At 44.7% G+C, this 71,811-nt stretch overlaps 1 protein-coding gene, 1 non-coding gene and 2 pseudogenes across 27 annotated transcripts; 2 read left to right on the plus strand and 2 right to left on the minus strand.

The window, feature by feature from the left end:
• Window positions 1-17,752: 17,752 nt before the first annotated feature.
• On the minus strand, window positions 17,753-17,859 carry LOC129530170 (U6 spliceosomal RNA). The gene has a single exon (XR_008675751.1). It is a non-coding gene; the product is annotated as a U6 spliceosomal RNA (small nuclear RNA).
• A 16,721-nt stretch (window positions 17,860-34,580) lies between these two features.
• LOC101142457 (rab-like protein 2B) lies at window positions 34,581-50,425 on the minus strand. Of its 26 annotated transcripts, none has more exons than XM_031005398.2 (10): window positions 50,242-50,425; window positions 49,632-49,786; window positions 48,929-49,092; window positions 44,721-44,750; window positions 43,440-43,519; window positions 42,533-42,612; window positions 36,975-37,086; window positions 36,530-36,624; window positions 36,116-36,199; window positions 34,581-35,949 (listed from the first exon to the last, which is right to left on the minus strand). In XM_031005398.2, exons 3-10 carry the CDS (start codon window positions 49,033-49,035, stop codon window positions 35,851-35,853), a joined length of 687 nt encoding a protein of 228 aa, XP_030861258.1. In that variant the 5' UTR covers window positions 49,036-49,092; window positions 49,632-49,786; window positions 50,242-50,425; the 3' UTR covers window positions 34,581-35,850. The 26 variants fall into 26 exon arrangements, with proteins under 26 accessions (XP_030861258.1, XP_030861251.1, XP_030861248.1 ...); XM_031005391.3 differs by having other exon boundaries at window positions 36,530-36,627; XM_031005388.3 differs by having other exon boundaries at window positions 36,530-36,627; window positions 49,786-50,027; window positions 50,242-50,402.
• Window positions 50,426-50,558: 133 nt separating this feature from the next.
• Window positions 50,559-59,492, plus strand: LOC129530137 (forkhead box protein D4-like 1; annotated as a pseudogene).
• Window positions 59,493-66,367: 6,875 nt separating this feature from the next.
• Window positions 66,368-71,811, plus strand: part of LOC115934650 (putative uncharacterized protein FLJ45355) — a 13,187-nt pseudogene continuing 7,743 nt past the window's right edge.

The following is a 71,811-nucleotide window of genomic DNA, read 5'->3' on the forward strand; positions in this document are numbered from 1 at the left end:
CCGAGGGCCTGAATAAAACAAGAAGGCAGAGGAAGGTTGAATTAACTCTACTTGACTACTGAGGTGGGACATCAATCTTCTCCAGCCCTCACCACTCCTGGTTCTCAGGCCTTAAGACCTGGACTAGAATCTACACTATTGATTCTCCACCTCTTGGACTTTGGGACACCACAGGCTTTCCTGGGGGTCCAGTTCACAGGTGGTTCGCAGCGGGACTTAGCCTCCAGAATGATGTGATGCAATCAATATCTCTTTAATTTAATTTAATTTAATTTTACTTAAATTCTGGGATATATGCATAGAACATGCAGGTTTGCTATGTAGGTATACATGTGCCACGGTGGTTTGCTGCACCTATCAACCTGTCATCTAGGTTTTAAGCCCCACATGCATTAGGTATTTCTCCTAATGCTCTCCCTCCCCTTTCCCCCCACCCCCAATAGGCCCTGGTGTGTAATGTTCCCCTCCCTGTGTCCATGTGTTCTTATTGTTCAACTCCCACTCATGAGTGAGACATGTGGTGTTTAGTTTTTTGTTCCTATGTTAGTTTGCTGAGAATGATGGTTTCCAGCTTTATCCATGACCCTCCAAAGACATGAACTCATTCTTTTTCATGGCTGCATAGTATTCCATGATATATATGTCTCACATTTTCTTTATCCAGTCTGTCATTGATGGGCATTTGGGTTGGTTCCGAGTCTTTACTATTGTAAATAGGGCTGCAGTAAACACACGTGTGCATGTGTCTTTATAGTAAAATGATTTATAATATACCCAGTAATGGGATTGCTGGGTCAAATGGTATTTCTGGTTCTAGATGAGCCAATCAATAGCTTATAAACAAGCAAACAAATTCTACTGATTCTATTTCTCTGGAGAACCCTGACCAACACAATGCTTTAATTATTTTTTTCTTACTGTGGTAAAATGTGCAGCACATAAAAGTTATAATTTTAGCCTGTTGTTGTTGTTGTTGTGAGACAAAGTCTCACTCTTGCCCAGGCTGGAGTGCAGTGGTGCAGTCACAGCTCACTGCAGCCTCAACCTCCCAGGCTCAAGTGATCCTCCCACCTCAGCCTTCTGAATAGCTGGGACTACTGGCATGTACCACTACACCCAGCTAATTTTTTATTTTTTGTAGAGCTGGGTTCTCCCCATGTTGCCCAGGCTGGTCTTGAACTCCTGGGCTCAAGGAATCCTTTCACTTTGGCCTCCAAAAGAGTGGGGATTACAGGTGTGAACCACTGCACCTGGCCTATTTGAGGCATTTTTAATTGTACAGCTCAGCGGCCTTCATGACATTCATATTGTTCGCTTCATGGTGGTTTTGGTTTGCATTTCCCTGATGATTAATGATGTTGGGCATCTTTTTCCTGGGCTTGCTGGCCATTTGTATATCCTCCTTGGAGAACTGTCTGTTCAAGATCTTTGCTCATGTTTGATTTGGGTTGTGTTTTTATTGTTGAGTTGTGACTATTCTTTATATATTATGGATACTTGTCTCAATTGTAATGGCAGGATTTTAGTTTATGGAGGTGACTGAATGATGATGTGGAGAGGCCAATGTTACTGAAAGAAGAGTTTTCTTACAGTTCCTGAGAGGAGGGGACATGCCACAACACGCAGGGCCACAGCGAAAGCGTTAGGATGGTCAAGAGGCAAAAGATGAGTGAGAAGGCATGGGCCATAGCCCTTACTGGAGTTTCTGCAGGAAAGGCAAGGCAGGGCCGGGCCATCAGTTTAGGACTGGCTACTTTGAATAACATGGGTGAGCCTGGGCTATAGGGGGTGGTCTCTAGTTGCCTGGAACCTGGCCTTGGGATGATTTAGGATAAGGGAAGTATTGGTTTGGTGCGTGAGAGTTATATAGAAGGTAGGTGGAGGCACAGACTTGGATCAGCCTGTCTGCACACGAAAGGAGAATTCCAGGCGACTTGACGTATATTTGTACAATTGTTTGATAATGCATTTCCATGTTTTTGGAAACAGTGAATCAAACGTGGACGGGAACAAGTCTCCCTCACTTGCCTCCTGCACCCAGCCTTGCCTCCGTGTGGGAATGCCCCATCCTTGGAGGGGAATGCCCCTTCTTGAAGGAGAGAGGTAAACGCTTGTCTGCTGGCCTTGCAGTTACTAGATGCCAAATAGACATAAAGAATTTAAGGCCAGGCGCAGTGGCTCACGCCTGTAATCCCAGCACTTTGGGAGGCCAAGGCGGGCAGATCACTTGAGATCAAATCACTTGAGGTCAGGAGTTTGAGACCAGCCTGGTCAAAATGGTGAAACCCCATCTCTACTAAACATACAGAAATTAGCCAGGTGTGGTGGCGTGTGCCTGTAATCCCAGCTAATTGGGGGGCTGAGGTGGGAGAATGGCTTGAACATGGGAGGCAGAGGTTTCAGTGAGCTGAGATCGTGCCACTGCACTCCCACCTGGGCAACAGAGCGAGACTCCATCTCAAAAAAAAAAAAAATCTGGGAAATCACAGGACAATATTAGACAGACCCTGAACAGATATATACAGTTGGCAAACATATTCTCTCATTCTGTGGGTTGTCATTTCACTTTTTTGATAGAGTTCTTCAATGCACAAAAGTTTAAAATTTTGTTGAAATTCATTTCATCTATGTTTTTCTCTTGTTGCTTGAGCTTCTGACACACACTATGAGGGAGTCAGGATTCTCAGAACAAAGAACCCATTGCCAAATCTGAGATCATCAGGATTTATCCCTGTGTATTCTCTTACATGTAGGCTTTTGTTTCATTTTGAGTTAATTTTTTATACGGTATGAGGTAAGGATATATCTTATAAAAATTTTTATGTTATAAAGTGATAAGCCAAAGCCTACAAAGGACAGTCTGGTGATATTTATTGCAAATGTATATCTCTCCCAATTCTATTTCTAGGAATTTATTCCATAGATACAACGCAAAAGATATATGTGTAAGGCAATTCACTGCAGCATTCTTTTTTTTTTAAATAATAGTAAAGCATTGTAAACAGTCCACGTGTCCCTCAATAGAGGCTTTGAAATAAATTGTGCAAAGATAAAATACTATAGGGCTACAAAAAATGAATTTCTGTATGCGCTGCTTTGGAAAGCTCTCCAAAAATTATTGTTCAATGAAAAGAAAAACAAGGTTTAGAACAGAATGGTTTTTTGGTGTGTGAAACATTTGGGACAATAAGATACACATTTATTTTTGAAGTTTTTAGGTGTTTTTTTTTTTTTTTTTTTGAGACAGAGCCTGCGCTCTGTCGCTCAAGCTGGAGTACAGTGGTGTGATCTCAGCTCACTGAAACCTCTGCCTCCTGGGTTCAAGTGATTCTCCTGCCTCAGCCTCCTGAGTAGCTAGGATTACAGGCACATGCCACCACACCTGGCTGATTTTTGTGTTTTTAGTACAGAGGGGGTTTCCCTGTGTTGGTCAGGCTGGTTTCAAACTCCTGACCACAAATGATCCCCCCTCCTCAGCCTCCCAAAGTGCTGGGATTACAGGCATGAGCCACCAAGCCTGGCCTAAGTTTTAAAAAAAATTAATTAAAAAATAATTGCATGTATTTATGGGATACAATGTGATGCTTTGATACACATATACACTGGGGAATGATACAACCAGGCTAGTTAGCGTATCCATCACCTCCGATAGTTACCATTTCTTTGTGGTGAGAACATTGAAAATCCTCTCCTTCAGGTCTTTTCAAATACACAATACATTAGTATTAACTATAGTCATCACGCGGTGCAATAGAGCACCAGAACTTAATTCTTCTAACTGATGATAACTTTGTACCCATTGACCAACCTCTCCCCTTTCCCTGCCCGCCCCTTCCTCCAGCCTCTGGTAACCATCATTCTACTCTCCACTTCTGTGAGTGTGACATTTTTAGAGTCCACACGTAAGTGAGGTCATGTAGAATTTTTGCTCTGTATATGCACATGTCTCATGTACAAGTAAAGACGCTCTGCAAATTTTAAGACACCAAGGATGGGGCATTCCCACAGCGAGGCAGGCGCTGGGTGCAGTAGGTAAGTGAGGGAGTGTTGTTCCAGTCCAGATTTGATTCACTATTTCTGAAAACATGGAAATGCATTACCAAACAATTGGACAAATATATGTCAAAATTTAAAAAGAACCTTCTGCAGAAAAGAAAGGAGCAATGGGGATAAAACAGCCACACGGTCATGGGTGTTGCACGTATAACATTTTGTTCCAGTTGAAGCTCCGTGTTTTCTTAGCCAGTTTTCTCGTGACTACTGATGTACTAAGTACAATCGCACCGGAGCTGGCCGACTCCGGGCTGTGGCCACGGATGTCAAATGACAGCCCTGGCCTCGTCCACACGGTAAAGAGCAGACCTCACACGGGATGGTTTACCATCGAGGGGTCCAGACAGAAAGGCTGTTCTAGAACCCCTCTCACTTAAAGAGCACAAATCCGAATGAATACGTTGTTTTATTGTTTTACCAGTAAGGTTCTTGACACTGATGACTTACCTTCCTATCCCCAGGAAACAGACGGTAAGTGTCCTTGAGAAGAATATCCCTTCACAGCAAATTCACATCTGTCCTTCAGCCTAGAGAGATCAGACAGAGATGAAGACCTCACCACTAAAGACCCACTCTCCTAGCTGTTTTGGAGAGGTCGCTCTTGTCTTTATAAACTTCTGAAGTTGTCTCTTGGCATATTTCCTTCCCCTCAAATCCTTATAAAAACAGGTGTGGCTAAAGCCTGTCTTTGCTGAAAGAACACTCTCTTCCTTAATAGAAAATTCTCTATTGAAAACTTATTTTCCCTGGCTGGGTGCAGTGGCTCACGCCTGTAATCTCATCACTTTGACAGGCCAAGGCGGGTGGATCACACAGTCAGGAGATCAAGACCAGCCTGGCCAACATGGTGAAATCCTGTCTACTAAAAATACACAAATTAGCTGGGTGTGGTGGTGCATGCCTATAATCCCAGCTACTTGGGAGGCTGAGGCAGGAGAATAGCTTGAACCAGGGAGTTGGAGGTTGTGGTGAGCCGAGATCGTGCCACTGCACTCCAGCCTGGCGACAAAGTGAGACTCCATCTCAAAAAAAAAAAAAGAAGAAAAAAAAGAAAGAAAGTAGTTTCCCTTTCTGGCTTCTGTGGTTAGCGGTGCAACAGTAGCAAAACTGGTCTCAGACATGTGAGTGGGAGGCAGGAAATCTGCAAAGTGACAATGGTCACCATGTGTACTTTTCACCCTTTCTGTGTGCTAGACCAGAGGCCCATGCTGGCGTGCCATTCTGACATGCACTGTGAGGGAGGTGACATTCTCAGAACAAATGCCGCATGTGTGGAAGATGGAGGAGCCCCGTGCCAAATTCCTTCTGTTTTTATCCTCCTTCCAGTAGGAGCCCCAGATATCAACTCCACAAATTTGAAACTGTGCCAGACCAGAGTGTGTAGAGAAGTGATTGGGGAACTGTGGGAGGGGGAGAAGATAATATTGGTATAATAAAATCAAATTCGGGGCTGGGCATAGTAGCTCACGCCTGTAATCCCAGCATTTTGGAAGGCCAAGGTGGGTGGATCACTTGAGGTCAGGGGTTCGAGACCAGCCTGACCAACATGGTGAAACCCTGTCTCTACAAAAAAATACAAAAATTAGCCAGGCGTAGTGGTGCCTACCTTTAGTCCCAGCTACTCTGGAGGCTAAGGTAGGAGAATGGCTTGAACCCAGGAGGTGGAGGTTGCAGTGAGCTGAGGTCGTGCCACTGCACTCCAGCCTAGGTGACAGAGTGAAACCCTGTCTCAACAAACAAACAAACACACACAAAAAAAAAAAAAGAAAAGAAAAAAGAAAAAATCAAACTTGAAAAAGAACTCCATTAAAAAGAAAAAAACTGATTTTATAACTATAATAAAACTATGCTATAAATATAATAAAATGCCATGGAGTCTTTGTCTAACTCTGAAGAAAAAAAATTGTCATCTAAAAGACAGATTCTGGAACCAAACACCAGAAAAGTTCTCAAGAAATGAATGGCTTCTTTAGAAGACAAAGAATGAGTAAGTTCAGTTGTAACCGGAAGTGAAAGCAAAGTCGTCTACAGCTATGCTTGGAGACGTTGGTCTTTCCATAGCATGGTCTTTTTGTGGCATGCAGCAGTGAGGGCAAAGAAACCACTAGGGAACTTTGAAGCCTTGGTTCCTGCTGCTAGGGATTCCATTGTACAGATCTACTATGCACCAGTTAATGGATAGTTTACTTTATCTATGCACCAGTTAATGGATATTTGAATTATTTTCAGTTTTTACTTATTATGAATAATGTGGCTTCAAACACCCCCATGTACGTTTTTAGGTAGACATAAACCTTCAATTCTCTTCATAGATACTTAGGAGTGAAATTGATGGATCGTTTGTTAAGTACAGGTTTAACTTTTTAACACACTTCCAAACTATTTTCCAAATGACTATGTCATTTTAAAATCTTACCAACACATACTTGTCAATACTTGGTATTGTCAATCTCTTAATTGTAGGCATTTTAGTGGGTATGAACTGAATGTATGTTATTCTGGTTTTAGTTGCATTTCCCTAATGATTAACTATTTGGAACATTTTTCATGTGTTTATTAGCCATTTATATATCTTCTTAGGTGATATGTCTACTAAAATCCTTTACCCATTTTTAATTAGCTTCTAACTATTGAGCTGTTCAAATTCTTTGCATTATCTGTATATAAATCCTTGATCAAATAAATCATTTGCAAATATTTTCTCCAAGTGTATAGTTTATCTGTTTACTTTCTTAATGCTGTCTTTTGAAGAAGAAAAGTTTTAAATTTTGTTGAAGTATAATTTATCAATATTTTCTTTTATGAATCATATTTTTGATGTCAAATCTAAAAATCTTTTTTTTACCTAATTCAAGGCCACAAAGATTTTTCTTCTATCTTTTAAAGAAGTTTTATAGTTTTAGTTCTTACATTGAAGCTTATGGTCCATTTAAATTAATTTTTGTGTATATCTGCTGGTGGGAATGTAAATTAGTACAACCTCTATAGAAAACAGTATGGAGATTTCTTTAAAAATTAAAAGTAGAGCTACCATTCGATCCAACAATCCCATTTCTGAGTATCTACCCAAAGGAAAAAAAATCATTATAAAAAAGACACCTGCATGCATATATTCACTGCAGCACAATTCACAACTGCAAAGATAAGGAACTAACCTAAGTGCTCATCAACCAATAAGTGGATAAGGAAAATAAGGTATATATATACCATGAATACGACTCAGCCATAAGCAAGAATAAAATAATGTTTTCTGCAGCAACTTTGATGGAGCCGGCGGCCATAATTCTAAGTGAAATAACTCAGGAATAGAAAGCCAAATATTGCATGTTCTCACCAGTGGGAGCTAAGCTATGGGTATGCAAAGGCATACAGAGTGATATAATGGACTATGGAGACTCAGAAGGGGGAGGGTAGGAGGGAGGGCAAGTGACAAAAAGCTACATATTTGGTACAACGTATATTACTCAGGTGACGCTTGCATTAAAATCTCAGACTTCATCACTATACAATTCATCCATGCAACCAAAAACCACTTGTACCCCAAAAGCTATTGAAATAAAAAATATTAAATAAAAATACAAATTAAAAAGGCAAAAAATAATAATTTTGTGTATGATGTGAGATAAAGGTCTAAAGTCATTTATTGTATATCAATTCAATTCTATATTAGTCCATTCTTACGCTGCTAATAAAGACATACCAAAGATTAGGTAATTTATAATGGAAAGAGGTTTAATTGACTCAGTTCAGCATGGCTGGGGAGGCCTCAGGAAACTTGCAATCTGGTAGAAAGGGAAGCAAACACATCCTTCTTCACGTGGTGGCAGCAAGGAGAAGTGTCAAGCAAAAAGGGGAAAGGCCCTTATAAAACCACCAGATCTCATGAGAACTCACTATCATGAGAACAGCATGAGGGTAACTGCCCCCATGATTCAGTTACCTCCCACCGGGTCCCGCCCATGACACATGGGGATTATGAAAACTATAATTCAAGATGAAATCTATGTGGGGACACAGCCAAACCATATCAATAAACATCATCTGTTGAAAAAAAGCTGTCTTTTCTACAGGGATTGCCTTTGCACCATTGTCAAAAATCAATTGTCCATAAATGTAAAGGTTTATTTTTGTACTCTCTATTCTGTTCCATTGACCAACATGTCTGTCTATATGCCAATACCGCCCTGAGTTGATTACTCTAGTTTTACAGTGAATTTTGAAATGAAGTAATATGAATTGTGGGTTTTTTTTCAAACTTACATTGGCTAGTCTACATCCTTTGCATCTTAATATATATTTTGGAATCAACTTGCTAATTTCTACAAAATCCTAACTGGAGTTTTGGTAGGGATTGCATTTGAATTTGTAGGTAAATTTGGGTAGAATTGCCATCTGAACAATACTGAGTTTTCTGACCCAGGAACATAACATATTTCTCCATTTATTTAGATCTTCACAAAACATTGTTTCGAAATTCTCAGTGTATGAGTCTTACACTTCTTTTGTTGATATTTTCCCAAGTGTTTTATTATTTTTTATTGTATTGTGAGTGCAATTTTTTTCCTTAATATCATTTTAGATTGTTCATTGCTAGCATATAAAATACAATTGATTTTTTATATTGGTTTTATATCCTGCAACCTTCCTAAACTTACTCATTAGTTCTAGCAGGTTTTTAAAAATAGATTCCATCAGATTTTCTACACACATCTTCTGTGATTAAGGACAGTTTTATTTCTTTTTTCCCAGTCTGGATGCCTTTTATTATTTTTTTACAGTCTATCCCTGGCTATAACTTTCAGTAAAATTTTCAATAGAAGTGTTAAGAATGGACATGCTTGTCTTGTTTCTGATCTCAGTCTTTCACCATCAAATATCACATAGATACAGGTTTCTTGAGAAAAGCTCTTTATAAGGTTGAAGAAGTTCTGCTTTTTTCTACTTTGTGGAAAGTTCTTTTTATTTTATCATGGATTTTGTCAAATGATTTTCCTATATCTATTGAGATAATCATGCGATTTTTCTTTATTCTATTAATATGGTATGTAATATTAATATATTTTAAGATGTTAATCTAACCTTACTTTCCTGGGGTAATTCCCACTTTGTCATGGTGGGTACTTAAAAATATATGTTTATGTATTCAGTTTGCTAGTATTATTTTTAAAGAGTTTTTGCATCTATTTTTATGAGAGATTTTAGTTGATAGTTTTTCCTACTTCTGATATCTTTGTATTGTGTTGGTATCTGGGTAATGATACTGGCCTCATCGAATGAGTTAGGAAATATTTCCTCCTCACCTATTGGTATCGGTTGAACTGTGCCCTCCTTCCCAAATGTATACGTTAAAATGCTAAGTGCCAGTGCCTCAGAATGTGCTCTTATTTGGAGATGAGGTTTCTATAGAGGTAATCAAGTTAAAATGAGGTCTTTAGGGTGGGTCCCAATCCAATACGACTGGTGTCCTTGTAAGAAGCGGAAATTTGGACACAGACACAGACAGAGGGGAGAGAATGTGAAGACAGGCGGAAGATGACTCTGCAAGCCAGTGAAAGAGGCCTGGAACAGACCCTTCCCTCACAGTCCTTGGAAGGAACCAACCTACCAACACCTTGGTCTTGGACTTGTAGCCTCTAGAACTGTGAGACAGTAAATTTCCGTAGTTTAAGCCACATAGTGCAGTACTTTGTGATGGCAGCCCTCATAAACAAATACACAGATTTTCTGAAGAGTTTGTATAGGATTGGCAAGATTGCTTCCTTAAATATTGGATACAATTGACCAGTAAAGTCATCTGGGCCTAGAGGTTTTTTTTGTGGGAAGATTTTAAGTTACTAATTCAATTTCTTATTTGTTATCAGTCTCCTCAGATTTTAAATTTCTGATTGAGTCAGTTTTGGTAATTTTTGTCTTTCTAGGAATTTATACATTTCATCTATGTTGTGTAATTTGCTGGCATAAAGCTGTTCATAGTATTCTCTTAAAATCCTTTCTGTAGGGTCAGTAGCTACATTCCCTTTTCATTCCTGATTTTCATAATTTATGTCTTATTTCTTTTTTTCTTTGTCAGTCTAGAGAAAATTTTATCAACTGTATTTCTCTTTTCAAATAATCAGCTTTTGACTTTCTTCCTTACTGTTTTTAATTTTATTGATTTGTATTTTGATCGCTATTGTTTCCTTCAATTTACTTTGGGTTTAATTTGCCCTTCTTTTTCTATCTGTTGAAGTGAAAGATTAGATTATGGATTATAGATCTTTCTTCCTTCTAATTTAAGCATTTAAAGCTATAAACTTTCTTTTAGGCCTTGCATTAGCTACCCTCAGAGATTTCAGTGGTTTTGTTTTCATTCAGTTTGAAATGTTTTCTAATTAACCTTATGATTTTTTTTCTTTGACCCATGGTTATTAAATTATTTATTTATTTATTATTTTATTTGGGGGGGGGGTGTTTTGCTCTTATTGGCCAGACAGGAGTGCAATGGCACGACCTCGGCTCACTGCAGCATCCACTTCCCAGGTTCAAGTGATTCTCCTGCCTCAGCCTCCTGAGTAGCTGTGACTACAGGCGTGTGCCACCATGCCAGATAATTTTTGTATTTTTAGTAGATACGGGGTTTCACAGACGGAGTCTCATGCTGTCTTCCAGACTGGAGTGCAGTGGCTCAGTCTCAGCTCACTGCAACCTCTGCCTTCCAGTTCAAGTAATTCTCCTGCCTCAGGTTCCTGAGTAGCTGCGACTACAGGTGCGTGCCACCATGCTGGCTAATTTTTGTATTTTTAGTAGATATGGGGTTTCGCCATGTTGGCCAGGCTGGTCTCGAACTCCTCACCTCAGGTAATCTACCCTCCTCAGCCTCCCAAATTGTTGGAATTACAGGCATGAGCCACCGCTCCTGGCCTCCATGGTTATTTAGAAGTATGTTTTTCAAATGTTTGAGGGTTTACCAAATTTCTTTCTGTCGTTAATTTTCAATTTAGTTCCATCAGGGTTGGAGGACATACTTCAGATGACTTCAATCCTTTTAAGTTTATTGAGACTAGTTTCGTGATCCAGCAAAGGCTCTATCCTGGAAAATGTTCCATGTGGATGTGAAAGGACTGTATACCTTGCTGTTGGGTGGGAGCATTCTATATGTTAGCTGGGTAAAGTTGGTTGACAGTTGTGCAAGATTTATATATCCTTATTCATTTTATGCCTAGCCATTCTATCAGTTACTTAGAGAAGGGACTTAAAATTTCTAATTACAATTACTAAATTGTCCATTTCTCCTTTCCATTCTGTCAGTGTTTGCTGCATGTATGTGTTATTCAATGCCTATGTCTTTATAATTGTTTTATGTTTCTGATGTTTTGATACTTTTATCATTATGAAATATTGTTGCTATTTATCCCTACCAATATTTCTTGATTTAAATTGTATTTTTTTTCTGATATTAACATAAGTACTTCAACTCCCTTATGGTAACATTTTGTATGATTTACATATATTTTTTCCATTTTTTTTTTTTTTTTTTTTTTTGAGACAGAGTCTCTCTCTGTCACCCAGGCTGGAGTGCACTGGTGCAATCTCAGCTCACTGCAACCTCCGCCTCCCACGTTCAAGCGATTCTCTTGCCTCAGCCTCCTGCCTCTTGAGTAGCTGAGATTACAAGTGTGCACCACCAGGCCCAGCTAATTTTTGTATTTTTAGTAGAGATGGGGTTTCACCATGTTGGCCAGGCTGGTCTCGAACTCCTGACTTCAAGCGATTCGCCCACCTGGTCCTCCCAAAGTGCTGGGATTACAGGCATGAGCCAGCTATATTTTCCCCATTCTTTTACTTTGTAACTACTTTTGTCTGAATTAAAAGTGCTTTTCTTGATGACAGCTTATGTAGTCATGTGTCAATTAACGACAGGGAAGTTTTGAGAAATGTACCTTTCCAGAAACCTAGATGGTATAGCCTGCTACACACCTAGACTATAGGGTATAACCTAGTGATCCTAGGCTACAAACCTGTACGGCATGTTACTGTACTCAACACTGCAGGAAATTGTAACATAATCATGACTATTTGTGTATATAAACATTTCTAAAGATAGAAGAGATAGAGTAAAAATATGATATAAAAGATAAAAAATGTAACACCTGTATAGAGCACTTCCCATGAATGGAGCTTGTAGGACTAAAGTTGCTTTGGGTGAGTCAGTGAGTGAATGGTAATTGAATGTGAATGTCTAGGACATTACTGTACCCTACTGCAGACTTTATACACACTGTACACTTAGGCTACACTTAATTTATTAAAAATGGTTTTCTTTCTTCGATAATAAAATAACATTACATACTACAACTTTTTAAATTTATACCCTTTTATTTTTTTGAGGCAGAGACTAGCTCTGTTGCCAAGCTGGAGTGCAGTGGTGTGATCTTGGCTCACTGCAGCCACTGCCTCCTGGGTTCAAGCGATTCTCCTGCCTCAGCCTCCTGAGTAGCTGGAATTACAGGCACGTGGCGCCACTCCCAGCTAATTTTTGTATTTTTAGTAGAGATGGGGTTTCACCATATTGGCCAGGATAATCTCAATCTCCTGACCTTGTCATCTGCCCACCTCGGCCTCCCAAAGTGCAGGGATTACAGGCATGAGCCACCAAGCTTGGCTTTTATCCTTTTTAATATTTTAACTTTTTGACTTTTTTGCAATAACACTTAGCTTAAAGCATATATTGTACAGCTGTACAAAAGTATTTTCTTTCTTTATAGCCTTATTCAATATTTATTTTTAAAATTTGTAATTTTTTTTCCTACTTTTCAAACTTCTTTGTTAAAAACGAAGAGACAAACACACACATTAGTCTAGGGCTCTACCGGGAGGGTCAGGATCATCAATATCACTGTTTCCCACCTCCACATCTTGTCCCACTGGAAGGTCTTCAGGGTCAGTAACATGGACGGAGCTGTCACTTCCTATGACAGCAATAATTTCTTTGGGAATATCTCCTGAAGGACCTGCCTGAGGCTGCTCTACAGTTAAAAAAAAATAAGTAGGTGTACACTCTAAAATAGCAACAAAAAAAGGTATAGTACGGTGTATACATAAACCAGTAGTGTAGTCATTTATTATCTTTATCAAGCATTAGAGACTGCAACTATAATTATGTGGGCTATACTTTTATATGACTGGTAGTAGATTTGTTTACACCAGCTTCACTAGACACTCATGAGTAATGCTTTGTGCTGCAGCGTTACCACAGATATGACATCACGAGGCAACAGAAATTTTTCAGCTTCTTTATAATCCTATGGGACCACCGTCCTATATGCGGCCTGTCATTGACTGAAATGTCATGGTGTAGCACACGACTGTATTGGACCGTGCTTTTTCGTACATGTTGATAATGACTGCCTTTTGATTGGAGTGTTTAATCCATTACATTTAATTTAATTGTTGATATCTTTGGATTTACATCTGCCATTTTACTATTTGTTTTTGTATGTCCCATGTCTTTTTTCCCCCCATCCTATTTTGCTGCCTTCTTTTGTGTTAAACACATCCTTTTTTTTTTTTTAAGTGTGAGACATTTTAAGTCCTAGGTTATTTTATTAACTATTTTGAAATTTAATTTTCTTTGTGGTTACTCTAGGGATTATAATACATATCTTATCACAATCTACTATAACTTAATGCTGGGAATTTTGAAAAATATAATAACTTTGTTCTAATATAGCTCCATTTCCCCATTCTTTGAGCCATTAATGCTATATTTATTATACTTATATATGCCATAAATCCGACAGAACAGTGATAGAGTGATTGCCTTATGCAGTCATATAATATTTAAACAAACATTTTAAACTATTTTATATTAACAAATGTATATATATATATCATAAGAACTTACATAATCTATAAATATATATTTAAACAGAACATTTAAAACAACCTCATATAAAAAAAGAGAAAAAAACCTGTTCATACAGCCCTTTATGCTAACCCACATATTTATCATTTCCATTGCTCTTCATTTCTTTCTGCGGATTCATTTTCTGGTACCATTTTCTTTCAACCTGAAAGTCTTCCTTTAATATTTCTCATGGGACAGTTCTGCTGGCTACAGATTCTGTTTTTGTTCATCTTTCTTTTGAGCAGAATCTCGCTCTGTCACCCAGGCTGGAGTGCAGTGGCACGATCTTGGCTCACTGCAACCTCCACCTCCGGAGTTGAAGTGATTCTTGTGCCTCAGTCTGCAGAGTAGCTGGGACTATAGGTGACTGCCACCACGCCCAGCTAATTTTTGTATTTTTTGTAGAGATGGGGTTTCACCATGTTGGCCAGGCTGATCTCAAACTCCTGAGCTGAAGTGACCCATCCGCCTCGGCCTCCCAAAATGCTGGGATAACAGGCATGAGCTGCTGTGCCCGGCCTGTTTTTGTATATCTTTGAATGAATTTATTTTAGCTTCTTTATATATATATTTTTTTTATTATACTTTAAGTTATAGGGTACATGTGCACAACATGCAGGTTTGTTACATATGTATACATGTGCCATGTTAGTGTGCTGCACCCATTAACTCGTCATTTAACATTAGGTATATCTCCCAATGCTATCCCTCCCCCCTCCCCCCACCCCACAACCGGCCCCAGTGTGTGATGTTCCCCTTCCTGTGTCCATGTGTTCTCATTGTTCAATTCCCACCTATGAGTGAGAACATGCGGTGTTTGGTTTTTTGTCCTTGCGATCGTTTGCTGAGAATGATGGTTTCCAGCTTCATCCATATCCCTACAAAGGACATGAACTCATCATTTTTTATGGCTGCATAGTATTCCATGGTGTACATGTGCCACATTTTCTTCATCCAGTCTATCATTGTTGGACATTTGGGTTGGTTCTAAGTCTTTGCTATTATGAATAGTGCCACAATAAACATACGTGTGCATGTGTCTTTATAGCAGCATGATTTATAATCCTTTGGGTATATACCCAGTAATGGGATGGCTGGGTCAAATAGTTTTTCTAGTTCTAGATCCCTGAGGAATCGCCACACCGACTTCCACAATGGTTGAACTAGTTTACATTCCCACCAACAGTGTAGAAGTGTTCCTATTTCTCCACATCCTCTCCAGCACCTGTTGTTTCCTGACTTTTTAATGATTGCCATTCTAACTGGTGTGAGATGGTATCTCATTGTGGTTTTGATTTGCATTTCTCTGATGGCCAGTGATGATGAGCATTTTTTCATGTGTCTGTTGGCTGCATAAATGTCTTCTTTTCAGAAGTGTCTGTTCATATCCTTTGCTGACTTGTTGATGGGGGTTTTTTTTCTTGTAAATTTGTTTGAGTTCTTTGTAGATTCTGGATATTAGCACTTTGTCACATGGGTAGATTGTAAAAATTTTCTCCCATTCTGTAGGTTGCCTGTTCGCTCTGATGGTAGTTTCTTTTGCTGTGCAGAAGCTCTTTAGTTTAATTAGATCCTATTTGTCAATTGTGGCTTTTGTTGCCATTGCTTTTGGTGTTTTAGGCATGTAGTCCTTGCCTATGCCTATGTCCTGAATGGTACTGCCTAGGTTTTCTACTAGGGTTTTTATGGTTTTAGGTCTAACATTTAAGTCTTTAATCCATCTTGAATTAATTTTTGTATAAGGTGTAAGGAAGGGATCCAGTTTCAGCTTTCTCCATATGGCTAGCCAGTTTTCCCAGCACTATTTGTTGAATAGGGAATCCTTTTCCCATTTCTTGTTTTTGTCAGGTTTGTCAAAGATCAGATAGTTGTAGATGTGTGGTATTATTTCTGAGGGCTCTGTTCTGTTCCATTGGTTTATATCTCTGTTTTGGTACCGGTACCATGCTGTTTTGGTTACTGTAGCCTTGTAGTGTAGTTTGAAGTCAGGTAGTGGGATGCATCCAGCTTTGTTCTTCTGGCTTAGGATTGACTTGGCAATGCAGGCTCTTTTTTGGTTCCATATAAAATTTAAAGTAGTTTTTTCCAAGTCTGTGAAGAAAATCATTGGTAGCTTGATGGGGATGGCATTGAATCTATAAATTACTTTGGGCAGTATGGCCATTTTCATAATGTTGATTCTTCCTATCCATGAGCATGGAATGCTCTTCCATTTGTTTGTATCCTCTTTTATTTCATTGAGCAGTGGTTTGTAGTTCTTCTTGAAGAGGTCCTTCACATCCCTTGTAAGTTGGATTCCTAGGTATTTTATTTTCTTTGAAGCAATTGTGAATGGGAGTTCCCTCATGATTTGGCTCTCTGTTTGTCTGTTATTGGTGTATAAGAATGCTTGTGATTTTTGCACATTGATTTTGTATCCTGAGACTTTGCTGAAGTTGCTTATCAGCTTAAGGAGATTTTGGGTTGAGACGATGGGGTTTTCTAGATATACAATCATGTCATCTGCAAACAGGGACAATTGGACTTCCTCTTTTCCTAATTGAATACCTTTTATTTCTTTCTCCTGCCTGATTGCCCTGGCCAGAACTATGTTGACTAGGAGTGGTGAGAGAGGGCATCCCTGTCTTGTGCCAGTTTTCAAAGGGAATGCTTCCAGTTTTTACCCATTCAGTATGATATTGGCTGTGGGTTTGTCATAGATAGCTCTTATTATTTTGAGATACGTCCCATCAATACCTAATTTATTGAGCGTTTTTAGCATGAAGTGCTGTTGAATTTTGTCAAAGGCCTTTTCTGCATTTATTGAGATAATCATGTGGTTTTTGTCTTTGGTTCTGTTTATATGCTGGATTTTGCTGGACATATTGGTTGACACTGTTTTCTTTGAGTCTTTTGAATATGTTGTTCTACTGCCTTTTGGCCTCTATTGATTCTGATGGAAACTCAGCTGTTAAATATGTTGTTGTTCTTCTGTACATGGGAGTTATTTTTCTCTTACTGCATTCAAGATTTTTAAATTGTCTTTGGCTTTTAGCAATTTAACTATGATGTGCAAATCTCTTTGTGTTTTTCTTACCTAGGATTGTGGGGCTTCTTGAACCTGCTGATTAATGTTTTTCAGCATAGTTGGGAGGTTTTCAGGGCATTATTTCTTCAAAAAAATTTTTTTTAACCTTTTTTCTGCTCTCCTCCCCTTCAGGACTCTTATTATATGTATGTTTGTGTGCTTGATGTTGTCCCAGAGGTCTCTGAGGCTCTGATCATTTTTCTCCAGCCTTTTTTTTCTGTGTTCTTCAGAAAGGATAATTTTTCTTTCTTTCTTTCTTTCTTTTTTTTGAGGTAGAGTTTTGCTCTTGTCGCCCACAATGCAGTGGCACTATCTTGGCTCACTGCAACCTCTGCCTCTTGTGTTCAAGTGATTCTCCTGCCTCAGCCTCCCAAGTAGCTGGGATTACAGGCACCCGCCATCATGCCCGACTAATTTTTGTATTTTTAGTAGAGGTGGGGTTTCATCATTGTTGGCCAGGCTGGTCTCGAACTCCTGACCTCAGGTGATCCACCTGCCTCGGCCTCCCAAAGTGCAGGGATTACAGGTGTGAACCACCTCGCCTGGCTGCAGAAAGGATAATTTCTACTCATCTATCTATGTCTATAGATGTGAGATGATAGAAGGAAATAATCAGTAAGTTCAGACTCTTGCTGTTCTTATATGACATTTGGGTAGATTTCATGAATAGACCCTTTTTAGTTTATTATTTGCTTTTGGTTGATTTCCAGTCCTAAAACGCTTGTTTAAACAATTTTATACTTTTTTTTAAAATGAAATGCTTCATGAATTTGCGTGTCATCCTTGTGCAGGGGCCATGCTAATCTTCTCTGTATCATTCCAATTTTAGTTCACGTGCTGCTGAAGTGAGCAAAACAACTTTGTACTTTTATATTTGTTTTGGCGGGGAGAGGATTTGTCCACCTTTTTAGGCTGCTCTAACTTGAAGTATCATCTCTGGTATGTTTATAGTTTTTTTTAATGTTTACATTTTGGAGTTTTAATTTTGTTCATTCAGTAGCTTGAGATAGGGATCTAACTTTGTTTTTCTTCCAAATGAATAGATGATTTACCAAACAACTTCTGGCTGACTGACTGCATCCCCAGCTTCAGTCTGTTTGTGTATATAATTTTTGGTTGAGACTAATGTTTGAGCATGTGTGTGTATGTTGGTGCAGCTGTGGAAGAAAATGAATGGCAGGTAGGTCCTCAAAATAAAATGAATCACCTCGAAATGTTAAGATAAAATGGAAGCATCTGTATGCAATGGGTGAGATTAATCTGTGGAAGACATCTCAGAGATGACCAGTGTTTAGACTGTTATTTGTGATGCTGTTGTGTCTGACTTTGAGCCATTCATGACTCTACATACTTGTTTTTTTTACATCCTGTCTACATCTTTTCCTGCATCTAATCTTAGTCCAACATTTTGATTTTAGCTTTTCTGCTATTTTTGTACACTTGGCAACAACGTGGGACCCTTATTTAAAAGAGCAAGTGGCCTTATAAAAGAGACCCCAGAAAGATTCCTCACCCCTTTTACCATGTGAAAACACAGAAAAAGACAGCCATCTATGATCCAGGAAGCAGACCCTCACCAGACTCCAAATCTGCCAGTGTCTTGACTTTGCACTTCCAGCCTCTAGGACCATGAGTAATTAATTTCTCCCTATGGCATTTTGTTATAGCAGCTTGAACAGACTAAAACAACGACTTATGCATAAGGAAAATTAACTTTTGGCAAGTTATTTTTATGGCAATGACCTCTCACTCAAGGATATTCAGCAGGTAATTGCAGAAGGAGATAGGAACTCACCTCTGTCTGCAACAGTTCTGAAAAAAAAATCTCTTAAACACCACAATTCAACAGGGGGATGTGTCCTGAAAGAGAAATGGGCTTCATTTTAGGTGGGTAAGTCAATCTCCATAGTAATTAGAGACAAAGTACATAAAGCACGTCATGTGACATAGGACTCAATAAATGGTGGTTATCAGCATCATCATCGTCATAATCATTATATGATAGTTGTTTTGTGATACAGCTAAAATTAAACAAAATTTAAGGATACCGGCCACCCCTAAATGAAATGTTAGGGCGAAATTCCAGGCTCTGACAAGCCAAGGCCCAGATAGAACCATAATGCAAGGTCCCCTTACATGGCACTACTATGCTGAGAGCTCGGCCGTGCCTGGAAGTGTCACCTACCTTATCAGTTGCACCATCACTCTAGTTAGCTACCTCATGCTGGGGAGTGTTTCTGTGGTGTACAATAGGCCCGCTGAGAGAAAGAGTCTTTGATGCTATTTATTTGGGCTGAGATAGGTCTATGGCTGCCTACATGGGCAGCATTTCAGGGGTAGCACACAGGCTTTGAGATCTGGATGCAGCCCTACTCATGTCCTAGCTGCGTGAGCTTCGCAAGTTGCTTTATCCCTCCGAGACCCAGGTCTTGTATCTATAAAACAAGGTTGATGATACTTTGCAGGGTTTTTGTGAAAATTGGAGATAATATGTAGGAAGTATTCAGTACACCCTAAGTGCTATATAATGGTATTATTTAAACACTTCAACAGCATCCATTAGTGACCCCTATCTTGGAGGTTTTACTTGAGGCTTAAAAGAAAAAAATATGTAAAGTACCTAGTACGTAATAGACCCTTAATAATTGGTAGACTATTATGTAAATTTCAAGGAATACAGTTATCGAATGGACTTCTTTAAGTGTAATTCTCAATTTGTAGTTAAGAGGCTTGGGTCTTGGATCTAGAGCTACTTAGCTGTGTACTCTGGGTCTCAGTTTCCTCACTCGAAAATGACATATTTGCACAAATGAGAAGCCAAGATGTCTCTTTTTATAAATTGAAAAGGAAACTTTTTTACAATTAGCAAGGAAGGAGCTTTGGAATACTAGGGAACATTCTAGAAGCCTGGCTTAACACTACTAAGTTAGGGTCATTAAATTTTCAAAATGAATGAATTCTTTAGGAATAAGAGAGGAAGAATAATATGCATAGCCGAGTTAATTCATTCAGATGTATTAGCTGTGCACCTGAGTCTTGGAGAAATGTCTTGCTCCTCTGAGCTCCTCCAAACGGGATTTTTGATGGAGTCTTACATGTTTTGCTTTCTTCTCACATCAAAACATTCCACGTACTTTGAGTTTAGATTCAGCCCTTCCTCCTGGTATTAAGGAAGCAGTGAATACATCACCATCAACCTTCTTTCTATCAATATGAGAGACCTACCTGCTGTTTTTTTATTTTTATAAGAAGAACACCTTTTTGCAGCCAAAAGATTCAGCTTACCTTGAAAGAAACTTTCCTCTTAATTGAAAAGCTATTAACGACATGCTCTTTGAGTTAAATATTGGTGTTTGTGGGGGGAGGGGTGCGGGGAGAGGTTGGTGAATGAGAAAGTTCTGCTTTGGGGATTCTGATACAAAAACTATTAAGGGATTACATAGTTGCCTTAGCCCTGCATACATTCTTCATGATTCATTTATTTGTTCTCGTACGCTCAGTGCCTGGCACATAGTACAGGTATCTGCTAAAATGTTTGTCGAATTAGTAAATGAATAAGAGAAATGTCTTTTCATAGTCTCCAGTAAGGAAAATAGCATAAATAATCTTGAATGTGTTTCTGGTGGATTCTGTTTGAATAGAATTTAACTGGGCAGGGTACGTGGATTTTGGGAAACTGGGTTTAGGAGCAGTCAGGGAAGGGGAGATGCTAGCTTAGTACCTGCTGGGACCTCTTCCTTCAGACAGAGAAAGGGATGGCATAGTGTGAGGAGGTTAACAACCCACTGCTGTGGGCTTAGCATTCAGTCTCCAGCCCGAATAAGGCCTGTTGGCCTCCTCCAACCATAGTTGGGAATTGGGTATGCATGTGTGGGGAGGATGGGTAGGAATGGCTGAGCCTTGCCTGAGTTATTGGAAAGAAGCAAAGGTTGCAAAAACAAAAATAAAAACAAAAATGTTGAAACTAAAAATGTGTTTATATGTGATATGAAGCAAGTGAATGACCCTTACACTTGCATTTGGTACTTGATGCCACTCTTTAAGGATGATGACTTTTCATACTGAAGATGCCCCTTCCTTTCTAGAGGATCAAGAACTTCGCTTTATTCCTGGCAGTGTGCATTGCTCATGGCAGCATGAAAAAAACAGAGTCCTGAGTATGAAGTAGAAAAAAGAATAGACTAGAAGTCATGGATCACTCGGTAAGCTGTGGGGCTTCTGGCAAATTAACCTCTCTGGGGCTCTATTAAAACATCTGCAAAGTGAGGCGTTTGGACTAGCTGATCTTTTTTATTCAGCAACATAAACTGGGCTGGGTGCTAGGCAGTAGGAGCTTGAGTTGAGTCACACAGAGTCCTGGTTCACATTCTGGCTGATAAGAGCTGGAAGAGGAGTTAATTAAAAATACCAGCAGACACAGAGGAGGGGATAATTCATTCTGTTTGCTAGGGCTTGGGAGCTGATATTTGAAAAGTAGGAATTCTCCAGAAATGTATTAATTTTGTCATCATTCATTCATTTATTCAACAAATGTTGACACTATGGCAACTGTATACAAGGATGCCTACTTTCTATAAAGAATAGGGAAATAGTTATGAAGAAAGCAGACAAAATCTACTTTCAGTTTAATCTAAGCTGAAGCTGCTAGGGGAGGTTGGGAAAAGGTACTATTAGTTTTAGCTTTGAATGAATATTTAATATTGTTTCATTTCACTCTCCCAGTATACCCACAAAGAAGGCAGTATTCTCACTTTACAGTGAGAAACCTGAGGCCTAGAGGAGTGAAATCATTCACTGAGCTCATACTAATAAGTCATAAGGACTCAAGCCCACCCCTGCCTGTGTTCAGAGCGCCAGCATTTACCCGTATTGCAATTTTATGGCAGAAGTGGCTTCCTAGGCCACTGGGTGAGTGAACACTTGTTTCACCTTCCCAACACTCCTTCTTTGAGGAACAGTGCACCTGTTTTCTTCTGGAGAGCTAAGCCCTCCCACTCTCAATTCAGTCCTATAAAGAGGAGCTCTCATCCCTCCTACAGGTGTCAGAGGCAAGGTCATGATGTGAGCTTAATGTATCAGACCACATGTCCTTCTAGGCACACTAGTTGGCCCAACCAGTGATGGGCACAGGACCAAGCTGTACCAATTGGTATCAATGCCTGGACTTTTGCTGGAAATATTGAAAAAGGGTCTTGTTTTTTTCCCTGGATTGTTAAACTGTAGACTGTAAGCCTAGAGTAGCTGATGTTCTCCAGAAGGGGTGATGGAGCCTGCCTGAAAATGAAGCTTAATAGAGAAGTCTATTAGTTCATTCTCACATTGCTATAAATAAATACCTAAGACTGGATAATTTATAAGAAAAGAGGTTTAATTGGCTCATGGTTCTTCAGGCTGCACAATCATGGGGGAAGGTGAAAGGAGAGCAGGCTTCTCTCATAGTTGGAGCAGGAGGAGGAGAGATAGAGAGTGGGGAGGGAGGTTTTGTTGTAGGACTTTTCCCTTAGTTCAGCTAAGAGCTGGGTTCTTGTCACATGGCCATGGGAGATCAGGCTTGCAGACACTTTGAAGGGTGAGAATAAATGGAAATTATTGGGCAAAAGGGAAAAAAACCCCAACAGGGACCTTCTACAAAGCCAGAACCCTGCTAGTGTGCTTCCCGCCTCGCAGACTGAATCCCACGTTCCGCCCAGGAAGAGGAGGGGCCAGGCTCCTTCCGGCTGCAAACAGCACCAACTTCCCGAGGCTCCACCCCAGTGTGCACCCCTCCCAGTGCGCAGGCCATTTGGAGTTTCTCTGGGGACCCCTTTACACTTGGCTGTCTCGGTTTCATACACTTTTAAATGGCCAGATCTCTCGAGAACTTGCTCACTATTTTGAGGACAGCACCAAGGGGACTGTGCCGAACAATTCATGAGAAATTTGCCCACATGATTTAAATCACTTCCCACCAGGCCCTACTGCTAACATTGGAGATTATAATTCAAAATGAGATTTGGGCAGTGACACACATCCAAATCACATCAAGAGGAAAGCAGAATCAGAGCAACAACTTCCAGAAAACATTGTTGGAGGCCTTGGATCTAATTTTGCCTGAAACAGGCACTTATTCCTGTGCTTTCAGTTCTATGAGCTAATACATTATTCTTTTTCCTGTTAATGTAGTCTGGGTTATTATTACTTGCAATCTAAGCATCTGGAAGAATAAAGCCTCCAAGAGAGTGCAGAGAATGTTTATTTCTCTTTCTCCCTAGTGTGTTCTTCACAGTACCTGCAAAAGTCTCTTCCAACTTCACTTAAACTTTTCTTCTTGGAGGTAAAGACGACGTGGTTTTTTGCTCTGCTGTGTCTCAGAACTCTGTCCCCAGGGTCATATTTCTATATATGAGGTGATGCCAGGCTTCGCATGCTCAAGTATGGATTGGGCAGCCCTCCTTACTGAGTGTTAACCAACATCTCTCCCTCTGTCCTCTCCAGCGCCTCTCTATGCAGTTCTGGCTCCTTTTCTCACCATGCTGTGACCCCAGACAAGCTCTGTCTAACACTGAGGATGTCATGCTCAGAGTCTATATGACTGCTCTACAGTGGCAGCATGAATGAAGGCTGAGGATGACGAGAGCGGACAGCTTCTTCCCTGATCCTAGTTTCCAGTAATGTTTTTTCCAGACTCAGAGTCCCAGAATCTCACCTCTGGAGAGCCTGCCAGATGTAGGCTAATCTTTATAAGCTGAGAGTCAAAGGAGCCCTTACTATCTTTTTATTAGGAATGAGAGAGGTTGTTGGGTGCTGCATGTGACTTTACCTGGCCTCACCTTCTGTCTCACTGCTGACCTCTGGCACCCAGTCTGATTGTTCCATTTTTTTCATTTAGAGCTCCATCCTCCAGGGTCATCAGAGCTCATTTATTCAAGGGAATGGGGTGACTCTTCTGCTTCCTGTTCGTGTTTCCTGACTGCTCCCAGACAAACTAGTATCTGAATTGCTAGGTATACCATTGCCGGACGCTAACAGGAGATATCCTCTTTCCCATCACCAGAGCAAAATGATAGGTGTTTTCACTTCATTGGGTCTTTAAATTTTGCCCAAGAAATGATCCACTTGGGTTTGAGCAGTACCTTCTTTAAACTTATGGCCTATGGAGTCCCAATCAGATAATTATCTGAGGTGCAAGGAGTCCTGCCTGTATTGACTAGCACAGCTTATGCAGGGTCTCCACCTTGACCTTGGATGGTTCGGCATCCTCCTCCTCACCATCAGAAGGGATCTTCCTCTTCAAGCCAAGTCTGGGGTTGAATATTGCAGCAAGTGTTTTATTGTGGGACACCCACAAGCATGTGTTGGAGGCTCTTAAGTGTACAGCTCTCAGTAACAGAACCACCAGCCTCAATATTTAAGCAGAGACTGTTAATCTACCTTCTGGAAAGTGTTGGGCATCTGAACTGCACATCCTGGAGACCTGAGGCATTCGGCCCCCAACAACAAAGCACTGTTCAACTTGAGGACATGAATGAGTTAAACATGGGTCTCTATGACATTCTCTCCAACAACCATCTCTTTCCACCTTGATCCCTGCCTGTGTGGTCCTTGAACCAGGGATGAATTTTTCTCTTCTTGCTGTTGCATTCTCTGAGACCAGTCTCAGCTTTTATTAAGAAAGAGCTTTGTGGGCCAGGCGCGGTGGCTCACACCTGTAATCCCAGCACTTTGGGAGGCCAAGCCGGGTGGATCACGAGGTCAGGAGATAGAGACCATCCTTGCTAACACGGTAAAACCCCGTCTCTACTAAAAATACAAAAAATTAGCCAGGCATGGTGGCGTGTGCTGTAGTCCCAGCTGAGGCAGGAAAATCGCTTGAACCCAGGAGTTGGAGGTTACAGTGAGCCGAGATCGCACCACTGCACTCCAGTCTGGGCGACAGAGCAAGACTCTGTCTCAAAAAAACAAAAACAAAAACAAAAAAAAATTAGAGTTTTGTAAAACGCCATTGACAACAAATCCAATTCCAATGCCTGCGTGAGCACATGAGTCTGAGCTCTAGGGGGGCTCCCTGGCAGCATTTAGTCTTGATGAACACCTCCAAAATAAATTCACTCTAGAAGTCTGACATCACTTTGTAAGAATGAAGCCATCCTTTTCAGAAATACTGTGTAGAGAGTAGCTTGCAGATGAAACTCCGCAATGCCTGGGAGGGAAGTCTGAATGGAAGATGAGATTAAAAGAGAGTCAGTGGGTCCTAGAAAGAAGGAATCCTGCATGGTAGGCCATATTCTTTAGTAGGGCTTGATAATAGTGAGGGAGGACACAACTTTTTCTCTGCCCTCTTAATGTTGTGACTGAGACCTATGAATTAAGCTGACAAAAGACAGATTAATAATGGAAAATCATTTACATTTTATTTGACATTTATATTTGTATGTGGCACAGGAAGGGGGCCTTCATAGAAAAAAAAAGTGAAAACCTCAAGGAAGTGGCGAGATTTGGGGGCTTACGGTACCATCATAACAAAGGGCAATAAATTGTGGGGAAGTGACTAGACAAAGAAAAGGCATTTGGGCTTCTAGGGGTGGCAAATTGAGGGGGAAAAACCTAGGAAATATATGGGAGAAATGAATGGACAATAAGGGTTATTTCCATAAGGTTTATTTGTGCAGACTCATGTCAGAGTTGACTTCTTATCTCCAGTGATAAGAATGTTTTCTTCTTCCTAGTATTGGAAAGACAAATTTCTCACAGAAAATTTATACACTGCTTTTAGGCAGAAAGGAGGAGGGCAGAGAGCCCTTCCTGCACTGGCTGTTTCTTAATTGTCTTCACCTGAAAATGGCATATTTTGGGATGGCATGTTCTAATCTTCAGTTCCAAGAGTAGCATCCTGATACCTACCATGAAACAAACTATGGGAAAAACCTTTGTGTGGCCTGAAAGTTCTGTTATACTGGATCCCAAAACCCCATAATATTTAAGATGTTGTGCATCCTTCCTAAGTGAGTTAGGAAGGATACAATAAATAGGTGGGTTTTCCTTTCCAACAGGCATTGTTGAAACTCTGAGACTAGTGTCATAGCTCTGCCCCCTTGACTGGGGCAGAGGTCCAAGCCAGTGTGGGTAGCAGCCTGCTTGCAGAGAGGAACAAGGCTGCAGAGTGGTGCCTCCACAGCAACACAGACTCAGGGTGAGAGGCAGCCCAGGCTCACTGTTGGCACATGTAAGACACATCCTGGTGATTCCCAGGAAAATGTGGAGCAGAGGAGAAAAACTGTGAGAACTGAAATTCTTGACTGGGCAAATGGATGCTTAGGCCTAGGGAGTTTCGGATATCAATATTCATGCGATCGCATTCGACTCACCCTGGGGAGGCTAAGGAGCATCTGGTCTCACGGTGGCTGGGGAGGGTGTCTTGTGAGGAACCTGTTAATTTTCCACAAAGTGTGAATTTGCACCAGTCTAAGATGCAAATCATTTCTCTCCTTGCCTTTCTCCTTTGCATCAGTCTCAGCGCCCCGTCACTGGAGGGATGGTGGAACGAGGGGAAAAGAACTGTGCTGAGCTCAGTTGCTCTTGGGAGGGGCCTGCCACAGTCAAAATAGGGAACCTGTACCAGGACTGTCAAGCCACAGGCGACAATAGACTTCTGGAAGTGTTTGGTAGCATAGCTTTAAGGAACCAGCAAGGAAAAGGACCCTGCGGTAAATGTCAGGGGTGCCCTAATTTATTTCTCTAAAAGCCCCAAATCCCCCATTACTAACTTCTCTACCGAGGCCTAAAAGACCTCTATTAAAATGCAAATGGATTTGCTAAAGACTTTCCATTAAGCCATTACTAACAATTAATGCCTTAGCTGCCCCTCCTTTTTTTAGGTAGGAATACCGTAGGGAGTTGGGACATAAGGCAGCTAAATTTTGATGGGAGAGAGTGAGAACCTGATCTACCCTCTCCATCCGAGTTACTTGACATTTGCTCTGTAGACTGGGAAGGGGACAGGTGGTTGGTGTGGCTTTCTGTGGGTCATAGGCATCCCTGTATTTCAGGCTTCCTGGAGTGTCCGGCAGGTACCTCTCTATTCAAGACGGGTGTAGCTGTCGCTCTAGAGCTCTGTCCATAACCAAGCTGTCTCTCTCTCCCCTGGCTCCCAGAAGATCTCTTGCCCATCCTACACTACCTGACACACTTGACACCAGATGAGTTCCAGAACAGTAGGGGGAATTTCTTCCGTACCAGACCAGGCTCACGGAGGGCCCCACGTGTGACCTAGAACAAATTGTCCTTACTGACTCCATGGTCAGAGAGGCCCAGACAACTCTCCCTACATACTTAGGCACACTAGAGATACCATTTATCCCAGAAGCAACAGGTAGACCCCATTAAATGGCAGCAGTGAGCAGCAAGGTTTTGCCAGCAGGACAAGACCCAGTAGGACTTGATCTCTGCATGTGACCTATACTTCCAGCTTTCCAAAAGTGGTGCATCTCAATCTCTTTTTTTCTTGATAATGGATAATGAGGCTTCTTAATTCAAGGCAATTCAGTCATATGAGTCTAAAACGCAGCCTTTTTTGGGTAACAACAACAAAAAGTCAATAATTTGAGGATTCTTCCTTTAACTCTTATTTCCTTCTCTGAGGGCGTGCTGTAAGTTTCTGACAGGTTTGTCACTTCTCCTGTCCCTCAGGGAAGAGAGTCTCATCCCAGCTGTCCTTGTTCTCACTGGCCTCACTTGACACGTGGCCATCCCCTTCTGGCCTGGAGTGACAGCCTCTATTCCAGCTGCCGATACCCATGGCTCTGCCCTGGCCTCTGTCCAGCCCCCTAGCCTGCCATGCTCTGTCCCCTGTCTGATGATGTCCACAGCTCTTGGGGGTCCCTATGTTCCTGGGAGGCTGATCTTAGGGTCCCCTCTGCCAACCGTTGCTGTCCTATTCTATTACTCAGACGGATTGTAGTCTCCTAGCTACATCTTGGATGCCATGCAAAACCTTTTTTGTTCTGGAATTCCCATAAACCTAATAGGATCACTCTGTTTCTGTTTGGGGTTTTTTTTTTCATTTTTGCAAACACATCCTGTACCCATAAGTCCAAGTCTTAAAGAAACCCCCAGGCTCCAACTCCTGTGATCCCTTCAAACCTTCCATGTCTTACCACCTCCTTCAACTCATCTGCTTTGGGGCTGGAAGGGTATTGCTTGGGTATTGCTTCTTTCCCATTGGGTTTTGAGTCCCTGCAGACTTTTAAGCATTTGTTATTTAAAGCCCAGGTGTCGGCTGGGTGCAGTTGCTCATTCCTGTAATTTACCCAGCACTTTGGGAGGCCGAGGCAGGTGGATCACCTGAGGTCAGGAGTTTGAGACCAGCCTGGCCAACATGGTGAAACCCAAACTCTACTAAAAATATAAAACATTAGCAGGGTATGGTGGTGGATGCCTGTCGTCCCAGCTACTCGGGAGGCTGAGGCAGGAGAATCACTTGAACCCGGGAGGTGAAGGTTGCAGTGAGCCAAGATCGCGCCACTGCATTCCAGCCGGGGTAACAAGAGCGAAACTTCATCTCAAAAAAAACCCGCCAAGGTGTTGGGATTTAGAAAACCCTTTTCTGTTTCAGACACCTGGCTCTTCACAATAAAAACCATGGCTTTCAAGACTATGGGCTCTGCCATAGACTTAAAAAGTCATCTTGGCCAGGCGCGGTGGCTCACACCTGTAATCCCAGCACTTTGGGAGGCCAAGGAGGGTGGATCACAAGGTCGTGAGATCGAGACCATCCTGGCTAACACGGTGAAACCTCATTTCTACTAAAAATACAGAAAATTAGCTGGGCATGGTGGCGGGCGCCTGTAGTCTCAGCTACTCGGGAGGCTGAGGCAGGAGAATGGCGTGAACCCGGGAGGCGGAGCTTGCAGTGAGCCAAGATGGCGCCACTGCACTCCAGCCTGGGCGACAGAGCAAGACTCTGTCTCAAAAAAAAAAAAAAATCGTCTTAATGGCTAATAAGCCAGGATTGTTTTCATTGTTGTTTCAATGTCACCCCTACCCCAAGGGCTGTGCATGTACAAAACTCTCACTGCTGCTTGGATGGTAAGAAAAGGTAGGGGCTAAGCAGATTAAAAATTCATTCCCGGCTTCATTTCATTTGTTGAGCACATCCTTACTTTCTGATATAATAAGATGCTACAGGCTCATTTTGCATTTCCCCTGCTTCAACCCTGGAATCCACCATTTCTCTAAAGTAATCTGGTTTTTTCACTGGAAAGTGTTTTTTTAGAAACTAAGATCTGGACACTGGGTGTGCTTGTCAATACTGAGATGTATTACTTCTAAGCCCTCAAAGCTGGATGAGACAGTTAGGTAATATATGTTGTATACTAACCCATGTACACACATGTATCTATTATTGTTTTTGTATCTATCCATTTTATATATATATAAAGCTAAATGAGATTTCACAATAATACTTTCACCTCTTATCCAGTACCGCGAGATTTAGTTTATCCTTTTCTTGCTTCCAATACTTTTTTTTTTTTGAGACAGAATCTTGCACTGTGGCTCAGGCTAGAGTGCAGTGGCGTGTGATCTCAGCTCACTGCAACCTCCTCCTCGTGGGTTCAAGCGATTCTCCTGCTTCAGCCTCCCGAGTAGCTGGGACTACAGGCGCCCTCCACCACGCCTGGCTAATTTTTTGTATTTTTAGTAGAGACGGGGTTTCACCATGTTGGCCAGGCTGGTCTCGAGTTCTTGATCTCAGGTGATCCACCCGCTTCAGCCTCCCAAAGTGCTGGGATTGCAGGCATGAGCCACCGTGCCCAGGCCCATTAAATTTTTTTTTTTTTTTCGAGACAGATTCTCACTCTGTCGCCCGGGCTGGAGTGCAGTGGTGCGATCTCAGCTCACTGCAAGCTCCACCTCCCGGGTTCACGCCATTCTCCTGCCTCAGCCTCCCGAGTAGCTGGGACTACAGGTGGCCGCCACCACGCCTGGCTAATTTTTTTTTGTATTTTTTAGTAGAGACAGGGTTTCACTGTGTTAGCCAGGATGGTCTCGATCTCCTGACCTCGTTATCCGCCCGCCTCGGCCTCCCAAAGTGCTGGGATTACAGGCGTGAGCCACCGCGCCCGGCCCCATTAAATAATTTTTAAATGTTTAACTGACACTGCACTCCTGGGATAAACTCCACTTTAGTCATGTGTGTTATCCTTTTAATATGCTGCTGGACTTCTCTTATTTATTTATGTATTTATTTTATTTAGAGGCAGGGTCTCATTCTGTCATCCCAGCTGGAGTGTAGTGGTGCAATCATAGCTCACTGCAGCCTTGAACTCTTGGGCTTAAGCGATCCTTTCATCTCAGCCTCCCTAGTAACTGGGACTACAGTCATGTGCCGCCACACCCAGCTAATTTTAGTGTTTTTAGTAAAGACGGGGTTTTGCCATGTCGGCCATGCTGGTCTTGAATTTCTGGCCTCAAGTGATCTGCCCGTCTTGGCCTCCCAAAGTGCTGAGATTACAGGCGTGAGCCACTGCACCCACCCACAATTAATTTTAAAGTATTCTCGTTACTTGAAAAAGAAAATATGTACCCTTAGCTTCCTGGCCCCCACCAAATTCCTTCCCAACTTCACCGGCAACCCCCCACCCTAAGCAACCACTAATCTGTTATTTTTGTCTGTAATCTTTCTGTTCAGTAATCTTTCTGTCTCTGTAGATTTGCCTATTCTGGACATTTCATATTAATGAAATCGCACAACCTGTGGTGCTTTATACGTGGCGTCTTTCATTCAACATACTTTTTTTTCAGTTTCATCCACGTTGTAGCACGTATTAGCACTTCATTTGTTTGTATTTTTGAGTAATATTTCATCATGTGGATATACCACATTTGATGGATATTTGGATTATTTCCAGCTTTTTGGTTATTATGGATAGTGCTGCTATGCCCACTCATATACAAGCTTTTCTGTGAGCGCATGTTCTCATTTCTCTTGAGTGTACACCTAGGAGTAGATCTGCAGGATCATAGGGTTAACTCGATGTTTCACCATTCCAGGACTGCCAAACTGTTTTCCAAAGTGCCTGCACTATTTTACTTCCTCCTCAGCAGTGTATAAGGGTTCCGATTTCTCCACAGCCTCATTAACACTTGCTATTATCTTTTTCATTATCAGTAAGTGGCATCTCATTCTGGGTTTGATTTGCATTTCTCTCATGACTAATGATGTTGAGCATCTTTTCATGTACTTATCGGCCATTTGTATATTTTCTTTGGAGAAATGTGCATTTGCTTCATGTATTTTTAAAAACCATTTTATCGATATACATATTTAAGGTATACAACTTGATGAGTTTGAAATAAGTATATACCAATAAAAACGTCACCACAATGAATGCCATAAACATATTCATCACTTCAAAAAGTTTGCTCCCTCTCTCTTCATTTCTAATTCTTATGTTTTGTGATAAGGACACTTAACATAAGATCTATTTCCAGTAAATCTTTAAGTATGTAATACAATGTTGTTAACTATAGTCACTATGCTGTACGGGAGGTCTCTAGGACTTATCCCTCTGGCATAGCTGAAGCTTTGCACCCAATGAGCAATGCCTGCTTATTTCCTCCTCCCCCTAGCCCTTGGCAACCACCATTCTACTCTCTGCTTCTCAGTTTGAATATTTTAGATTCCTTATGTAAGTGAGATCATGTAGTATTTGTCCTACTGTGTCCGGCTTCTTTAACTTAGTATATTTGCTGCAAATGGAAGGATTTCCTTTTTATTTTATTTTATTTTAATTTTTTTTGAGACCGAGTCTCACTCTGTTGCCCAGGCTGGAGTGCAGTGGCGTGATCTAGGCTCACTGCAAGCTCTGCCTTCTGGGTTCACGCCATTCTCCTGCCTCAGCCTCCCAAGTAGCTGGGACTACAGGTGCCCGCCACCACGCCTGGCTATTTTTTTTTTTTTTGTATTTTTAGTAGAGATGGGGTTTCACCATAGCCAGGATGGTCTCGATCTCCTGACCTTGTGATCCGCCGGCCTCAGCCTGCCAAGGTGCTGGGATTACAGGCGTGAGCCACTGCGCCAGGCCAGGATTTCCTTTTTTAAAAAGGCTGAATGATGTTCCATTGTATGTATATGCCACATTTTCTTTATGTATTCACCCGTGGTTGAAAAAAAATTTTTTTAAGCATCTCTTTCAGTCTTTGCAGATTGGCTTTGTGCTGGGGTATTCCTTCAACACCTAACCAGGATATTAACAACTCTGTCTTAGCCTTCACTTCTTGATAACCCTGGACCTAGAGATCTTCCAAAAGAAAAAGCTTAGAGTCTTCTCAGATCTTTCCTGAATGCGTGACCTGCCCTGGGTATGTGCATGACATTTGAAATCCCCAATAAACACAAGTATTTTTTGAATGTCCTGATTTTCCAAAGAAAATCTCCCAGATTTTCCTCCCAGGCTTTATGTAATGTATTGTATGTCTGAACCACAACTTTTTGTCCCAGGGAGCTGTGGGTTTTTTGGTCATCTCAGAATGTTTTCAAGCAATGCCTGCCCCTTTTCTACCTCGAGTGGATTCAGACTTGGGCAAAACAGACAAATGCCTCATTTTAGTCTTTCAGATCGTTTCTGACCGGTTAGAATAGACAAACAAAGTCATTTGTGAATAAGGTCTGCCTTGCTCCCCCTGGAACCTGGGACCTGGGTCCTAAATTGGGAAAGTGGACTACTATCTTCAAGATCACCATCAAGCTGATGAAGGGGTGGGGCAAGGGCAAGTGAAAATGCCACACCACTTTTCTGTCACTTCGAAGTTGCCCTTTCCTCATTTCAGTGCTTTCCTGATTGATATAAGTCTTTTACTTTTTCCAGAGTTCTGGCAAAGTTTCTGCTGCTTTTTCTCCATGTTTCTGTAGAGGGACAGGAGTTTGGAGCTGTCTACTCTGCCATTTTCCTGATGTCACTCCACTTCTGAGTCTTTCCTATCTTTGTGGATAGCAGAGATGTCAATCTTGGATATGATACCCTGTAAGGATGGGGTCTTTCATGATGTGATATACAACTTAATATTCATTATATGGTTTTATGTCCCCAACATGTCTAGTAACCAAGGAGTGGACATAGGAGCGCCCCGCTCGCTAGCACTCTCAGTGACACACTTGGGGAATCTGTGTTTGTGTCTACAGCTTTAGGCTCTGTGAGCTGAAGTCTTGGACTCTGTGAGTGGCAGTGTGGGGAGTGGGGAAGGCATTTCCACCAAGTGATACAGTAAGAGTTTCACTAAACACAAAGCTATGGCTGCTTCCTAGACAGTCCATGCGCTTGTAACTGGCAAGCAGAGTTAGCATTCTGGAAAGAGGTGATTGCCTGTAATCGTCATTAGGAAGAAAGGATGTTGCCAGATAATAATAGGAAGGAGCAATCTATTTGGTACTCAGATGATTCATGCTGTCTCTTGGTACTTGCATGTTTAGATATAACTATGTAAGTGTTAACAACCACTGCCTCATAAAGGCATAGTAAGCAGGGGCTCAGACCCCATTAGGCAAGAAGAGCAGGATCAACCCACCAGGCAAACAACCTAGACCAGCGAAAGTGCTAGCCAGAGGATGAGACAAGTATCCGTCTCTGCATGGGGTCCAACTACAATAGCAGGGGCTATGGTTTGTCCTTTCCCATTGACCCTTCTCTTGTACATTCCCCCAGGACTGGTGACCAGTTAGAAACATGGAGCAGCTCTACCTGGATGGAATGAACTTTAAGAAGCAGGTGGATCTGAGCATTGTACACATGGGTGGCTTGTGGATGTTGCTGGCACCCTGCCTAAACATTCATCCTCCAATTGCTTTGAGTTGGAAGTGCACAGTTGCCCTTTTCCCCAGAGAACTGACCTTACTGAAACAGAAGGCCCCCTTCCACCTCACACCCTTGGCTTAAGGGCACAAAAGGCCCCTGGTCTTGAGGTAGGACTAACTCTGGAGGGCAATTTGCCCTCCAGAGCTTCCCTGGGACGGGGTGGGGTGGTGAAGCCGGCCTCCAGCTGAGACCACAACCTTGCTGAGCTTCTTGTCTCCTGCCCCCCTCACTCTTCTGAGAATGACCCTAATTAAATCATTTGAACCACGGCCTTCTCAGGGTCAGCTTCTAAGGAACCGGATACAGAATAGGCCCATAAAACCAACACGATGGTGAACTTTATAGTCTGCAAATTCTATCTCAGTAAGGCTGTTGTATTTTTTTTAAATACTTAGTAGTTATTTACAGTAACTACATTTTTTTAAGTTCTACCTCATCAGGGTATACGTTCCTGGGAACCCCTGGTCAGGTCAAACATCTTACGTTGAACATCTAAATATTGCTGATTTAAAGGGGAAATGTGCTTGTTCTTGAGCTCCCAAATTAATAGGTAATTGATTTCTTTTGAAAACACTAAAATCCACTGAAATGGCCTCCAATATAGTGAATTGAGAGTAAACATGGGCTACCCTGCAACAGGTCAAGGCAGCTACCCCTCATTCATAAGGGTGATGATTTGCAGATTCTTTTGTCTTTTTGCTCCGAACACACTTCAGAGCCACAAAGCACATACATTTACTCAATGTTTATGTAATTCAGCCTTTACTGTAAAAAAGGAAACAATAAAAACAAAACCCTATTAATAAACACAATGCAAACAATGCCCGAGATTATCATAAAAACATACTAGCAAGCCACAAGTACCAGAGAGGGGTGAACAGGCATATCTGCTAGCTCTCCTCTTGCAGTCCTCAGCCTCCCACAGGAGGCACAAGGTCCAAACTATTCCTCAAAAAAAAGGACAGCCTCCTTATGCTGAAATAGGAACTTTAAAGGAAGCTCTTCTTGTAGTCCAAATGGATGTACCTTGTGGTATGGCTGTAAGGACTCGATTTTACCGCTTGTGTATTCCTAACTATAGCTAGGCCTGTCACCTGCTGTTCCTGTGATCTCAGCTTTACCTAGAAGAGCTCCTGAAACAGAGTCGGTACACAGAAATCTGGAAGGAATAGCTATCTGCTCAAAAACGTTTGCTTAAAAACAGATGATTGGGGCCGGGCGCGGTGGCTCATACCTGTAAATCCCAGCACTTTGGGAGGCCGAGGCGGGCGGATCACGAGGTGAGGAGATCGAGACCATCCTGGGCAACATGGTGAAACCCCGTCTCTACTAAAAATACAAAAATTAGCTGAGCGTGGTGATGCCAGCCACTCGGGAGGCTGAGGCAGGAGAATCGTTTAAACCAGGGAGTCAGAGGTTGCAGCGAGCCGAGACTGCGCCACTGCACTCCAGCCTGGCGACAGAGCGAGACTCCGTCTCAGAACGAACAAAGAAACAAACAAACCAGATGATTGGGAGACTGAAGAGGAAAAAAGATGGGAGAAAACGTAGGGAAAGGATGGGGCCTCACAGACTCAGCTGTGGGTGGGGGGGTAATCATTACCTCAGCAGAAGCACAGGGAATTGTCCCCGAGGTGAGCTTTGGAAAGAAAACAAAAACAAAAACAAAAACACCAAAAAACACCTAAATTTCCTGTATTAAAGTGACACATAATCATGTTTTCTGATTCTCTTCACTGTCTGCCTGGGGGGAGGGGGTGGGGAAGGTGTTAATGATGCTGATCCCTAATTCTGCTTCAAGGAGATCTGGTGGGGAATTCTTCCACCAGTCCAGAGTTTGCTGGTACTGACCTCATCCCTGTATCACGGGCCTTGAATGTGGGAGGCTAATAGGATGGGTGGGTTGCAGGAGGTAGAAGAGGGGATGGCCTAGAGAGTTTCTCCGTTCAGAGCTGGAGAGCTGTTGAAGGGAAGGGTATTTTAAAAGGGCTCCACCCACCCCTAGCCCCAGCCCCTCAGCTGTGGGGAGAGGCCGCCTCCTCTGATGGGGTCTCGATGCTGCTGCTCTGTTCCTGGTCTGGCACGTCCTCCTCTTCCTGCTCCAAGTTGAAGTTCTGTGAACAAGGTCGCAGGTGAGGCCTGGCCCTGCATTTGCTCAACCGCAGCTCTGATACATTTAGTGGGGCAAACTTAGGCAAGAGCCACTCTACTGGGTTGTAGTCCCTCTCCCTGAAGAGGAGCCGTTTCTTCCATCCCACCCGAAATGTGGACCTGACCTACCTCGAGCTCCTGAAAAATCTCATCCATGAAGTCCTGGGAGTTCTGTTTGTAAGACACAGCTAATCGAATTGCATCATTGAAGAGCTGGGGGTGAGGTAGAGATGGTGGATGAGAGTGCCTTGGACTCTGCCCAGTCCACCCCACTGGCCCCACTGTGAGACTACACAATACTCCATTCCTAAAATCAGCAACCTTACCCCTCCATTTGCCTCTCCCCGTCACCCTGACCTATGTATGGTCAATGGACTTCTGCCTCATCAAGTCCAGGCCCATCAGCTCCTCCCCTCCCTGTCACCCATGCCCATGCACTGTCCTGGTTCTCTCCATCACACCTGCAGTAAGCCCTTCTCTTCACAGCTTCCCTTTACCACCTAGCGCCCTGACCTTGCTAGCTACCTCTGCAGTCAACCATACCTTCACAACATTGGTACCATCAGCAGCCGAGACGAAATACAGGGGCAGGGAGAACTTCTTGGCAAAACTGAAGCTTTTTTGGGTCACGTTTATGTCTGCTGTAGAGAGAAGGTAGGACATTGGTCTGTCTGTCAAGGGAGGGGAAGAAGGTTTGGAGCGGGGGCCACTGGAGGCCTCCATTCCAGAAAGTGGGATAGGCAGGGATGATTGGGAAACATGTCCTAGAAAGAGCTCAGTTAATAGGGATCTGTGCCTTGGAAAGAGGGCAGGTTGGCTTAGCTGGCTTCTTTATAAGGTGGGAAGAATGCAAGCAACCAAGGGTTGTATCTTATCGTGGGAGGGAGAACCAATCACTGAAGGCTGCCTGCCCGGGGAATGGAGGAGGAAATGTATGAGGGCAGGTCCCCAGTGAATTGCTAACACCCAGGTGCAGGGATGGCCCCACCATCAATTTTATTGGCCACCACGATGCATGGGATCTCTGGCCTGAACTCCCGAAGCTCTGTATACCAGGTGCTCAGGTTCCTATAGGTGACTTTCCTCTGTACATCAAACACCTGCAAAGGGCAGAGGAAGAAAGATAGCTCAGGTATGTCAATGTTTCTGCACCCCATCTCCAGGTGATTCACACACCCAAGCAGGTAAGCATGAGCACATGGTGCTGTTTGTGTGAACGCTCTGAATTGCAGCCTCTCTGACCACAGAGGCTGCCATTTCTCAGGGAAGCCCCCTGGAGCCTCCAGATGCGAACATGTTTTTAAAAATCTTATTCTTGGCCCAGTGCAGTGGCTCACACCTGTAAGCCCAGCACTTTGGGAGGTTGAGGCGGGTCAATCACCTGAGGTCAGGAGTTTGAGACCAGCCTGGCCAACATGGTGAAATTCCGTCTCTACTAAAAATGCAAAAAATTAGCTGGGCGTGGTGGCGCATGCCTGTAATCTCAGCTACTTGGGAGGCTGAGGCAGGAGAATTGCTTGAACTAGGGAGACGGAGGTTGCAGCGAGCCCAGATCATGCCATTGCACTCCAGCCTGGGCAACAAGAAACTCTGTCTGAAATAAACAAATAAATAACGTATTCCTTTTTTGTTATCTTGTCATCTAATCTTATTCACCTATTTTAACAATCATAAATGGAATCAATTTGCCAATTGATACCGTCTGTTAGAAGTTGTAAAAACTTTTGTGTTTTTTAGTCTACTCTTGTATTTATTGCTTAAACTGTTTTAAAGTTCCTCTGTAGTAACCGTAAATGTTTCTAGAGTTTTACTTCAGTTACTATTTACTTTTATTTATTTATTTACTTTTTAGAGACAGGGTTTCACTGTCACCCAGGCTAGAATGCAGTGGCTCAATCACAGCTCACTGTAACCTCAAAACTCCTGGGCTCAAGGAATCCTCCTACCTCAGCCTCCCAAGTAGCATGTATGCATTAATTTTTATTTTTTTATTATTTTTTTTGTAGAGGCAGGCTCTCCCTATGTTACCCAGGCTCATCTCAAACTCTTGGCCTCAAGGGATCCTCCCACCTGGGCCTCTAAAGGTGCTGGGGTTACAGGTGTTAGCCACCACAACTGCCCTTGATTTTTTTTTTTTTTTTTAGACGGAGTCTCACTCTGTTACCCAGGCTGGAGTGTGGTGGCATAATCTCAGCTCACTGCAACCTTTGCCTTCTGTGTTCAAGTGATTCTCTTGTCTCGGCCTCCTCAGTAACTGGGACTACAGGTGTGCGCCACCATGCCTGGCTAATTTTTATATTTTTAGTAGAGACAGGGTTTCGCCATGTTGGCCAGGCTGGTCTCGAACTTTTGATCTCAAGGGATCTCCATATATGGAGTCTTGCTCTGTTGCCCAGGCTGGAGTGCAGTGGCGCTATCTTGGCTCACTGCCACTGCAACCTCCACTTCCTAGGTTCAAGCGATTCTCGTCTCAGCCTCTGGAGTAGCTGGGATTACAGGTGCGCACCACCACGCCTGGCTAATTTTTGTCGTTTTAGTAGAGACGGGGTTTCATCATGTTGGCCAGGCTGCTCTCAAACTCTTGACCTGCAGTGATCTGCCTGCCTAGGCCTCCCAAAGTACTGGGATTACAGGCATGAGCTACTGCACCTGGCTGATTTACTTTTAAGCTTTTGTTTACTTCTTTGTTCTTTCTGCTTTTTGTTTTTTGAGATAGGGTCTTACTCTGTCAGCCAGGCTGGAGTGCAGTGGCACAATCTTGGCTTACTGCTCCTCGACCCCCTGGGGTCCGGTGATCCTCCTACCTCAGCCTCCTGAGTAGCTGGAACTACAGGCACATGCCACCATGCCTGGCTAATTTTGTTTATTTTTTGTAGAGATAAGCTCTCATTATATTAACCAGGCTGGTCTTGAACTCCCGGGCTCAAGTGATCCTCCTGCCTCGGCCTCCCAAATTTCTGGGATTACAGGCATAAGCCACTGTGCCCGGCCTCTTTAAATTTTTTTAAAGTAATTTTTATGTTTTATTATTTGCAGTTCATAATTGTATTATTTTATAATTTGTTTTTACCTATTTTATTTTTATTTATTTATTTATTTTGAGATGGAGTCTTGCTCTGTTGCCCAGGCTAGAGTGCAGTGGCAGTATCTTGGCTCACTGCCACTGCAACCTCCACCTCCTGGGTTCAAACGATTCTCCTGTCTTCAAACGATTCTCCTGTCTCAGCCTCCCGAGTAGCTGGATTACAGGTGTGCACCACCACGCCTGGCTAATTTTTGTATTTCTAGTAGAGAGACGGGGTTTCAACATGTTGGTCAGGCTGGTCTCGAACTCCTGACCTCAGGTGATCTGCCCGCCTAGGCCTCCCAAAGTACTGGGATTAAAGGCATGAGTCACCACGCCCAGCCTGTTTCTACCTATTTTAAAATATCAGCAAGAAGGATGAGCACTGCAAACCAGCTCTAAGGGCAGAACTCTGAAAGACAACTGAGCTGCTGCTACAGTGAGCCTTCATGCCCTTCACAGGAGCTCCTCCAAAGTGTCTAGCCCAAACTGCCCTAGTACAACAGTCAGTGGATTAAAGTTACAGACAACCACCACCCTGTAACTGCTGGCACAGCTCACCTCACTTCTAAATCACCCAGCTATTTGTGCAAGCAACATGGTTCAAGCTCAGGGCTAGGGGCTCGCCCTGTGTGGTGGCGGGAGGGTCAGCAACTGTCACATCTCAAGAGGTGGCAGGAAGTCTATGTGGATTCTCTTTCACAGGCCAATTTCAATGAATCACCAGGTTGTCTTGAATTCCCGATGAAGACTCCTTATAAAGGATGTCTGTAACTAAACTTCTGGAATCTGCCTCACACCAGGCTCAGATGCCTTTTGTCCAGGTCTGGTTTCCTGAGCATCCGTTCCTTGTTTTGAGAGCTGAGGAGGAGCTGGCTAGAATGAGGAGCATCCCCATCTCAAGGTTTCAAGGTGGAGGGTCGAGCCCTGGTTCCGTCTCTGACCCTCAGCTCCCCGTGTGGTCAGAAGGCAAGTGCTTTCTACTCGCCAGGGCCCGTGCAGCAGACTGGGGCTGGTGGCAGGCACCTGCAGACACAGGCATGGTGGCAGGAGAGACACCCCAGGCCTTCAGAAGAGGGTCTGCGGGGAGCCCACGGAGATGCATCAGATGCAGGAAGCAGTCACTCCAAGAGAAAAAGAGAGGTGAGCTCAAAATACCAAATGCCACTGTAGGCCTGAAACCAAACTGGCTAGGAGCAAGCTCTTCTGCTCTTGAGGGTCAGACTTCTGCACTACACTGCCCCCATTTGCCTTGCCCCATCATCCTCTTGCTTAGTACCTTAACAGTTATCAGAGTTAAAGCTTTTGGAATTTTTCAAGGGATTTTGTTCTCAAGGGGCAGTCAGGGGAATTAGGTGATGAGTTCCTTCCTTTACCATCTGCAAAGGGTCAGAAGGGAAGAATCCTCACTGTCCTCACCACTGGTATCTGTACTGTGCCTACCAGTCAGTCAGTTCCTGGGGGCAGCACGTGTGTCTTTCCACCCGGGCACTCCCAGCATCCTGCACACGTGCATCACAGACAGTCCATGTTGTGGAAGGGATCAGTGGTGCAGGAGCACACACGAAAGAGCTATGCTAATGACAAACATCAGAGGAGGCTGCATGGAGGTGGTGGCATTGAAGCAGGGCCTGAAAAATGAGCAGAGTTTCAAATAAAGGGGTGTGAGCTGGGGAGAGGCCGAGGGAAGAGCATGAAGGAAGGTGTGCAGAGGAGCAGGTGACAATGAGCAGAACAGAGCAGCTCCTTCTGCATCCCCTCTGCTATTGCTTCTTACAGATGAGATGACACCTACTCAGCCATGCATCTCTCTCAGTGCCAAGGTAAGGCCGTGCATATTTACAGACAATCACTAAGTGGGAGGTAGGGCTAGAAAGGTGGGTGTCTAAATGCTATGGGGTGCCATGGCAGACTTTATTAATATATGCCAACAATGGTGGCAACCTGTCCATCCCATGTGTTCTTTTAACCATGTGACTCTGGTTCCCCACTGAGAGATGCCATCTGTTTCTTCCCTCTGTGACTATGGACAGAGAGATGCCACATATTCCAGGGCTAGGCCATAAAAGGAAATATAAGTCCCACCGGGTTCTCTCTGGATACTTGATCTCGGGATCTTGGCTGATACTCTGTGAGCAAACCCAAATCAGCCCAACTGACAAACTGCGAAGAAACACGGGGAGTAGAACCTGCTGGTGGTCCAGCCAAGTACCAGTGTGTGTGTGGGGAGATGCCCCAGGCAGTTCCAGCCTGAAACCCAGCCTTGGAGTCTTCTTAGCTGAGACTTCAGACATGGATTCGCAATCCATCAGAAAATGGTTGTTTTGTACCGCCAAGTTTTGGGGTTTTGTGTTAAAGCAAGACCTTGAATGCTATTCCAAGAAGTTTTAGTGACCGAGGTTTTCACTTGGTGACAATTGCTAGGGTTAATAATTCAGAAGACTAGTCTATTACTTTCTGCATTGTTGATGGCCGATATTCATGAAAATGTCGGTTTTTTTTAGATGGAGTTTTGCTCTTGTTGCCCAGGCTGGAGTGCAGTGGTGTGATCTCGGCTCACTGCAACCTCTGCCTCCCGGGTTCAAGTGATTCTCCTGCCTCAGCCTCCCAAGTAGCTGGGATTACAGGCACCCGCCACCACGCCCAGCTAATTTTTTGTATTTTTAGTAGAGACGGGATTTCACCATGTTGGCCAGGCTGGTCTCAAACTGCTGACCTCAGGTGATCCACCCATCTTGGCCTCCCATAGTGCTGGGATTACAGGCATGAGCCACCGTGCCCAGCCATGAAAATGTTTTTTAAGTGACCCAAAAGAAAAACATGCTCCTTTTCAGCATTTAAAAGTGGTGGCCTGAGAACCAAGCCAGGGAATTCACGGGTAGGAACTTCTATAGGACACAGGTTTACAGAGCTCCTTTTTCTTTTCTTAGCCCTTTCCTCGGCTGCATTTTTCTCTTGGAGTGACTGCTTCACCACACCCCGGTCACCAGGGTGGAACCGTGAGGATTGCGTCCTAGGCAACAAAATGGGAGGCTCGGGGGGAGGCAAGGGGCTGGCCTGAGAGAGAAGGTTCTCTGGGACCCGCAGCGTCTACTCAGTCCCAGCACGTACCCCCTGGGGAAAAGCAGCAGGCAACAGTGGAGGGAGGCCTTGGGAGCTTGTCTGACAGGTTAGGTCCATCAGACGGACTGTGGCCCTGTTTCAGGCATATGTTTGCCTCTTGGATGCTACACCTGATGTTGAAGCCCTGAGCTTGCTGTTCCACCTTTTCTCCACCCATCCCCGCCTACAGAGAGCTCACCTGGCACCTTCTCACTAAGAAGCTCTGGGGAGCAGGTGTGGTTTGAAACATCCCCCGGGTGACCCTAAGTCCCCCTCCCACAACACCCAGACTTGGTTACAAGGGCCCAGGGCTGCTAGGCCCCTCACCCCTCAGGCCAGACTTGCCCAGTGCCTCTGTCCACCTCCCCACCGTCTCGTACCATGATGCAGGCGTGGGCCTTGTGGTAGTAGGAGGCATGCATGCTCTGGAACCGCTCCTGGCCTGCCGTGTCCCAAAAGTCTGCAGTGTGAATACAGACAGACCCACATGCCCGGTGCATTTCTGTGCAAGTCACTAAGATACAACACACATGTGGCACAAACCACAGCACATGTGTGAGTGTACATGGGGAGCACAGGGAGAAACAGAGACCATACGGCCCCACACGTGTGTCTTCAAGACACAGTGTACCTGAGTGTGATGTGAGAGGTGTGTGTTCACCTGTGTGTATGGGAAGACAGTGGGTCAGGGGCCAGGAGGAAGGACAACACACTGGAAGCCCAAGGAGGGAGAAGATAGTTCCCCGTTTCCCACGTGACACGCAGGGTCCTCTAAGTTCCAAACTATTCCAACTTCTCACGTGCGCTGACCACAGACGGTAGACAGAGTCAGGCACGCTGTGTGCCCGGCCAAGGAGAAGATTATGACCCGATGGAAGGTCGCAGCCCGATGTGGGAGATAATGTTCTGACCACATTTATTTTTTCAAACTGGCTGAGTAAGAACCCCTGAAGCTAGGAAAACTACTGCCTCATCGAAGGCCTCTTATGTTCTTCTTCCCTGAGGTGGGTACAGCCCCCTGACTTCTCCTTTCCTGAACCCTGTCCTGCACAGGTGCTGGCCTGGACGCCAGGTCAGAGGGCTGGGACTTGGCCCCTGCATGCCTCCTTCCACCCTCCATGGCCTCCTGGCTCCTGGCTCTCTGGGTTCTCTCTAGCACCCCTTGTCCCTGCCTGGGGTCTCATTTTCTCCCTGTGGACTCTCTCCTTATGAACCTTCCCTCACCTCCCCTCGTCTCCCATTTCCTCTTTCCTGAGGGCCAGCATGTCTTGGCCCTGTGCCACTTACCCACAAGGATGGTCTTGCCATCTACCGTGGCTGTGTGCTTGTACAGGGTCAGGGCGTACGTGGACAGCTGCTGTGGCTGACTGCACTCAGGTTAAGGACCAAAATCAATAAAAGGGGAGGTAAGGAAGGAGTGGGGAGCAGGGGTGTTTGGTTTGATGAAATGGATCCTCTCCCTCCTCTTCTCTTTGGAGTTATTGAGATTTTAAATCAAATGAATGTTGCAGACAGAGGATCAGCTTCACATACCACTGGTACAAGCTCCATGGAAGGGTGAGGGGTGGGAGGAGATGGGAGTGTGTCCTGGCCATCGAAGTCTGAGGTAAAACATAGAACAGGATTTTACAGACAAGTGTCATACAAGGCATCATGCAGTTGGAAAATGCAAATGTGGATACCCCAACTCAATCATGGATGGAGCTTTCGCAGGCTAGAAAGGAAACCCTAACCCTAGGTAGCAACATGACCATTCCAGGGACAAAAGCTCCCACAAGCCATACAGTTGACAAGCTGTCAATCAATTTGGAGTCTGCCTATGTTTGAAACCCTGAGAAAAAGGGTTAAACTCTGGGGATTAACACCTTCCGAGGCTGCAAGAAGCCGGACAGTGTAAAAAGCAGAGCCAAATGATGCAGGTGGGCTGGGTGTGCAGGAGCACTTGGTAGAAGGTGGAGTAACACATACTCAGATCTTAAGGCAACTGAGCCTTGGGGTGCCGAGCCTAGGACAGGCAGCAGCAGGCTCCAGGGGCTCCTCTCACCTGTGGTTCTCAGTGGATCCACTTGGGAAGCTGTTTAAAAATCTCCCAGTTGCGGGGAGGAACTCACTCCAAACCTATGCAATATAACAATTTATGGGAGAAAGGTGGGGCTGGCAGCTCCTATTTTACAAAGTTCATTCATATCAGAGATTTTTTCAATAGTAGGGGGCCCAAGCTTTGAGGTTAGAGAGGTTAAATGACTTGGCCAGTATCAGAAGCTACTGAGGAGGAGGAGGTGGGGTTTGAATCCAGGCATTAGATCCAAACCATTTGCTGTTTGCCATTCTACTGCCCTCTTAACATAAAACAATCCAAATATGAGTAAGGTCCAAAATATACAGCACTGATTGTGCAATGCCATGTGGGTCAATCGGCAAGAAACAAGTGCGGAACAAAACCTGTGCATTCACTTACCCAATCCTCCTTCCTGGGCTGCTGGTATAAAGGGGTGGGCAGTGGGACACTGATACATGAGCGTGGGAAGACCCACAGGAACAAGGGGTACTTCAAACCTTGAAGGATACAAGCCATCCATGAGAAATCTCTCCATGACTCTGTAAGCAGAACAGGCAAGGTGGTCAGATGGCGTCTCCATCTCTCCCTTGTCCCAAACTTTTGCACCCTAAGGCTGACAACCTGGAAGCCACCTGTGGCTTCCCTTCCCCCTTTCACTCCACAGCCACACAGCTTCCGGGTCAAGTCTGGAAGCTGGGTATCAGCATTACTAACCCGTCATAACAAAACAGCTCATGTCACTATGAGTACACACACCAGCCCATGTGAAGCTCTCAAATCTGTTATTTCCACCAGAGCACAGTTCTGCACATACAATTACCCTTATGTTGTGCAAAGGGAAACAGAGGCCAGGCCAAAGCTGCGCCTTCCGTTCAAAAGCCATTTCCCGGTCGGGCGCGGTGGCTCACGCCTGTAATCCCAGCACTTTGGGAGGCCAAGAGCAGCCTGGCCAACATGGTGAAGCCCTTGTCTCCACTAAAGATACAAAAAATTAGCCAGGTGTGGTGACACACGCCTGTAATCCCAGCTACTCAGGAGGCTGAGACAGGAGAATCTGCTTGATCTATTGGTTATTGAGAGGACTATCAATTCTGAATGTGGTCAGTTATCCTGTGAAAAAATTAGGCAGACTTGGTCACTCCTCTCTGCAAAACCATCCAGTGGTTCCCCATTTCTTTCAGTTCAAACTCTCCCATTTATTTTCTCTCCCTCTGTTCCAGCCACTGGCCATTTCCTCCTTTTGTTGTTGAAATGCTCCTGCCAGATATCTGCAAGGCTTACTCCTTGCTTTTTTCAAGTCTTTGACCCAATGTTACCTTTACAACTAGGCCTTCCCTGACCACTCTCTTGACATTGCAACCTTTTTTCCCTCACGTTTTGAAGGGTCACTGCTTGCCTGTCTGTCAGTGTAATACACTCTAACCATGATTTTATACTTCTGATATTTAAACTGCAGCTTGAATTGTAAAAGGAGGATAGATTTTATTTATAACTATAAAGAAACAGCACCCTTACTATAAAGAAAACACATCATCTTCTTAGATCACGTAGAAAATTACACAAAGAAATTACCGCGGCCAGAGGTTAAGATGGTAAATGAAAAAGACTCAAGCTCAGAACCCTGTCTTGAGAGGGCACATGCTCAGAAAGTGCAGGAGGAAGAGGAGAGATCCATAAACTTGCCTCATCCAAGCAGAAGCAGTGAAAGAATAAAAACACAGGCACAGAGGGATTTTCGTAAGGAAAAGTTGCCTCTGGAAGACAGGATGAAGGAGAGAAAAAGAGGCCCCAGAGACTCATTCCCTCCCAACATTCTGCAGCTTAGCAGAGAACCAGCTCGGCAGGCCTGAGCTCAAAAACAGAGCAGGCCTACCTCCGGAGGCTCTAGGGAGCTGCCTCTGTCACTGTCACATACACAGATGTTCCCTGTCTTCTTTCTTAGGCACTGGTCACTGGTGGCCTAAGCACAACTCCCTCAGGATAATGAGAGCTTGGGACCCAGGGAGTCACATGGTGTGACTTTTCTGCTTGTAAGTTTCCCCCATCACCCTAGTCTGTACTCACACCATGTGGCCTTAGTTTTGGGTGGGGGGGGGTGTGCCTTTGCCCTCTTTGTACAACGATGATAGGCAATCATTAACGGGAATGGAAGACCCTAAAGGCCAAGTTAGACAGCTATCAAAGAAAAAAGACAACACATCTGGACCTAACTACTCTTAAAGATGGAATCAGAAAGCCACGTCTTGTTGGCCGGGTGCGGTGGCTCACACCTGTAATCCCAGCACTTTGGGAGGCCAAGGCAGACAGATCACTTGAGGTTAGGAATTCCAGACCAACCTGGCCAACATGGCAAAACCTCTGCTAAAAATACAAAAAAATTAGCTAGGCATGGTGGCGCATGCCTGTAATCCCAGCTACTCAGGAGGCTGAGCATGAGAATTGCTTGAACCTGGGAGGCGGAGGTTGCAGTGAGCAGAGATTGCCCCACTATACTCCAGCCTGGGTGACAGAGCAAGACTCTGTCTCAAAAAAAAAAACAAAAAAACAAAAAAACACCATGTCTTGTTATTAAGCAGTATGATCACCTGGGGTCAAAAGAAATCTGGTCTGGTGCAGTGGCTCACGCCTGTAATGGCAGCTCAGGAAGGTGGCATGTGCAGGAGCAAAGGAAAAGCCTTCCACAGCAGGCAGTGCCCAGGTCTGAGGACACCTGTTCACAGGGGGTAGGGGAGCTGTCATCAGAGCCCACCAACAGAGCCCTGAGTGGAATCAAGAAGCATGAACATGCTGTATGAGGATAAAAAAAAAAAAAAAGGCACCTTAAAGAAAGCCTGGTGACTGGGGCTGCTACTGTTGTAAATTTCTGAACTCTGCAAGAAGGCCGCACTGCCACAACATTCCTATCTAGAAATAAGGCCGTGTACAACTGACGCCCTTCAGATATGATGAACACAAGTGTTAACTTTTTTTTTTTTTTTTTGAGACAGGGTCTTGCTCTGTCACTAGGCTAGAGTGCAGTGGCACAATCATAGCTCACCACAGCCTGGATGTGTTAACCTCTTAATGGGTGTTTTAGCCCAACTGAGTTTAGATTCATAGGTTAGAGACACTGAAAATTGGCAGTAATTCTTGAGTCCAATCAAAACTGAACCACAGTGTTCTCATGCACTCACCTTCCCTCAGATGCACTGTTTCCATTGTATCTGGGACAACATTTTGCCTGAGATACTGCTAGTGGATGAAGACTGGCTTGTTTTCTAATTGTTGTGTCTTTGGAGGCCAATGTTATGGTAATCTTTGACGTCAAGTTAACTACTTGGATTCTTATTTTTTGTTACTGTTCGAAATGAGGCATATAAAGAGACTAGCATTGAACTTGGGAGCTGGGTATACCAAGATACATTCTCCGAAAGTTCTGTTTGTTATTAAAGTGGCAATTTGCTCTACACCTGCCTGCCATTTCTATTCTTTGTTGTTTTAAACTTGAGTGGGGATAAAGGGGGTGTTATTTATTGGGTAACCTTCCCAAACTACAACACCTACCCTCACTTTTACTGTACAGGCGTGCTGTTGAGGATGGTCAAAGTAACTATAAAATACTAAACCAGAGGCCGGGCGCGGTGGCTCATGCCTATAATCCCAGCACTTTCGGAGGCGGAGGTGGGCGGATCACGAGGTCAGGAGATCAAGACCATCCTGGCTAACAAGGTGAAGCCCCGTCTCTACTAAAAATACAAAAATAAAATTAGCTGGGTGTGGTGGCGGGCGCCTGTAGTCCTAGCTACTCGCAAGGCTGTGGCAGGAGAATGGCGTGAACCCGGGAGGCGGAGCTTGCAGTGAGCCGAGATCACGTCACCGCACTCCAGCCTGGGTGACAGAGCGAGACTCCGTCTCAAAAAAAAAAAACTAAACCAGAGCTGCAGTGTGTGATTGTGTGGTGGGGAAGAGAGAGAGAGAGAATTCAAAGTCATGGAGATGGCCTAAAAACCAGCAAAGCCCCCAGAGAATTATTCACAGCTACCTGAGTCAAAGGACTTGATTATAAAAATGAAGGTAGAAACCAAGGTGGGCCTGGAGTACTTGGGAGATAAACGTAACCACTTCTCTGGGCAGGGGCAAGTGTACCGTCATGCTATGAAGGCAGAAATGGACAAGTGCCCTCAGCTGTCCTAGGCGTGAGAACTAGGAAGTCTCATGGAGACAAGCTGGCAGCACGGCAGAGCCTCCCTTCACCTCTCTGGGTGGCATGTAGGCACCGAAATTCATTACAAGAAGAAGCCAGTCTTCACAATGATTATAGTCAATCGTCAGTTCTACCCAGTTTTCTCTATTTCAGAGAGTCCCTCCAAGAAAGCATCTTTACCACCTTTACCCAATCTGTCACGGTGGCATAGTCACTTTTGTCTTTCCATTCCCACTCCCCGCCCTTGCCATCCCTCAGCCCACAAACCACATACAATGTCCTCAGTTGCTCCACACATTCTCTCAGGGCTCAGAGGAAACATTCAAATTCCTCAGTCCTTATGACCTGCCCCCTCCACCCAACACACACAACGGCTCACGTGATTCCCCTCGTTCCCCCATGAACATCTGGGCTCCAGCCAAGACTGCTCCTTCACCAGCCCCAAGAAGCCATGCTCCTCTGCCTCTGGAGGACTTTTTAAATGACCCAGACCCTCTCTGGGGCTGGTATTTATTCCCTAATCTCCCAACATACTTGGATTTGCCCACTGCGCTGTCTCCCAGGCAGATGATCTTCACGTTGTCATCAGCATCATACTTCCCTTGGTCCAACTCACTCGGTTTGGTTTTGTCTTCTGCCATTGGCTCCTAGCTGTAGAGAGGGGTCCAGCCCAAGGGAGGGGAGGGTATTGTCACTGTCTGGGAAGATCAACAAGAGGCTGTTGTCAGAGATAAGTCCCCTCAACCAAATCTCCAGCTGTACCTCCATCCAGACTGCTTCCCTCAGTGCCAGACTGAGATATGGTATGCAATTGACTACTAGCCTTGGAGTAGCAGAGTATGACACACAGGCATCAATAATATGTTATACACAAATAGTTAAGTCCTGCGCACCCCAAATGCTGCTCCTCACGTTACCCATTTGCACAAGACATTCGCCAGGCATCCAGTGCCAAAGGCTGTGTGCAACATTATGTCTAGCTCTGTTTTACTCTCCTCACACCTAAATATGACTTTGTAAACATTCCTGAGAATGTAACCACAGTCCAGACTCTTAGCTAGGGGGGCACATAGAAATGATATGATGACGAGATAGCAGCAATAGGTGAGCCTTACTGGGCATTCACCATGAGCAGACCTTGCACAGGGTTCAGAGGATGGAAGACACAATGATAGCAGAGTCTACTGTGGTGAGAGCTACGACAGAAGTATGCACACGGGTCAGGGGTAGAAAATACCAACAGGGCCCCCGAGTTTTCCTGACTGTGCCACCACACAGCTACTGCTTCTGCACAGCCAGGGACTTCGCCTTGTTTATCCAGGGAGACAATTCCTGGGAAGTGGCAGATGCCTGGAAAGCATGATGAGGGGTCTGCCCCCTTTCACCTGTACCCTGTAGAGAGAGCGACAGTAAGCCAAATCCAGCTTCATGGCTCCATGCTTGAAGACGTTCTTTCTTTTGTTTAGAGATAGGGTCTCACTCTGTCGCCCAGGCTGGAGTGCAGTGGCGCGATCACGGCGCACCGCAGCCTCCAACTCCTGGACTCAAGCGATCCTCCCTCCTCGGCATCCCTGGACTATAGGCGTGAGCCACTGCTTACGGGCGAAGACTTGCTTGTCGGTATCCTCGCCATCTAAGTGGGTAAGCTATCTTTCAATAAATGTTTTTGGCCACCAACCATGTCCAGGCATCGCCAGGCTGCCCGTCCCGCCCCCCACAACAGCCTCGCGAAGCCACCTTTCCGTGCTTCCCCCGACCCGGACGCCCTCTCGCCCACACCGCCAGGGAGGCCTCGGAGGGGCTGTCCCCGCGTGCTAAGCCAGCCACCGGGGCGGATTTGCCCTCACGTGCGGTTCCGAGTGAGGGCTGGAGAGACCAGGGACGCTGCGGGTCGGCCCCTCGGGCCCTGCCGCCCGTCTGGACTCTGCGCGCTGTCGAACCACGCCCGCCGGCCCAGCTCGCGCCGCAGCGCACTCCACTTCCGGCTCGGCCCGCGTCCTCGCAGCTGCTAGGCAACCGCGCAAGGACCCCGAGGGAGGCTGCCCGGCCGAAGGCCTGAAGGACCCCGCCGGGGCGCTGGCTGCCCAGCGCGGCGCCTGGCGGGAGGGCCGCAGGGAGTGCGCATGCGGCCGAGCGCGGGACTGGGGCTCCTGGCTGTGGGTGTGGTACTGAGGCTTCAGCCGGTGCCACCAGCCTAGAGGGAGTGGAGCGGTGAGCGCGTCAGGGGTGGGGGGCGCAGGTCAAGCTTTCACCAGTTTTTAATTCTTTGCTGGGGTAAATTTGAGCAATTTTCTCGACTTGTCGACATTCGTTATTAACTGAGCAGGAATTAGGAGAGGAAGCCGGTCCTCTCCACACAGCCCAGCAGGTACGCCGCCCATGTGCCTGTGGAGAAGAGGTTCCTGTGGGGCAGACAGGGGTGGACCAAGTAGCTGTGAAATTTCTTCTGAAGAAAACACACAAGGAGGAAGCGAGTGAGCTCAGTGGAGGAGGGGCGCTACCCCAGGGGACGTCCCCATGCACGGGCTTGTGAACCTCGAATATGTGAGACGGTCTCAGTCAATTTAGAAAGTTTATTTTGCCAAGGTTGAGGACGCACGCCCGTGACACAGCCTCAGGAGGTCTTGACATGTGCCAAAGGTGGTCGGGACACAGCTTGCTTTTATACATGTTAGGGAGACAGGAGACATCAATATATGTAAGATGAACGTTGGTTCCCTCGGGAAAGGCGGGACAACTCGAAGCAGGGAGGGGGCTTCCAGGTCACCGGTAGGTGAGAGACAAACTGTTGTATTCTTTTGGGTTTCTGAATAGCCTCCGCAAAGGAGGCTATCACATATTAACCTATCTCAGTGAGCAGAGGGGTGACTTTGAATAGAAGGGGAGGCAGGTTTGCCCTAAGCAGTTCCCAGCTTTTTTCCCTTTAGCTTAGTGATTTTGGGGCCCCCAGATTCATTTTCCTTTCACAGGCTAGACAGCTTTAGGAACTGAAAGGTTCACGAGGCTGTAACGAAGAGTCGAGTTGCTCCAGGTGAGCCTGGGCCACAACAGCACGCAGGACCTGGGCGCCCACGAGGGGCTCCTGGGAGGGTTCGGGAAAGGGATCTGTGAACCCTATCTGAGATGGTTTCAGGTAATTTAGAAAGACGTGCACCCGTGACACAGCCTCAGGAGGTCTTGACGACATGTGCCCAAGGTGGTCAGGGCACAGCTTGGTTTTAGGGAGACATGAGACATCAATCAATATATGTAAGAAGTACGTTGCTTCCATCCAGAAAGTTGGGGACAACTGGAAGCAGGGAGGGGGCTTCCAAGGTCACAGGTAGGTGAGAGACAAAGGTTGCATTGTTTTGAGTTTCTGATTAGCCTCTCCAAAGCAGGGAATCAGATATGCACGTATCTTAGTGAGGAGATAGGTGACTTGGAATAGAAAGGGAGGCAGGTTTGCCTTGAGCAGTTCCCAGCTTGACTTTTCCTTTAGCTTAGTACTTTTGGGGCCCCCAGATTTTCCTTTCAGAGAGCCTACGACTAGATTTGCATCTTTACGTCCTGCGCGGAGGCTGCTACACACATGCAGAAGTCATGCTGGTGGCCTGGACAGTGAAGGGAGAGAAGTGGATTTGGGAGACATTTAGGAGGTAAGATTGCTAGGACCTTGGTGATAGCTTGGACATGGAGGGTGGAGGAGGAGGGGTGTCTAGCAGATAATGCTCTTAGGTTACCACCTGGGATATTAGGGAGAGGGAGCAGGCTGTTTTTTGTTTGTTAGGCAGAACTTGGTTTTGCGGTGCAGTAGGGTGCCTGGAGCCGAAAGCCTGACTTCCTCATACAGGCCAGACCCCACATGTGACTGCCAGGCCACTTTGAGGCTGAGAGAGATGGTTTTGTCTGGCCTCTGTCCTGCACGTGTTTACGGATGACCTCTGTGTTGGCAGATTTGGGGGTCCGCCAGATGGGATCCTGTGAAGAGACCTCAAAGGTCTTTAGTCCAATCTATAAAACATTTTTATGTTGATTATATCATTTCCACAATCAAAGATGAATAAAAGATACAGAGGTGTATTTAGTGAATCAGGTTGATGGTGCACCTGCGCTAGGCAGTGTTTTAGTTCGTTGAGACACCAAGAAGTTGAGACAATCCTTTACCTCAGAGTTTTGTGTCTGTAAGTCCTGCTGTTGAGAGCTGTGTGTGTTAAAATGTCTGATTTGGGCAGGTGAGATCTGGGCCCTCTGTAAGGTTAGGTAACAGGAGGTTGGTGTCCAGCAAATATTCAGTGCGCCATCAACATCCCAGTTCTTGTCCACCAATCTTCCAATTCTAGGACTGATGCAGAGGCCCTCAGAGCGACTTCAGAGGAGAAGTAGTATGCTCTGTGGCTATCTTGTTTTGGAGTGTAAATTGTAAATCCTCTGCAAACAAAAAGTTGGAAACAAGTAGTGTTTTGGCTTGAGTTTCCTGTAAATGGCTTACAGTCGTATAAACCAGAGCATGTATACCACAGGGCAACACGAGTGTCCCTCTATCACCCTTTCTCCCAGTGGCCTAGGTGGAGATGTAAACAGAATACTGTGTGCAGCCTCACTATGTGACAGTCCAGTGCTTTGAGCTTGGAGTGTCATCAGGGAAGGGCCCCTGACTTGGAAGGCTGCTGCGTCTCACTCTGTGACAGGAGGCACAACATGGCCTTGGTCTTGTGAAGACCTTTGGTGCCCTAGTTCATTGTAGTCCTGATTAGCCTGATGCAGGTGCTGGGCCCTTGTTCTGGAGGTGAGAAAACACCCTGGGCTTCCACTGCATGGCTGGCACTCTGAGCATTCTGGTGCCTGTTTGGGGACTGATACAGAGTCCTGTGCCAGATACAGTGGTGCACACCTGCCAAGGGTCCCTGCTTCTACTGGAGAATCTGGACACATGTAAAAGGTAAGAAAGGCTAAGGGTAGGAGTTAGGGTTAGGGTTAGGCTTGGGGCTGGGGTTGAGGTTGTGTTTAGGGTTATGGTTAAGGTTGTGGTTGTGTTTAGGGTTATGATTCGGGTTTGGCGTTAGGAGTTAGGGCTAGGGATAGGGTTTTAGCGTTAGGGTTAGGGTTGGGGTTACGGTTACGGTTTAGGGTTAGGGGTCAGGGTTCGGGTTAGGGTTTGGGGTTAGGGGTTAGGGTTACAGTCACGGTCAGGGTCAGGGTTTTAGGGTCAGGGTCACGGTCGGGTCAGGGTTAGGGGTTAGGGTGAGGGTGAGGGTTGGGTTAGGGTGATGGTGAGGGTGAGGGGTGAGGGTTAGGGTTAGGGTTAGGGTTAGGGTCAGGGTCAGAGTCATGGTTAGGGGTTAGGGTTAGGGTCAGGGTCAGGGGTTAGGGTTAGGGGTTAGGGTTAGGGGTTGGGGTTAGGGTTAGGTTTAGGATTAGGGGTTATGGTTAGGGTTAGGGTTAGGGTACTGTAAATTTCACATTATTACTAATAATAAATTATTTGTATTACATTATTACATAATGTAAAGGCTATTAAGACATGTTTGTCTTCAACAACACATTTCAAAGAAGATCAAGTTTGTACGTAACACTAGAGGCATTTCTTATCAAAAGGATTGAATAATGAAAATAAGTTTCTACTGGGTATATTTCAAGCATTTATTTATTACTTTAGTTACGAATTCCAATATACTTTAAAATGGTATTTGTTTTACAGCATACATAAAATGTAGCAAATCAGTACTGTAAAACATTTAACATTCATACAATTATATATAATATCCTTTTTTTAAAGAATGGTATTTCACAAAAATATCTTTTGAAATTGGCTTTGGAGTTTACATGTAGTGAACATGAAAGTTTATAATAATGATGATACAACTTTCAACATTGTCATTTTTTCTTAGAACTTCAGCTGATTGCAGAGATATAATGATTACATTGTTATTAAATTTTTTTTAACGCAAGTGTCACCATTTTATGACATGAAATAAAAGGTTATGACTGTTATTGATGATGTTGACGACCTGATCACCTGGCTGAAGGAGTGTTTGTCAGGTTTCTCCATTGTAAAGTTACTCTTTTCCCCCATTTCATACTGTGCTCTTTGGAAGGAAATCACTATGCACAGCCCACACTAAAGGAATGGGGAGTTGTAGTGTACTTTCTTGGGAGTGGTCTACATAATTAATTGAAATTCTTCTGCAAGGGACAGTTGTCCCTTTCGCTTTATTAGTTCAATCATTTATGTTTATCAGTGTGGACACATGAATATTTTATACTTTGGGTTACAGTTTAATACTACTTTATTTTGTTGCTCAAATGATCCCAGCTTTGACCATTGGGAACTCTTTCAGTTATCTCCTGTTCCCCCCTTTGACATACCCCCATCGATGTCGGTTTTGTGTTTTGTTTTTGAGCGCCTCCTTATTTTTCTCCTGTATTTTTAAATAACCCCAATCCCTATTGAAGCTGGCGCTAGGAAAACTAACAATACTCCCTTTCCCAGGTCATCCGATTCCTATGCTGATGGAGGAAATGTGCCTCACATGCCGGGGGCGCTGGGGAGGAGGCGTCTGGGATTTTGTGGTTGAATAAGGCACCTGGCCTGGCCCTCCTGGAGCTTAGTTTAGTAGGTCACACAAGCAGTCATTGGTAAATTTGGGATTCAAACAAATCTGTTAGGCTCAAACCTGTCTGTTATTTGTCCTCCAAGCTTCATATAAACTGAGGAGCCTTAAAGGGTAAAAACTTCAGGAGCAGCAAAGTTTCAAAAAAAGATCAGCAAGAAAGCTCTTTTCCAGATTTTATCCTGAAGGCACTAGCTACTTTAAGCTATTTTTTTAATTATATTTTGCCCTTGCAGTTGGCGTTTGATTTCTCACTGAACATTCATTGTCATAATTATAGACACTATGTGACTATCAAGGGCATAATATTCTTTCATGCTGCATTTTTATTAGATGGCACCTCAAAGTTTTCCCAAGTAGGTGGGTTTTAAATTATGAATATATACCGTGGCATAGTATCTTACTTAGTATTTTAATAAGATCCTTATTTATATAACAAATATTTTTTTATTCCTCTGTAGTGCTACTTTAGTCTCTGAGCTAATTTTCATGAAGCCAATCTAAAAATCATGTTACTTCTAAAGATGTGGAGCGAGTGAGATGAACAGTTGTGCTGTCATATTGCCCCTCCCCAGTGCAGATAGTGAATGAGGACCCACTGATTTAAAGGCAACACTGCAGCCCCTTCTTGCCTCATTGAAGTCCCAAGTTTTATTACAGTAAAAGCACTTAATGTTGACATTTCTGAAAGAATGAAGAGGCCGGGCACGGTGGCTCACGCCGGTAATCCCAGCACTTTGGGAGACTGAGGCAAGCGGACCATGAGGTCAGGACATCGAGACCATCCTGGCTAACACGGTGAAACCCCGTCTCTACTAAAAATACAAAAAATTAGCCAGGCGTGGTGCCGAGCACCTGTAGTCCCATCTACTTGGGAGGCTGAGGCAGGAGAATGGCGTGAACCCAGGAGGCGGAGCTTGCAGTGAGCTGAGATCGCCCCACTGCACTCCAGCCTGGGCGACAGAGCGAGACTCCGTCCCAGATAAATAAGTAACCAACCAAATTAGCTGGGCGTGGTGGCGGGCGCCTGTAGTCCCAACTACTCAGGAGGCTGAGGCAGGAGAATGACGTGAACCCGGGAGGCGGAGCTTGCAGTGGTCCTAGATTGTGTCACTGCACTCCAGCCTGGGCGACAGAGCGACTCCGTCTCAAAAAAAAAAAAAAAAAAAAAGGAAAAAAAGAATGAAGAGCCAGAGCCAGGCATAGTGGCACGCCTGTAGTCCCACCTACTCAGGAGGCTGAGGCGGGAGGATCACTGGAGCCCAGGAATTCAAAGCCAGCCTGCGCAACATAGACCCTGTCTCTAAAAATGAATTGGTTATAAAGGATGAAGAAAGGAAGGAGGAAAGGGAGAGAGAGAAGCCCTTATAGAGTGGGTGCATTTCTTGTATGTGGGGCCACTTTGTAAGAACAGGATTTTTCAAACTGGGCCCATACTGGTATGTGTGAAATCAATTTAGTTGGTTATGGCCTTTTTTTTTTAAAAGGAAATATCAGTGATCACTATAGTGTAAGTATATTGTTTCGTGAAAGCCATCTTAGTTATGTATTATGTCTGTATGTGTAAGATTGTGATATAAAATGTATTTCTGTGGTTAAATATTCAAAGAAATTGGAGAACCATTGCTACAAGGGGACAGAGGACTCCGTGTGAGCTCTCCTGCCTTCCCTGAATAAACTTACACAATTTAGTGCTGGGACATTTGAACCTTTTCTGAAAATTTGGGTCAGGGAGAGCATCTTGGGGAGGTGGGAAGGAAGGTAGAAGGAGCAAAGCAACACCCCCCTGAAGCCTGGGAATATTGTCAGAACCTTAAATATAATTCAGCTCACCATTCTGGGTAAGGACAGACTCTACCAATGAAAATGGGTGATTACCAGCTGTGAAACACAAAAACATACTTTTACGGTTACACATTCCTTTACAAACAACCGTGTACATTTCAGCCTCCTGCCCCACCATTTCTTTTCTCCAGGAGGGAAGGCTGCATGTCGAGGTGGTCATAGAATGTTGAGTATCATACTTTCCTACCTCGCTTTTATTTGCGCGGGTTTAAATGCGCCTTAACAGAACCCGTGCAAAGGCTTGCCAACTGTCTGGCTGCACCGGATGAGTAGAGCATCTTCCTTGGTGGCAGGTGGGTGCGAGGAGGAGGGGGCTGGGCTTTTCTCCGGACGGGTGTTTGCCCAGAAGACCATCATCCCTGGACTACGTTAGGAGGAAGTGGCACCGCTCCGAGGTACGGGAAGAAAGGTTATAAAGGGGGGAGTCCACCACACATGGTCTTGAAGAAGCTTTTATAAAAGGCAAAGGCATCTTTGCCCGACGTTGTTGCAAAGGAGTAGAAACAAGCAGACGAAAACATCCCAAAGGGTAACCACTAGCGTTCCTGCTTCTTGCAACATTCATCCCAGGCTTCCAGCTCAGCCCGCCCCAGGCCAGGTGATCGGCCGCCACATCCCCTGAGACTAAAGCACCTGCTCCTCCATGAACTTGCCAAGAGCTGAGCGGCTTCGCTCCACACCGCAGCGCAACCTCCGGGACTCCGATGGGGAAGACGGTAAAATTGATGTCCTGGGAGAGGAGGAAGATGAAGACGAGGTGGAAGACGAGGAGGAGGAGGCGAGCCAGCAGTTCCTAGAGCAGTCGCTCCAGCAGGGGCTGCAGGTGGCCCGGTGGGGCGGGGTTGCGCTTCCCCGAGAGCACATCGAGGGCGGCGGCGGCCCGAGCGACCCCTCAGAGTTTGGCACCAAGTTCAGGGCACCGCCAAGGTCTGCGGCGGCCTCTGAAGATGCCCGGCAGCCGGCAAAGCCCCCCTACTCGTACATCGCGCTCATCACCATGGCCATCCTGCAAAACCCGCACAAGCGCCTCACGCTCAGCGGCATCTGCGCCTTCATTAGTGGCCGCTTCCCCTACTACCGCCGCAAGTTCCCCGCCTGGCAGAACAGCATCCGCCACAACCTCTCGCTGAACGACTGCTTCGTTAAGATCCCCCGCGAGCCGGGCCACCCAGGCAAGGGCAACTACTGGAGCCTGGACCCCGCCTCCCGGGACATGTTCGACAATGGCAGCTTTCTCCGGCGCAGGAAGCGTTTCAAGCGCCACCAACTGACCCCGGGAGCCCACCTGCCCCACCCCTTCCCTCTACCTGCGGCACACGCCGCCCTGCACAACCCCCGCCCAGGCCCTCTGCTTGGGGCCCCTGCCCCGCCGCAGCCAGTCCCGGGGGCCTACCTCAACACCGCCCCCGGGAGACGCCCTTAAGCTCTGCTGCACCCGCATCCTCTTCGCTACCTACTGCTCTCGGCCCCCGCCTATGCCGGGGCACCGAAGAAAGCAGAAGGCGCGGACCTGGCGACCCCGGCACCCTTCCCGTGCTGCAGCCCTCACTTGGTCCTCAGCCTTGGGAGGAGGGCAAGGGTCTGGCGTCGCCACCGGGAGGCGGATGCATCTCTTTCAGCATTGAGAGTATTATGCAAGGGGTCAGGGGAGCGGGTACAGGGGCTGCGCAGAGTTTGTCCCCGACCGCGTGGAGCTACTGCCACCTGCTCCAGCGACCATCAAGCCTGTTGCATCCCCAAACCGCTGCCCCTTTGCTGCAAGTGTCCGCCGCCGCCGCTGCTCGGACAATTTTGCAGCAATAGCAGCAGCATCAGGAGGAGGACTGCGCCAACGGCTGCGCTCCCACCAAGGGCGCGGTGCTGGGCGGGCACCTGTCGGCCGCGTCGGCGCTGCTGAGGTATCAGGCAGTGGCAGAGGGCTCTAGGCTGACATCGCTGGCTGCCCCTTTGGGCAGAGAGGGGACCTCACCAGTTTTTTTAGTATCGCCCACGCCCAGTTCCCTGGCCAACTCCGCAGGGCCCTCCTAGAGCCAGGTGGGAGTGGGGAGCGACCCGCAGCTGCTCACTCCACCTTGCGCGGCCCATACTGGGCGTGTGCATCTGAATCCCGCTGGAGAGCAAACACGAACTTCTGTTTGCTGCAAAATGGTTAGAAAGAAACAGCTGGATTACGTTCCTGTAAAAACCACCTGAACGTAACCTTCGCAGGGCGTCAAGTCATCTTTTCTTGCCTTCGGTTGTGGCTTCTATGGCTTTCCCGATTTGCACATTTCCTGGGGTACTATGAATGTGAGTGGGGTATTTTGTTCTGGCATTAAAAGAAAAACAAGCAAGCAAACAAAAACACAGCCTCCGATGCCAAACATGTTCCCCCTTCTTCACTTCCTTGGAACTGGAAGTATTATTCCTAAGTCTAGTGCAAAATGCTTCTACTCTCTGTGTCTTCCTGATAGGGATGTTTAATGTAAGTAGGATATTCATTTCAGAACATTGATTTCTTATCTGTGTGTCTGACGTGCCATCTTTAATGTTAAAATTAAGGTGTTAAAATTAAGCCTAGTTATATAGACGAAATAAAATGCTAAGTCACTACACTACATCGTTTATTTTCTATTACGTCTCATTCTTCCCTTTCTAAATGGAACTTTTTAAAACCTACATTATTTTCCCTCAAACAATTTATTTTCACAATTCATATTTATTATAGATAGCAGAAGTAATCCATTTTAATATGGCCTTTAAAAATTCGAAATACTTGAGGTTGAAAATGTCCTGGCTTTTAAAATAGGAAATTTACTATTTATGAGACTTCTAAAATAAAAGAATAGGAGGGCATGTAAATATATTCTCCATTTATTTTTCATCACCCCCCAACAAGCTGGAAAACCATTTGAGATCAATTTGGAATGTAGTGGCCAACATGTACTCAGGGAAAATAAAAGGCTATAAATATATATATATATATTTTTTAAGCACTAGAATTTTCAAAACTTATTTCTTAAAAAAAAAAAACTCTGAAAAGACTTTGCAACTAGAAAGGTTTAAGTGTTAGTCGGCGTCAGGGGACGGAGTGGGGGAAAACCAGACAAGAACGCCCATCATGAATTGCTCCCCACAAAGAAAACAAATTTCTAGGAACTTGGCCGTTTTCCCCTGTCCTGAGTGGGGTTCCTGATTCCGTGCCGCTATGAGGGAAGCTGCTCTGTGAATGTGAGAAAGTTTTTCCCCCAGCCCCCATCTACTCCCCACCCCCAGCTATGAATTTCTTATTTCAGGAGGGAGGACAAACATGGAGACACACATTTTTACAGTAGTCTAATTGGCCGATTTTTCTCCGGCTTCTCTTCTCCATCCCGTCTCTTGGAATTTCTTGGCATGCCCTACCTGAGATCCCCTACGGGAGATTTCCTCTTGGCTCCTGCGGTCCTGAGGACCTTCTGAAAAGTTCCCAAGCCCCACCTTTGGTAGCTGCCCAGACCCCAGCTTCCAATTCTTCCCTCTTCTTTGCACAGGTAGCCGTCAGCCCCATAGCACCACCAGCGTCCAAAATAGACCACTTTTAGCAAATCCGGCAGGGCTGGGGCAGTCTAAGAGTTTGGAAACAAACTGAGAATAGAGGGGTCCTATTTCATGCCAGGTTCTCCCTGGTTTACGTTCCAACTCCCCTCTGTCCGTTGTGCGAAAACGTCTCCAGGCCGACCTTCATTCATTTACTGTCAACAAACGTCCTGGGAGAGCGGCTACAGCCGGCCGCTGAACCCAGAAGGGACTTTCTCTAGGCTTTCTTGGCACCCTCCCAATTATCTTCCTTCTCTTGCCCGAGGGCAGACCAACACAGCTACGAACATGGGTGACTGAGTGTCAGACCCCTTCCCGGAACCGCCTCCAAGCTCCTAATTTTTGCCTAATGTTAAACCATAGCCAAAGATGAATATTTAAACCATCAATTCAGTGGCGGAGTAAATTAAACGTTATTCTCCGATCAAACAGGAGCTTCGGGTCCACCTGTTTGGAAGCACCCACGCGGCTTGGAGAGGTCCGGCCTTCGGGTGCGACCCGCAGGGGTTGCCTTGCCCGGCTCGCGGAACGGACGTTTACGTGTCGCAGCTACGAACCCACCAACGACACCAAGCACTTGCCGGGCAGACCACGCGTCGTGGAGGCGCCCCAGCCCCCCCACCCCCCCGCAACGACGCGTCCCAGAGGTGCATAGTGCTTGGCGCGGTGACCAGACCTGGCCGCCTTCCTGACTGCACAGAGCGAGAGGCCACACTCTGGATCCCAGGCCGGGTCCCTGCGGTTCTGGGAGGGAGGTCCCGGACGCCTCCCAGATCTCGGGCTTCCGTAACCCTGAGGCTGGGTTTTAAAATCACGGCTCTTCCAAGTTACATGAAGAGTCCATGGTCAAGGGTCAAGGGTGGTCTTCGACCCTCGGGATCGTCTTCTTGAGAAATGGCTGAGAGCTAAGCCTAGAGCTGCCCAGGGAAGGAAGCCAAAGAGCTGGAGCCGAGCGCGAAGGGCTGGGAGGCGCGGGAGGCCCCTTACCCCCGCCCCCACCCCCACACTGTCCTGCCCGCTAATAACGCTGATAATAGTAACAGTATCGGCCAACTGTTTCCCCCGTGCTCCTGGTCTGCCAGGCACCGGATCCTCCTTCAGCACTCCCAGCACTCACTGAAGAAGACACTATGGAATTCTCCGTTTTCCAGACTAGAAATAAGGAACTCGGGGAAATGAAGAAACTCGCCCGACGACCCTCAGGCAGTAGCACCCGGCCAGGTTTGCTTTCTGAACCACTAACTCCACTCGCGCACGCCACCTTTCCTGCCTGGGCCTCTGGCGGGTCGCAGGGGTGGAAGCCTGACCTGGGCCAGGGCCCGGATTTCTTCCTCCTGGCCTCTGTGCCACCGCCCCCGGTGCCAGGAAGCGCTTTTCTCTCGCCGAGACCCAGACGCGCCGAAAGACTCGCGCGGTCAGTTCCCCGCCCCACGCCCTGGGCTGTGCGTGTTCTTGTCGCGCGGTCAGTTCCCCGCCCCACGCCCTGGGCTGTGCGTTTTCTTGTCGCGAGGTCAGTTCCCCGCCCCACGCCCTGGGCTGTGCGTTTTCTTGTCGCGCGGTCAGTTCCCCGCCCCACGCCCTGGGCTGTGCGTTTCTTACCAGCCTCTGCCGAGTGCGGGCAACGGCGCCGCCAGACTCCCCCAGACCGCGCTCCGGCTCACGCCCGACCAGAGCACCTGCTTCACAGGGGGGCGTTCTGCGCGTCCTTCCTCCCCGGTGTGATTTTCGTTCTTTTTCCTCTCGTGGTTCCCAAGAACCCAGGCACCCCTCGACGTCGGTGCCGGCGGTACCGGGAATCCCTCCCCCGGACTCCCTGCCGGCCCGAAGCCACCTTCTAATCCCAGCCGCCTTCCCAAGGCGGCGGAGGTGGGCAGCTCCGGGCTCCGCGCCGCCCCGCGAAGCCGGAATTTCTCTTCGGAGTCTCGCTACAGCTCTCCACTTCGTCGCCCCGCACTGGATCCTGGTAGCGTGAAACTTGCCCAGGAAGCTGGGCTGCGCTGGCCCGGGGGGAAGGTCCAAGAGACGAGGGGGCCGGGACGCGGGGCTGTCGCAACCACTGGCCCTCTGCGAACCCTCGGGCCGGCAGGTTCGGGACTATCGGGGTGGGAGTGGAGGCGGTGGCCGCTGAGAGTAGAGAGAACGTCCAGGAACCGGTGGACTAGGGGTCCCCGGCGGCTGGCCGAGGGTTGCAAGCAGAGGGGACTGTCGGTTGCCAGCAAGTCCCGAGCAGATGCCTTCTGGCAGGGCAGTCACATTCTACAGTGCCGATTCTGTGTACATTGAGTATCCAAAATGCATAAAATCTGTTTATACATTGGAATGTAGCTTATGATTCCAAAATCTCATCTCCAGGCTGCCTAGATCACACGGCCCCGTTTCATTCATTTTTACTTAATAACGGTCGTTAGACAATTGAGAGAAACAGCAGAAACCACGAGAAAAATAATGGAATCAAACGGCGGTAAGGATTGACAAGGCTGGCGGGGAGATTTAGCAAATGGTGGCTTCTGAGAGTTTGCACCAGTCCTTCACCACGTTTTATTGGAAGTGTGGAGAGTCATGATTCTCATTCCTCCCCAGCCTTCCGGAAAAACGCTCAGAAATTTCTTTCCACATTGACACCTGATTACAGTCTAAATAGTAACCTTATTCTGATTGTTAATGTAACCTTCTCGTAATTTCTACAAAAATACTTTAGTTTTTCTAGCTGTGTTTTCATGTAATCACTGAAATTATTTTTAATTGGTTTTAAGCATTCATTGATTCCATATACACCACCTGCAAAAAAGTTACATAGGTGATCGCTAACAATACTAGAATTCGCCCCATCCAAAGGAAACATTAGAGTAGAAAAAGAAAAAGGATTTGAGAATCCAGTATGAAATTCAGTTAATCATTACTTCCCTGTTACTCAACTACCTTAACATTGTCAGGTTTACCTGAACATAAACTTCATTTTCTTAATTGTTCTTAGAACGAAGGGATATGTTTGTTGAAATCAGTAATTAAGAATATTTTGGGACAGTTATGATTTACTTAGCCAGTGAAGCAGTTTCTATTCCCAAATCCAGGCAAAGAGAACAATAAGATTAAACGTAGCCTAAGAGATTTCCTTTTTGTCAAATAATGTGATTTTGCTACGTATAGAGGAGATGTCTATATGTAAGGGCATATTTATGACCAGTAGTTCCTAAAATTAAGGGGACTATTATTGTGTTACTCAAGGTATCAGATGTATAGGATACATTATGTCATATTTCAAACAATGTTTATAAAGAGATTAGTATAATTAACTTGTATGTACTTCTCCTCTGGGCCAACCTTGTGTCTTCTTTAACTGCTGACAGTCCCCTCCCCACTGAATTATTTTGAATCAAATCCCAGATAGTCTATCATTGTATTGTATTTTTGAATATTTCTCTAAAAGATAATAATTCCATCAATGAGACTGGGTGCAGTGGCTCCTCCCTGTAATCCCAGCTCTTTGGGAGGCAGAGGTTGGAGGATCACTTTAGGCCAGGAGTTCAAGACCACCCTGAGCAACATAGCAAGACCCCATTTATAAAAAAGAAGATTCCCATCAATGTAACCACAATACCATTATCACACCTAAATAATCCATCAATAGCATCGGTTTATCCAGGCAATATTTAAATATCTTCAATTGTCTAAAAACTTTTTGTTTAGTTGGTTGGTTTGAATTAGAATGCTAATAAGGGTTACGTATTGTGTTTGGTTGATATGGGCTATTATATCTCTTTTAGATTTCCTCAATCCTCTTTTTTTGTTTCCCTTGCATTTTTTATGGGAGAAACTGAACTGTTTGTTCTGAAGAAGTTGACATTCTGGACTTTGTAGCTGCAGGTAATAGTTTTTTGGCAAGATATTCCCAGGGATAAGGTCGTTTATTCAGACTTTTGAATATTGGCAAATAATAATATTGTTTGTAGAGGGAGAAGGATTAGTCAAGATATTTTGAAGAATCAACTATTGAAAAAACAAATTTTTATCAGAGTAAGCATGGATCTGGTAAAGATTATGTGAAATTTTCCTAAATGCAAATACAATCTAAAATTGTAATGTCTTACAATTAAAAATAGATTATTTTCCATATATTTATAGAAATATAAATGATCAATCAACTATTTCATTGACAATTTTAAATCTAGTTTTATCTTGAGGAGAATAAAGTTTTTTATATCTTCAGTATTTTAGTTGAAGATCCAAAGACATTTTATGTTAAAACTTTAGGTTTTATATTGTTTTGTGTTTTAAAACATAAAATCTAAAATGTGGTAATATCCATGAGGTGCAGATAGAGTAATAGCACAAATTCTGTGTTCATGAAAATTCATTTTAGGATAACTTAATTAAAAGGACTCAGGATTTGAATGATATTAGATTAGACAGAAAAAAGTTCACTTGAGTGTAAGACATAAGTAATAAAAACCAAAGGTAGCTAACTTTTTTAGGCTTCTTCTTTCTTTAACGAGTATGCATATGAAATAAAATTTCCATGTCCATGTCCATTTTTCCATGGTACATAGGGCTTCTATAATTTCGTCTATTTCATCCTGCAGTTATTTTCACGGGTTTCTGTGTCCACCACTATCTGGAATCTCTGAAATGGTGAAAACGAAATCTTATTCTTCTTTATATTTCAAACAATTCCTAGCACATTATCAAAAATACCTGATAAAATTTATTGTGTCTGTAATACTGGTAAGCATGTAAAAGGGTGGTAAATATATAGGCTTTAAGTTTAGATAGATCTAAATATTATTAAAATTACCAAATTATTGTTTTTAAAAAGTATTAGTTTCCTAGGACGAATAGAGATTTTTAGATAGGGCTGGATTTGTAATACTTTAAGCAACAGGTCACAGTGCTTAAGTATTTAATGCCGATTTGGCAAGCAGCTGATGTTTTACATAATGCTGTCGGGTATTTTATATTTGCGTGTATTTTCTGATGCACTGGATCCAGCACTTCAAGTCACGTCATATATCTGTTTATAATGTATACAAATGTATTTTCATATATATTTGATGTTTGATGGCTTTGAAACTTTAATCTTGAAATAGATTTTAAATTTTTATTAAAACTATTTAAATAATTACCGTAAGGAAAGAGCTCTTATTAGTTGAAAGAAAATGTAGATTCATGTTTCCTTGGAGACTAGTCTAGTTTCCAAGGATAGACGGCAGTGAGGAGTTGGGTATCTAGATGGAATTTCTGTTGGTTTGGATTCCAGCTCTGCTGCTTACCAGCTTTGTGACCTCAGGCAAACAACTTAACCTCTCCAAGCCTCAATTTCCCCATCTATCTAATGGTGATATTTATAAGTTTCGCCTTATAGGGCCATGGTGGGGATTCCATGAAGTAGTGAATGTGAAGTGCTTAGCACAGTGCCTGGCACATACTCAATGCTCTATGCGTGTCAGCTAGTACTTAATGATGCTAATAGACATGATGTGTCCCGAAGCACGGGCGGGATCTTGCCTGACGTCCTTCTCTCTGTGTCCTGGTCAGTCTTCACATGGTGGGCATCCTTTATTTCCGGTCACACACGGGTGGTACACAGAGCATGCTGTTTCTTTCCTGCCAGAAGGTTCCTGCTGCAGCTCTCCTGCTAGTTTAGCTTAGCCTTCTGGTTTGAGGGATGAGTCACATATACCATCACTTCCCAGGACCAACAGGACCTTTCAGGAAAGCTATCCCTGCTTACACAGAGAATTGCCCTTGCCTAACACTGAAGCCTGGCAGAGTAACATGAAATAACCACAGCAATTCTAAAATTAGAATTAGCATGCCTAGAATGACAGGTATAACCTTCTCTTGTACTTTATCACTTGCTTCATTTCTGCTCAGCCTAATTTTCACTTGATGTGTAGATTTATTTTTTGTTCACCCATCCAGAAAATGTTGAATGAGGAATTACTCTGTGTTAGGTGCTGCTGTAGGAGCAAGGGATACAATGATGATCAAGGCAGATGCAGCCGTTACCTTCAGGTTGTGGAGTCCGGATACAGACTGGAGGCAGACAGCTGTAAGATGTGTGACAAATGCTGCGCTGGATCAGCCCATGGTATTAGGAGAGCAGGTAAGGAAGGGTGGGGACGGGAGCGGACAACCTGGAGGAAGAGGCACCTAAGCAGGGTCCGGAAGGCTGAGGAGGAGTCAGCAGGTAAAAGAGAGGGGAATCATGACATGCCATCTCAACTGTAGGGCACGGCTAGCTGGCTGACTTAGCTGCTGTAACACTGGATTTTTGCAAGAGTCCCTGAGTATTTCTCGTGGACTTGCGAACAAATCTGAGCAAGAAAACCACGTAATTTCTTTTATGCCCTGCCCAAGAAAGCCACCTGGAGGGGCAAGGGGACCTTAGCAGAAAGAAGCTGGAGGTGGGGGGAGAGCAGGGTGATATTACTCTCCATATGGTGGGGGGTGGACACCTCCCTGTCATATGGCTCGTAATATCCAGCGGGGGAGAGGGGTTGACTTTCCCCTACGTTGTTGGTAATGTCACCCCCCTCTCTCCCGCTAAATACTAAGTACAATATCACAGGTGGGGTGTACACCCCCGGCGATGTTTGAAGTAATATCAACTTCTCCCCCTCTGGATGTTAGAAACAATATCACAGGGGGGTGTACACCCCCCTGCGATCCTGGGAGTAACATCATCCTCTTTCCCCCGGATATTAGGAACAATATCACAGGGAGGGGGGTGCACACCCCCTGCGATATTGAAAGTCATATCATCTTCTTTCTCCCCGGATATTAGGAACAATATCACAGAAGGTGTTTACAACTTCTGCAATGTTGGGAGTAATATCATCCTCTCTCACCCTAGATATTCAGAACAACATCACATGGGAATTGTACCCTTCTGTTTATTGAGAGTAATATCATCCTCTCCCTTTCTGTATATTAGAAACAATATCACAGAGGGCTGTGTACACCCCCAGGAATGCTTTGAGTAATATTATCCTCTCTCTGCCTGGATATTTGGAACAATATGACAGGAGTTGTGTACACTCACTGTGATATTCGGTTTAATATCAACTTCTATCCCCTGGATATTGGGAGTAATATCTATCTTTAGCCCCTGGATATTAGGAACAATATCACAGGAGGGCTGTATACACACGGCGCTATTGGGAGTAATATCATTTTCTCCACCCCTTGATATTAGGTACAATATAACAGTGGGGACGTGTACCCCCTGGGATATTGGGAGTAATATTAATCTCTTCCCCTGTGGATGTTAGGAACAATATCACAGAAGGGGTGTATACCCCCAGCGATATTGGGAGTAAGATCATCCTCTCCCAACTTGGATATTAGGAACAATATCACAGGGGAAGTGTAAAACCCCTGCGATATTGTGAGTAATATCATCCTCTCCCAAAATGGAGATTAGGAACAATATCACAGGAAAGGTGTACACCTCTTCTGATATTTGTGGTAATATCATCTCCTCCCCTCATTGATATTAGGAATGATATCACAAGGTGTGTACAGCCCCTGCGATATTGGGAGTAATATTATTCTCTCTTCCCCTGGATATTAGAAATAATATCACAGGCGGAGTGTACAGCCAACCCCCTGCGATATTGGGGGTAATATCATCCGCTTTTAGCCTGGATATTAGGAACAATATCACAGGGGGCTTGTACACTTCTTTTGATACTGGGAGTAATATCATCCTCTCCACAAGTAAATAGTAGGAAAAATATCAAAGAAGGTGTGTACACCGCTTGTGATATTGGGAGTAATATCATCCTACCTCACCTGGATATTAGAAAAAATATCGGGGGGCATTTACACCACCTGCGATATTGGGAGTAATATGATTTTCTACCCCAGTGGATATTTAGAACAATATCACAAGGGCAGTGTACACCCTCTGAGATATTGTGAGTAATATCGTTCTCACCCCGCCGCCCCCACCCCAGATATTAGGAACAATATAACAGGCAGATTATACACCTGCTGCAACATTGAAAGTAATATCATCCTTTTCCCCCTGGATATTAGGAACAATATCTTATAGGGGGTTTACAGCCCATTCCATTTTGGGAGTAATACCAACTTCTTCATTGCTGGAAATAAGAAACAATATAGCAGTTCTGGTGTACACACCCTGTGATATGGGCAGTAATATCATAGACTCTCCCCTGGCGTATTAGGAACAATATCAAAAAGGGGTGTATACCCATAGCGATTTTGGGATTAATATCATACTCTCCCCCCTGGATATTAGGAACCATATCAAAGAAGGAGTGTCTACCCCTTGCGATAGTGACAGTAATATCATCCTCTCCCTCCCTGGATATTAAGAACAATACCACAGAATTGGTGTACACCCACTACGATCATGAGAGTAATGTCATCCTCTAATCCCTGGATATTAAAAACAATATCACAGAGGAGGTGTACACCCCTCGCGATATGGCCAGTAATATCATCGTCTCCTCCACTGTGTATTAGGAACAATATCAAAGGAGTGTGTACACCTCCTGCGCTATTGGGAGTAATGTCATTCTCTTTTCCCCTGAATATGAGGAATAATATCACTGATGGGGTGTACAACTTCTACGATATAGGCAGTAATATCATCCTCTCCCAACCTGGATATTAGGAACAAAATAACAGGACATGTACACCCCCTGCGATACTGGGAATAATATCATCCTCTCTCCCACTTAATATTAGAAACCATATCCCAGGAAGAGTGTAAACCCTCTGAGATATTGAGAGTAATATCATCCACTCCCTACCTAAATATTAAAAACAATGTCACGGGAGGGGTGTACACCCCTACAATATTGGGAGTAATATCATCCTCTCCCTCCCTAGATATTAGAAACAATATAAAAGGGGTCGCGTACACCCCCTGTAATATTGGGAGTAATATCATTCTAATCCCCCCTGGATATTAGGAAGAATATTATACAGGGGATGTACACCCCTTGACATATTGTGAGTCATATCATTTCTCTTCCCTTGGACATTAGGGACAACATCACGGGGGGGGGTGTCCCCTGTTATATTGAAATTATTATCATCCTCTCCCAAACTGAATATTAAAAACAACGTCACGGGGCTGCTGTGACTCCAGCAATATGGACAGTACCATCATTGTCTCCCTCCCTAAATATTAAGAACAGTATCACAAGAGGGGTGTACACCCCCTGCGATATGGCCAGTAATATCATCATCTCTACCTTTGGATACTAGGAACAACATCACAGAGGGTGTGTACACCCCCTGCGATATTGAGCATAATGTTAGCCTCTCTTCCCCTGGATATAAGGAACAATATCCCTGGTCGGGGGAGGTGGAGTACATTAAAAACAATATCTGAAGGAGGTGGGTGTACACCCCCTGAGATATTGCGTGTAGTATCATCCTTTCTTTCGTAGGATATTAAGAACAATATCACAGGAGGGGTGTACAGCCCCTGCGATATTGGGAGTAATATCATCCCCTCCCCCTCTCTATATAAGGAACAATATCCCGGGGTGGGTGTACATCCCCTGTGATATTGGGCGTAATGTCATCATCTCCCAACGTGGATATTGGCAATAATGTCCCAGGGGGGTGTACACCTTCTTCGATATTGGGAGTAGTATCGTCCTCTCCCCTCGGGATTGTAGGCAAAATATGGAAGGGGTTTTACAGCTCATGCGATATGGGCAGTAATATCATCCTCTCTCCACCTAGATATTAGGAACTATATCACAGGCGGCTGTACACTTCTTGTGGTATTGGGAGTAATATCATCCTCTCCCATCATGGATATTAAGAACAATATTACCAAAGAGGTGTACGCCCCCTGCGATATTGACAGTAATATTTGGCTCTCCCCTTTGGGTTATTAGGAACAATGTCGCAGGAGGTGTGCACAGGCCCTGCGATATTGGGAGTCATATCACCCTCTCCCCCTGAATATAAGAAACAATATCACAGTGGGTGCGTACAGCCGCTGCGACATTGCCACCAGTATCATCCTCTCCCTCCCAGGATATAAGGAACAATGTCACAAGGGGGCGCACACCCCCTGCGATATTGGGGGTAATTTTTTCCTCTGCCCCGCTGGCTATTAGGAACAATGTCACAGAAGGGGTGTCCACTCCCTGCTATATTGGGAGTGAGATCTTCCTCTCCGTCCCTGAATATTAGGAACAATATCCCTAGGGAGTGTACACCTCCTGCAATAGTGAGACTAAGATCATCCTCTCGCCCCCTGGATATTAGGATCAATATCATAGGGGTGGTGTACACCCCCTGCGAAATTGGAAGAAATATCATCCTCTCCACCTTTGGACGTTAGGGACAGTATCACGGGGGAGGTCTACGCCCCCTGCGATATTGGGAGTCATATCATCCGCTCCCACCCAGGACATTAGGAACAAGATGACTGAACGGAGGTACACCCACAGCGATATTTTCAATAATGTCATCCTCTACGCCCTGGCAATTAGGAGAAACATCATAGAGGGGTGTACACTTTCAGCGACATCGGGAGTAATATCCTCTCCCCCACAGATATCGGGAACAGTTATATTAATTATTAATATTAATAAATATATTAATAATTAATAGTAATCATCGATATTAATAATTGCAATAGAGATAGTAAAAGTTAATACGGATTAAAAATATTAGCAATTACTATTAATAATAACAATATCACTATTAATAATAAAATAATGATATTATTAATCAGTGTTACATAAATCAGTCATAAGTGATGTTGGTAATAAAACAATAATTAATATTAAGATTAATAACTAATATTGAAAAATGACATTAATACAGATAATTTTAATCATGCATAATCATACATTTAAAATAATCATTAATGATTAATAACATTATACTATTAATTAATATTACCATTGATAATTATTAAGACTGATGTTTAACAATTAATAATATTATTAAGATTGATGCTTAATAATTAATCGTATTATTTCTCCTAATACCGCAGGGGGGTACACCTACCCGTGATATTGTTCCTAATATCCAGGGATGGAGAGCATGATATTAGTTTTAATATCTCAGTAGGTGTACACTCACCCTGTGACACTGATCCTAATATCCAGGGAGTAGAGTATGACATGACTCCCAACATAGCAATGAATGTACAGCCACCCGGTGATATTGCTCCTAATATTCACGGAAGAAGCGTAGGATATTACTTACAAAATCGCAGGGAGTGTACACCTCTTCTGTATTGTTCCTGGTATCCCGAGGGGGAGAGGATGATAATAATTCCAGTATCGCAGGCTGTGATCACCCACCCTGTGATATTGTTATTAACATCCTGAAAGGGAGAGGATGATATTACTCACCGTAATAGATAGATATTACTCCCCATAACAGAGCAGGAGGTGTACACCCACCCTGTGA

Source organism: Gorilla gorilla, chromosome X (genome assembly GCF_029281585.2).
Source record: "Gorilla gorilla gorilla isolate KB3781 chromosome X, NHGRI_mGorGor1-v2.1_pri, whole genome shotgun sequence".
In the NCBI taxonomy this organism is placed as follows: Eukaryota; Metazoa; Chordata; class Mammalia; order Primates; family Hominidae; genus Gorilla; species Gorilla gorilla.

Coding starts and splice junctions, on each gene's coding strand:
- LOC101142457 (XM_031005391.3), bottom strand. CDS start 49,035: ATGGCAGAAGACAAAACCAAACCGAGTGAGTTGGACCAAGGGAAGTAT. Junction 43,520..44,720: donor AGATTTCTCATGGATGGCTT/GTATCCTTCAAG, acceptor ACCTGAGTGCAG/TCAGCCACAGCAGCTGTCCA. Junction 36,200..36,529: donor ATGGTACCAATGTTGTGAAG/GTATGGTTGACT, acceptor CCTCACCCCCAG/CTCTTCAATGATGCAATTCG.